We start from the raw sequence: 72089 nt of genomic DNA, 5'->3' as shown, positions 1-72089 counted from the left end.
ATTACCCTGGGGATGGTAAGCGGTAGTGCGACTCTTCTGACAGCCATACAGTTAGCAAAGTTCCTTCACCAGGGCCGACTCAAATGCTGCACCTCGGTCAGTGAGGATTCGTTCTGGACAGCCGAAGACTTGAATCAGGTGCTTATACATGGCTTGGGCAGTCATACTGGCTGACTGGTCTCTTGTGGGTACTGCGAGAGCATATTTGGAAAATAGGTCGGTCATTACTAGAATGTACGGGTACCTGTCCTCTTGTCGCCCCAGTGAAAGGTAGTCCATGCCGACGACCTCAAACGGATAGGTAGTTGTGATCGGTACCAGGGGAGCTCTCACTTCTGGGCCAGTTTTGGTCAGGACACATTGGAGGCAGGCTGCGGTCCATTCCTTCACATCCAGAGTCATCCCTGGCCAGTAGCAGCGCTGTCGTAGGATCGTCAGAGTCCTGTCAGCACTTGGATGGCCCATGCTCTGATGGTCTGATCACGTCTCTTTGGTAGCCTTCTCAGGGATGACTACTTGGAAGCTCTCCATTCCAGCACCAGTCTCCTTATACAGCCTTCCCAAGACCCCATCTCGGACTACCATCTGGTCCCATTCCCTGCGCAGCTGCTTTGCATACGGGGGCAACGGTTCGCTCGACTCATCTGGTGGCACCTGCTGCTCCTTCCATTGCCTCTTCTGGTTCAGCACTGGGTCCTGTTCCCGTCGTTCCGCCCAGGTCCGGTGGTCATCCGCAGCTACCTGGTTGACATGGGCGGGTGTGGCGTTGTCACTGTGTTGCAGCCTAGACAAGGCGTCTGCATTCCGGTTCTGGGTCCCTGGCCGGTATTTCACGATGTACTTGAAGTTGGCCAGCTGAGCCACCCAACGTTGTTCAACTGCGCCCAGGCGAGCAGTATCCAGGTGCACCAAGGGGTTGTTGTCTGTAAACACAGTAAATTCAGCGCCATACAGATAATCTTTAAATTTTTCTGTGACTGCCCATTTCAGGGCAAGTAATTCCAATTTAAACGAACTGTAATTTTGGTCATTACGCTCGGTTGGTTGTAGACTTCTACTGGCATATGGGGTACTAAGCAAGGCTTCTTTAAGCTGTTCAAAAGCTTGCTGGCAGGATGGTGACCATTCGATGGAGGCAGTCTTGCTGTGTGTGGCAGTGCCACGGGTGAGGGCATTCAGAGGGGCAGCTATTTTTGAGAATGCAGGTATGAACCGGCGATAATAGCCTGCAAAGCCAAGGAAAGATCTCACCTGCTTCACATTCCAGGGGGTTGGCCAGTCCTTCACGGCTTCAGTTTTAGCTGGATCCGTGGCCACCCCTTCCTCACTGATGACATGCCCCAGGTAGGTTACCTGGCGCTGGAAAAGGTGGCACTTCGTTGGCTGTAGTTTCAGGCCATACTGATGGAGACACTGGAAGACCTCTTCTAGGTGCTGTAGGTGGCTACTGAAGTCAGGAGAGAAAATCACCACATCGTCCAAATAAATGGGCAAATAGTCATTCACTAGGTTGCCTAGGCAACGCTGCATTAGTCTTTGAAAGGTGGCGGGCGCATTACATAATTTGAATGGCATCCTATTGAACTCATACAAGCCACAAGGGGTTGTGAAGGCAGTCTTTTCTCTGTCTAAGGGGTGCATCTCTACCTGCCAATAGCAACTCGCTAAATCCAGCGTGGAGTACCATTTTGCAGCTTTAAGTCCCGTCAATGACTCCTCGATACGAGGCAATGGGTAAGCGTCTTTGTGGGTGAGTGAGTTTAGCTTCCTATAATCAACACAAAATCGCCAACTTCCATCTTTCTTTTTCACAAGCACAATTGGGGCGGCCCAAGGGCTTGCACTCTCACTCACCACACCGTTGTCCAGCATATTCTGCAGTAGGGCTCTCAGCTCTGTGTAAAGGCTTGGTGGAACTGGACGAAACCTCTACTGGCTTGGGGCTGCAGAGCCGGTCGGTATTTGGTGTTTAACAATGCCAGTACAGCCGAAGTCTTCGTCATGGCGGGCGAACACGTTCACCCACTTCCGCAGTAGGTCAGTCATCTCCCCTTGCTGTGCAGCAGTCCGCCCCTCTCCCTGTAAGGACAACACAGGACCCCAATTTGCCTCACCTCTACCTCCACAACGTCAGTCGCCACACTGTGGAGGATCAACTCCCGCTCTCCTTGGATATCGGATGGTTCTACTTCAGTCACCTCTGCCAAAGGCTGCCGCTGCGGGACCTCCACCGGGTAGGGGTTGGGATTGCATACGCGACAGGCCACTTGTCCGCCCTGTAGCGTAGTCACGATGCGGGCCACACACCAGTCCAAGCCATTGTCAGGGTGGGGTTCTACAATCACTCTACAAGACTGGTTAAGGGGGTAGTCAGGTACCTGCGTCCACATGATCATTTCAGACTGGGGTGGGATGACAACTGGTGATTGTCTGGGCAACTTTGCTATGCCCTGAAAGCGGGGGGCCGGGGGTTTGGTGGTAATCCTGTGGCACTCGGTGAATGCCTTGGCCCATGCTTGGCCATCGACTAGTGGCATGGTGGTCTTGAAGGCAGACAGTCCAGGATGGTTTCCCTGCGCAAGAGCAGACCACACAGGTTTAATAATGTTCATTCCAAGTACCCCCTGCTCTGGGCCCAGGCAATCATCATTCACTATAATTACCCCCTTATTGGGGACATGTATACTTCCCACCACAGTCAACCAACACATATCCCGTAGGGATCTTCAAACCATTGGCTCAAAGCGTCAACCAGGGGTCTCATCAGCGTTTGTCAAGCAGGTGTTTTCGAGATACTTCTTAAACAGGTTGGCTCGAACCAGTGTCAAGCACAAAAGGTATACACTGTCCATTTATCTTTATATTAACATATGGGCACTCACCGATCAAAGCAGACTTGCGTTGCACTATGGGCTCCGTGTCCTGGATGACTACCCCTACTGCTTGACCCTCAGCCGTAGGGGAACTTAAAAATCCCGTCTTCCTGATGGCCTTTGGGGGCAACGGCGTTGCACATGTCCTGCTTCGCCGCACGCTCGGCAGATGGGGCGGCCCTGCGCGTCCCACTGGTAGGAGGGTGCTGCTGCCTGCCGCTCCCGCATCTGCCCTGCTGGTGCTAGAGCCGTGTGATCTCTGGAGGGGCCCGGCGGCTGGGGCAATTCCTAGTGGCCAACTGTGCTTTCATTTCTTCCATGGGGTTGCCGATAGTGTCTTCATCTGCTCCTTCATTTCACCTATTAGCCCTGTCGCAGTTCCTCACGTATCTGGTCCTTCAATGACTCTAGGTCTGCTTTAGTGTCTCTATGTGCCGGGGCTGTGACTATGAGAGAAGGTGCTGTCTTCGTCCTCCTGTAGCTCACGTTCCAGGGCCCGTGCTTTGCTGCAGACGGTGGCGAAGGTCGTGTGTGCATCTCTCGAATCTGCCAGCTCAGTTCTTGTTTAATAGGCCCTGTGTAAGCCCACCATCAGCTGGTCTAGTAAGAAGTCATCCCTCTGTTCCGTGCCGTCTGTGTCTTGTTCCGCCATCTGGGAAGAGTTCTCGTAATCTTAGTATAAATGCATTTACATTTCATTTTCGTTGTTTACAATTAAAAAATTTGCTCTCAGCTTTGCCTTAGTAGTTGGTTTGGAATAAAAGTTTTTAGTGCTTCTAGAACTTTCTGTCCAGTGTTCTTATTTTCAGATTCTACAAGATGTAACTCTGCGGCTTTGCCTCTCCTTCAGGGCACCTAACAGGAAGTCAGCTTGCTGTTCAGGATTTAGTCCTTGGGCCTTAGCATCACCTCCACCTGACCCCACCATTCTTCAAATTTTTGTCTTGTTCCCATCAAATTTTGGAATCCAAGCAGCTCCCATAAACCAGGGCATAATAAACTGTGCTGTAATTGGTTGGTTACTACCACCTTGTGGGGCAGGTTGGCTACTACAGATCTTGTGACCCGTTCATTTTTCCAACAGTGGGGCTGGTATCCTGCCAGTAAAATATGTCACACGAAGTGTGAGTTTTGAACACCAGCCTAAATTAATTAATTAATTACCACTGTTGGAGAAATGGAAGAGCCAAAACAAAATCCATTTTCACAAATTTTATTACTATTACAAAAAAAAAAAAAAGAAGATTAAAATGCCCGGCAAAACATATAATAAAAAAAACACACTAGTTATTTCCTCGTACAGTAATAATAAATACCCCCAACTAGACAGATAACCCACGGAGCCACCAAAAAAGTTCAGTCAGCTTTGTCCATAAAAAGCATGCAAAGCAGCAGCAGCAGTTCAAAGGGCTAAAGATTGCACGAGAGTCAATATAGTCCGGATCTGCAACAACGCTTTCTATCTATTGTCTTTGAACCAGCGGGAGCGCCAGAAACCAGGGAGAGAGAGAGTCCCCAACACCAATCCAGCCAGCTAGCTGAGCGTCAGATGAAGCCGGTCATTAGGCAAGGCAACCGCTCCCACAAGCCGACTTCAATTCCCAGGAGGCGGTCCACTGGTGTCGTTGAGGCGGCTCGCAGCAGCATGCGTCTCTGGTGGGGGAGGCTTCACTATGGCAGAAAACAGCCCTTGATCAGTGGCATACCAACAGCTGACACACGCGCAAGCAATAGTGTTAAGGCAGGCAAGGGTTTGTACTCAACTTGGGTTGGTGCGTTAATTGACTCCGCCAACCACTTCGGTCCAGCCCTTCTCGATCTCAGGCCAACCGCCTCGGTTTCGTTGTCGTTGCTGGAGTCGGTGCCTTCCACCCGCACCTTGCTGCCGTGCTGCCTCATCTGCCGGTGTTCCCGCTTCACGCACCTCCGCACCTATTTGTTAATTCAGTCAATCAGTTGTTTCAGCGCTGTGTCGCTCATTAGAGGGGAGAGTCAGCTGGCGATAATAATCAGCTGATGGTGGTAATCAGCTGGCTGCACGCAACTGTAGACCCACAACTTAAAAGTTCAGTGTCCCATTAATTATGATAGTCACAGCAAACAATGCACAGCAAATCATTGTGAAAACACAGAAAACACACAAAGGAATATCCACTGCAAACAAAAGCACACCATATAAATAAGATGAAAAACACGGCACACAATTGGGGTCGACAGTCACATAAAACACAGCTGAGGGAGCTTGCTTTTGACATTACCCCCCCCTCTTTAACGGAGGTCGTCCGACCATCTACTAGCAGTGGTACCGGCAGGTGGTAGGCCCGAGTTTGTTCTTTGGGAACTGCACACTGGGGGCTCTTAAGTCATTGGGTAGGGGCTTGTACCCTCGGGGATCATGTGGAGGAATCAGTGCTGCACCCCCTGACATTCTCGGCCGGGTTGTAGGTTGGTAACAGTTAGTCTTGGCAGCCACCATGTGGGAGGGGTAGGGTATGAGGCTGATCCAACAGTCCTGGGACCTGGATCATCTGGTACCTGGCGGTTCTGCAACACATTCAAGGGACAAGGTCAAGGTTATTACGGTGTGCGGGGTTGGGACCATCTATACCTTCAGGCCTGAGGACATAGACGGGTGGTGTTCCCGCAGCTGGCTAACCACCACATACAGTTCAGGGGGACTACTTATAGTTCAACTTTCCTCTGGCCCTTCTGGCGCCCTTCTTATGAAGTTACGGACAAGATTGGCACTGGGCAACAAGGTTGCTGGTTTGGCCCGCCTGTTGTATCTTGTCTGGTCTAACTCTTGTCTTATGCTGGGTCCGGGTCTGCACAGTTTGGTAAGCATGACTAAGGGCTTCCCTGATGTTTCTTTTACCCAATGAAACCAAGGTGTGGGACCCTGCCACCCGGCTGTAACCCAGTCGCCCAGTCAACAGGGAGTCTGGCATGCCCATCAAAGACTACATAATGGGGAGTCATCCCTGTGGTGCTGTGAGTGGTGTTATTGTATGCTTGGACTAGGGCAGGTAGCTGATTTGGCCACTGGGATTGTTCGGGTTTCGTCAGAGAGTTACAGTCCCAGCAGAGTCTGGTTGAGTTCTCACATGCACCATTACCCTGGGGATGGTAAGCGGTAGTGCTGACTCTTCTGACAGCCATACAGTTGGCAAAGTTCCTTCACCAGGGCTCTACTCAAATGCTGCACCTCGGTCAGTGAGGATTCGCTCTGGACAGCCAAGACTTGAATCAGGTGCTTATACATAGTTTGGGCAGTCATACTGGCTGACTGGTCTCTTGTGGGTACTGGGTGAGAGCATATTTGGAAAATAGGTCGGGTCATTACTAGAATGTACGTGGGTACCTGTCCTCTTGTCGCCCCAGTGAAAGGTAGTCCATGCCGACGCACCTCAAACGGATAGGTAGTTGTGATCGGTACCAGGGGAGCTCTCACTTCTGGGCCAGTTTGGTCAGGACACATTGGAGGCAGGCTGCGGTCCATTCCTTCACATCCAGAGTCATCCCTGGCCAGTAGCAGCGCTTTGTCGTAGGGATCGCCAGAGTCCTGTCAGCACTTGGATGGCCCATGCTCTGATGGTCTGATCACGCTCTTTGGTAGCCTTCTCAGGGATGACTACTTGGAAGCTCTCCATTCCAGCACCAGTCTCCTTATACAGCCTTCCCAAGACCCCATCTCGACTACCATCTGGTCCCATTCCCCGCCAGCTGCTTTGCATACAGGGGGCAACGGTTTTCGACTCATCTGGTGGCACCTGCTGCTCCTTCCATTGCCTCTTCTGGTTCAGCACTGGGTCCTGTTCCGTCGTTCCTTCCAGGTCCGTGGTCATCCGCAGCTACCTGGGTTGACATGGGCGGGTGTGGCGTTGTCACTGTGTTGCAGCCTAGACAAGGCGTCTGCATTCGGTTCTGGGTCCCTGGCGGTATTTCACGATGTACTTGAAGTTGGCCAGCTGAGCCACCCAACGTTGTTCAACTCGCCCAGGCTTAGCAGTATCCAGGTGCACCAAGGGGTTGTTGTCTGTAAACACAGTAAATTCAGCCATACAGATAATCTTTAAATTTTTCTGTGACTGCCCATTTCAGGGCAAGTAATTCCAATTTAAGCGAACTGTAATTTTGGTCATTACGCTCGGTTGGTTGTAGACTTCTACTGGCATATGGGGTACTAAGCAAGGCTTCTTTAAGCTGTTCAAAAGCTTGCTGGCAGGATGGTGACCATTCGATGGAGGCAGTCTTGCTGTGTGTGGCAGTGCCACGGGTGAGGGCATTCAGAGGGGCAGCTATTTTTGAGAATGCAGGTATGAACCGGCGATAATAGCCTGCAAAGCCAAGGAAAGATCTCACCTGCTTCACATTCCAGGGGGTTGGCCAGTCCTTCACGGCTTCAGTTTTAGCTGGATCCGGGCCACCCCTTCCTCACTGATGACATGCCCCAGGTAGGTTACCTGGCGCTGGAAAAGGTGGCACTTCGTTGGCTGTAGTTTCAGGCCATACTGATGGAGACACTGGAAGACCTCTTCTAGGTGCTGTAGGTGGCTACTGAAGTCAGGAGAGAAAATCACCACATCGTCCAAATAAATGGGCAAATAGTCATTCACTAGGTTGCCTAGGGCAACGCTTGCATTAGTCTTTGAAAAGGTGGCGGGCGATTACATAATTTGAATGGCATCCTATTGAACTCATACAAGCCACAAGGGGTTGTGAAGGCAGTCTTTTCTCTGTCTAAGGGTGCATCTCTACCTGCCAATAGCAACTCGCTAAATCCAGCGTGGAGTACCATTTTGCAGCTTTAAGTCCGTCAATGACTCCTCGATACGAGGCAATGGGTAAGCGTCTTTGTGGGTGAGTGAGTTTAGCTTCCTATAATCAACACAAAATCGCCAACTTCCATCTTTCTTTTTCACAAGCACAATTGGAGCGGCCCAAGGGCTTGCACTCTCACTCACCACACCGTTGTCCAGCATATTCTGCAGTAGGGCTCTCAGCTCTGTGTAAAGGCTTGGTGGAACTGGACTTAAACCTCTACTGGCTTGGGGCTGCAGAGCCGGGTCGGTATTTGGTGTTTAACAATGCCAGTACAGCCGGGTTCGTCATGGCGGGCTTAACACGCTCACCCACTTCCTCGCAGGTAGGTCAGTCATCTCCCCTTGCTGTGCAGCAGTCAGCCCCTCTCCCTGTAAGGACAACACAGGACCCCAATTTGCCTCACCTCTACCTCCACAACGTCAGTCGCCACACTGTGGAGGATCAACTCCCGCTCTCCTTGGATATCGGATGGTTCTACTTCAGTCACCTCTGCCAAAGGCTGCCGCCGTGGACCTCCACCGGTAGGGGTTGGGATTGCATACGCGACAGGCCACTTGTCCGCCTCTGTATTGTGAGTCACGATCACCGGGCCACACACCAGTCCAAGCCATTGTCAGGGAGGGGTTCTACAATCACTCTACAAGACTGGTTAAGGGGGTAGTCAGGTACCTGCGTCCACATGATCATTTCAGACTGGGGTGGGATGACAACTGGTGATTGTCTAGGCAACTTTGCTATGCCCTGAAAGCGGGGGGCCGGGGGTTTGGTGGTAATCCTGTGGCACTCGGTGAATGCCTTGGCCCATGCTTGGCCATCGACTAGTGGCATGGTGGTCTTGAAGGGATGTCCAGGATGGTTTCCCTGCGCAAGAGCAGACCACACAGGTTTAATAATGTTCATTCCAAGTACCCCCTGCTCTGGGCCCAGGCAATCATCATTCACTATAATTACCCCCTTATTGGGGACATGTATACTTCCCACCGCACAGTCAACCAACACATATCCCACGTAGGGGATCTTCAAGCCATTGGCCGCTCAAAGCGTCAACCAGGGGGTCTCATCAACGTTTGTCAAGCAGGTGTTTTCGAGATACTTCTTAAACAGGCGTTGGCTCGAACCAGTGTCAAGCACAAAAGGTATACACTGTCCATTTATCTTTATATTAACATATGGGCACTCACCGATCAAAGCAGACTTGCGTTGCACTATGGGCTCCGTGTCCTGGATGACTACCCCTACTGCTTGACCTCAGCCATTAGGGGAACTTAAAAATCCCCGTCTTCCTGATGGCCTTTGGGGCAACGGCGTTGCACATGTCCTGCTTCACAAGACGCCGGCAGATGGGGCGGCCCCCTGGGCCCCACTGGTAGGAGGGTGTTGCTGCCTGCAGCCCCAAAAGAGATCTGCCCTGCTGGTGCTAGAGCCGTGTGATCTCTGGGAGGGGCCCGAGACGCTGGGGGCAATTCCCTAGTGGCCAACTGTGCTTTCATTTCTTCCATGAGGTTAGCCGATAGTGTCTTCATCTGCTCCTTCATTTCACCTATTAGCCCCTGTCGCAGTTCCTCACGTATCTGGTCCTTCAATGACTCTAGGTCTGCTTTAGTGTCTCTATGTGCGGGGGCTGTTACTATGAGAGAAGGTGCTGTCTTCGTCCTCCTGTAGCTCACGTTCCAGGGCCCGTGCTTCGCTGCAGACGGTGGCGAAGGTCATGTGTGCATCTCTCCGAATCTGCCAGCTCAGTTCTTGTTTAATAGGCCCTGTGCGCAAGCCCACCATCAGCTGGTCTAGTAAGAAGTCATCCCTCTGTTCCGTGCCGTCTGTGTCTTGTTCCCGCCATCTAGGGAAGAGTTCTCGTAATCTTAGTATAAATGCATTTACATTTTCATCATTTCGTTGTTTACAATTAAAAAAATTTGCTCTCAGCTTTGCCTTAGTAGTTGGTTTGGAATAAAGGTTTTTTAGTGCTTCTAGAACTTTCTGTCCAGTGTTCTTATTTTCAGATTCTACAAGATGTAACTCTCGCTTTGCCTCTCCTTCCAGGGCACCTAACAGGAAGTCAGCTTGCTGTTCAGGATTTAGTCCTTGGGCCCTTAGCATCACCTCCACCTGACCCCACCATTCTTCAAATTTTGTCTTGTTCCCATCAAATTTTGGAATCCAAGCAGCTCCCATAAACCAGGGCATAATAAACTGTGCTGTAATTGGTTGGTTACTACCACCTTGTGGGGCAGGTTGGCTACTACCGTCTTGTGACCCGTTCATTTTCCAACAGTGGGGCTGGTATCCTGCCAGTAAAATATGTCACACGAAGTGTGAGTTTTGAACACCAGCCTAAATTAATTAATTAATTACCACTGTTGGAGAAATGGAAGAGCCAAAACAAAATCCATTTTCACAAATTTTATTACTATTACAAAAAAAGAAGATTAAAAATGCCCGGCAAAAACATATAATAAAAAACACCACTAGTTATTTCCCTTGTACAGTAATAATAAATACCCCCAACTAGACAGATAACCCACGGAGCCACACCAAAAGTTCAGTCAGCTTTGTCCATAAAAAGCATGCAAGAGCAGCAGCAGTTCAAAGGGCTAAAGATTGCACGAGAGTCAATATAGTCCGGATCTGCAACAACGCTTTCCTATCTATTGTCTTTGAACCAGCGGGAGCGCGTAAACCAGAGAGAGAGAGTCCACCCAACACCAATCCAGCCAGCTAGCTGAGCGTCAGATGAAGCCGGTCATTAATAGGCAACCGCTCCCACAAGCCGACTTCAATTCCCCAGGAGGCGTCCACTGGTGTAAGCGTTGAGCCGGCTCCCGCAGCAGCATGCGCGCCTCTGCAGGGGAGGCTTCCACTATGGCAGAAAAACAGCCCTTGATCAGTGGCATACCAACAGCTGACACACGCGCAAGCAATAGTGTTAAGGCAGGCAAGGGTTTGTACTCAACTTGGGTTGGTGTGTTAATTGACTTCAGTGGCTCAGTGGGATAATGCCTAGTGCTGGTGTTTATTAGGTTGAGAGTTCAAATCCCCGGTAGTGCTTTAGGCTCTAGCTCAAATACTATTGGTTATTGAAGATTCACACCATTGAACAGCACCAGAATGACATCAGGCAATCAACATACACAGTCATTGGTTGCCAAGAATCAGAATGCCAAGACACTCTGACATTTAGGGGAACTTCTTTGTTCACTATTTTTCCTTTATCATTAAGTCTATCATATTTATATTTCATCCATTAGTGTTCTTCTCTACAAATGTCTAATTGCCCCAGAATTTCAAAAAGATTTCAGGTGTACTCTTTCAGGAAAGCCCTTCATTTTATTGTCAAATTTATGCTTGGAGTTTTTCTTGTGTGTTTACCAACACACATTTTCACCATGTGAATGTGACTGTCTAATATGTATGATTGTTAGTGGCTCAGTGGGATAATGCCTTGTACTGGTGTTTCTTAGGTTGAGTGTTCGAATCCCCATTAGAGCTTTAGGATTTGTTATTTAAGATTCACACCATTGAACAGCACCTGAATGACATCAGTCAATCAACATTCACACTCATCAGTTACCAAGAATCAGAATGCCGGGACTCTCTATTACATTTAGGTGAACTTCTTTGTTTACTATTTTTCCTTCATCATTACGTCTATCATATTTATATTTCATCCATTAGTGTTCTTCTCTACAAATGTCTAATTTCCCCAGAATTTCAAAAAGTTTTCAGGTGTACTCTTTTAGGGAAGCCCTTCATTTTATTGTCAAATGTATGCTTGGAGTTTTTCTTGTTGTGTGTTTACCAATACACATTTTCACTATGTGAATGTGACTAACCAACATGTAGGATTGACAGTGGCTCAGTGGGCTAATGCCTTGTACTGGTGATACCTAGGTTGAGAGTTCAAATCCCACTTGAAGCAATAGTGTTCGAATGCTGTTGGGTTGTGGAGGTTAGCATACTAGAATAGAATGCTTTTGGGTTGTGGAGGTTAGCACACTATAACATTACAGCTACTTGTCAATATGGAGTAGTGCAAGGCAAGTATAACTGTATAATTATAGGCTGTTTATCTTATTGACTCCAACACAGAACCCACCCCCCCTTCACCTACCACCACAAATACAATTCAATTCTCTGGGAAACACTGCCTTCCATTATCAAACCCTTCATCTTATCCACAACAAATAAATAGTCCTGTAGAATCAAGTATTGTTAGAGAGACACAGAGATTAGCACAGAGTTGTAGAGATGAGTACTGTTAGAATACTGTTGGGTTGTGGTGGTTAGCATACTACAATAGAGTATTGTTAGAATACTGTTGGTAAAAAGACTCCCTAAGTTTATATATATATATATATATATATATATTATATATTATTATTATTATTATTATTATTATACTGTTTATCATTTCTCATTTTCGAATGTACACTTAAATCTGCACAAAGTCCTTGAGGTGAAAGTGCTGTGGAGAAATTGCAGGATTGTTTGGCTCTGCCACCTAACCTGGCCCAGTTTACCTGCTGGAAAACCCTGTAGCTCCGGAGCAGGGGCTCAGACCAGGATAAATTGTTTGCTCCGCCTCAGTTCACTCTTTTTTTCATCTCAACCCAGCACTCCAGTGTGTCCTGCTTTGTGTGCGTCTTTGAGTTAACGTAAGTCATCACTTTAATGACCCTCACTAAGACTTTTGTTATGTTTATCAGTTTGTAGAGTAGCTCTGCCATTATGTGTAAAGTTAAGGTCTTTGTTTGTTGGTTTGGTGTGTTGGAGTCCCATGTGAGAGATGATTAGATGATGTTGGTTGACTTGGGATGTCAAGTATTGTTTAGTTGTACCTTATATAGCCATATGATTTCAGTTTATTGTTGTTGTGGAGTTGGGATCTGTACTGATTTACCCCATTTCAATGATTACTCCATTTTCTGTTTGCTTCCTCTTTGATGCAGCACACATACAAGTAAAGAACAAAAGAACAAATGAATTGAAACTCAAATAAAGTTCACTTGTGTTGCACCGAATCCTGCCATCTCCGTGTCATCACTCCATACCATTAAGCCTTCTGACCGAGGCTCTGCCTGCTCGCCACACACTCACTCTACCTCAACCCACATCGCCCCCTACAGTTCCTTCAGTTGGGCTGTGGAGGTTAGCATACTAGAATAGAATACTGTTAGAATACTGTTGGGTTGTGGAGGTTAGCACACTATAACGTTACAGCACAGGGTAATCCTAATTTTATGGATCAAATTTATTCCAACTCAAAAGTTTTGAACAACACAAAGGTTTTATCCTGATCAAAACCAAGAATAGATTATGTGATCTAATCCAAATTTCAGGATCCTTGTTTCCCTTTGAACAACTTTGAACTACAATTTTCAAGATTTGAAATCCGATAGCCGAAATCCGATAACTGAAATCCGATAACCGAAATCCAATCACGTTTTTTTGAACAATTGGGCCCAAACAATCGAAACATATGTAAACTAAAAAGTAGATGATATTCACATGTCTAATTCAAATGCCTAATATAGCGCCACCATCTGGCAAAAAAGTGTATCAGAAATGTTCTTTGCTGAAAATGAATGGTCTGAAATTTCTCAGGTTAATATATTATGATTATGATGACACCTAATGGGCCTGCCTTGCATTACGCCCCCACCTGGCCAAGCGAGTAAATGTGGCAGAAAATAAAATACAAAAGCAAATAGCACACGCATGAAATATGTACATTTCCCAAACGCACCACGTCGGTGCTTTGTTGGATTCCGACATGTTACGGGTTGTGGCCCGCAGGTGCTCGGGCCCGCCATTGCCGCTTGCGGCTATATTTATTATTATTATTATTTAACATCTTTCCTCTGCCATTGAAGTCTGTGGCAGCCCATAGAACCGTCTGGTGAAAATTTGTGAAATTTGGCACACTTATTCTACTCATAGCACTGATCACTTTCACCAATGTACAGACCCCAAAACTCTAGCGCCACCAACAGGTCAAAACTCATCAATTTTTTAACAACATTAATGCAAGTAGCTCTGCAATACTTGGACCTATGAAGCTGAAACTATGAGTTACGAAACTTGACACACATGATCTTCAGACCAAGCCTCACAGAAGTTAGAAGTCAAATTTTTCAATTTCAAAAGTGTCGGCAGGTGAGAGCCAATCAAATATGGCGGCGAAGCCGCCACACAGGAAGTCAGCTCATATCTCTTCAGTGCCTTGACTTATAAATTCCAAACTTGACACATGCCATCCGGGCATGGCCCTGACCATGCACACCAACGTACATGCCACTAAGTCTTACCCTCTAGCGCCACCAACAGTTCAAATTTTTGAAAGCAAGAAAACCTTCAGAGACCAGACACTTTAACCGATCTTGATAAGAATTGGCACATATGACCTTTAGACAAAGTCCAACAAAAGTTACTGGTCAGATTTTTGACCACTAGGGCGGCACTAGAGAAACAGGAAGTGAACTCGCATGTCAGTAACCCTTTCACAAATCCGAACCAAATTTGGTAGGAGGCGTCCGGGCATGGCGATGATCACGCACACCAATTTTCACACCTTTGGGTCTAAGCCTCTAGCGCCACCAACAGTTCAAAATTCATCATTTTCATCAGAGTAACAGGAAATAAGCTCATATTTCAGCAACCCTTTCATGTATCGAAACCAGTCTTAGTACATGGACTTGAGACCACATCCTGAGGACGCACAATAAATTAAGTGACCGATGACCACAAGGGGCGCTATAATTCGCAACACTTTCTTGTATCGACACCAAATTTGGTACATGGACTTGGGACACCATCCTGAGGACACCGAAAAACCTTTCGACTTTCGACCACTAGGGGGGCACTAAAGTTACAGGAAATGAGCTAATATCTTGGCAAGGCTTTCAGATATCGGAAGCAAACTTGGTTCATGGACTCGGGACCACATCCTAAGGACGCACAATAAATTTAGTCACCATTGACCACAAGGGGCGCTAAAAGTAGCCACACTTTCTCGTAGCGACACTGTGTTGTCCTCACTGCAGTGTATTAACTGAAGCTATCCAACAAGTTAAACTCTGATGCAATAACCAGGAGTCTGTTCTGTAGTTAACATTTCACTGTTGTTTACTTGAAGATCCAGCATTACATGGCAGAGTGAAAACTGCAACAAAATAAAGTTTGACTGTTTTTAACATAAAGTTCAGCTTCACATGAAGTCTCATGAAATCTCATTGTAAATACATGTAAATAAAACGGTCTTTTTAACCTATTTATTACCTTCTCTTTCTACTATAAACTTAACTTAAACTATCAATAATTTAACTTAACAATGCATTTACTTACGACTTTGCTTCTAGCATCGTTCACAGAGAGGAATTATTTAAGTAGAAACCGTTTTTCAGCAGATAGGAACTAAATGTGAAGTAACTGATGACAAGGCAGGAAGTGGTAAGGAAGATACAGGAAACGGTATCAAAATAAAAGGTCCTATTCTTTCTGAATGTGTCAATATAAAAGTCTCTATACATATATCGCCCTAATGGCGACACACTCCCCGCCTGACCACTGTGAGGTCACTACACTAGGATAAACATTTAACTCAATCAAGAACTACATCAGAAACATCAGTCCTTACGGAGAAGCAAAACAGTTTCGGTCACTGGTCTAAGGTAAGTCTTTGATTGTCCTTGGTTTGCTGTCCTCAATTCCACCTTACGGACTCTTCCATCTGTTCCTGGAATAGCCTTTGTGACCACTGCCAAAGGCCAGTTGTTGCGGGCAGCTTGGTTGTCTTTGAGAAGGACGATGTCACCATCTTGCAGATTCTGGTAGGACCTTGTCCATTTCTTGCGGCTTTGTAGGGTTGACAGGAACGCTTGTCTCCAACGATTCCAGAACAAGTTGGATAGGGCTTGTACTTGTCTCCACTGCTTAGTGAGGAGGTCCCTGTCTGTGAAGTCACCTGGAGGTGGTGGGACCCCAACTTTCTGCGTTAACAGCATCGATGGTGTGAGGATGTATGGATTCTCTGGATCATTCGATACTGGAACTAGCGGTCTTGCATTCAGAATTGCGGTCACTTCCGCCATTAGTGTGCACAGAACTTCATGAGTTAGGCGAGTGCTGTGATCACGTAGCATTGAATCCAAGATTCTTCGGGCTACCCCAATGAGGCGCTCCCATGAACCCCCCATGTGTGAGGCATGAGGCGGGTTAAACACCCAGGAGCATCCTTGTTGGTGCAGGTACCTCTGCACCGTGCTGTCCGGTTGGTCTGCACTCAGCCCGAGTTCTTTACAGGCCCCAATGAAATTCGTGCCACAGTCTGACCTCAGTTGTTTGGCTGGTCCTCTCATGGCAAAGAAACGCCTCAACGCGTTTATGCAGCTTGAGGTGTCCATCGAGGTAATCACCTCAATGTGAACTGCTCTGGAGCTCATGCAGCAGAATAGTATGGCCCAGCACTTGCTCTCAGGTTGCTCTCATCTAGGCCTACGTATGTGAAGGGAGGGCAGGTTGTAAGGCGCTCTGCGGGCAAATCTGCCATTTGTTGTTCTTGCATCCGTCCTCTAAGTCTGCGACAGGTGATGCACTTGTGAATAGTTGAGTTCACAAGCCGCTTGCCTCCCAGGATCCAGAGTCCAGCAGCTCGTACAGCACCTTCTGTTAGATGACGGCCCTGATGCTTTACTTGGGCATGATGATATCTGGTAAGAAGCAAGGAAACGTGGTGTTCTTTTGGGAGAATGACAGGGTTCTTTTGTTCAATGGCCACATCCGCATTCTTCAGTCTGCCTCCAAGGCAGAGGAGGTCAGCCTGTAAGATCGGGTTGAGGGAGCGTAGGCAGCTGTTTAACGGAACTTGCTTTCCTCTCTCCAGAGCTTCAAATTCCTTCACAAACGTATTCCTCTGAACAGCTCTGATGATGACTTCTCTTGCTTGTGAAAGCTCATCAACTGAGCGAGGTAAGCCACAGCGATGCCATCCCTTACACTTGCCTGTCGGAGTCTTGAAGGATCTTGCTATATGAATCAGGAATGCGATGGCTCGTTGGAGAGTGTCGAATGTGGAGAACCTTTCAAAGCGCTCTGTGCTGAGAACTTTCCCTTGCAGATCGGTGATGTAGCTCTTCACAACTGGACGGACCTCTGCATCGGACTCCGGTGAGACTAAGCTGAATGACTGAGCTAGGTCTGGCTGAACGGACAGCTTGCGCAGGAAGGTTGGTCCGTTGAACCACATCGTCTGTGTGAGGCGTGCTGCTGGAACCGACCGTGATGCCAGGTCAGCCGGATTGTCTTCGGTGTTCACGTAGTGCCATTGTTCAGGGATGGTAGATTGGCGTATACGCAGGACACGATTGTGGACGTACACATAGAACCGTCTGGACTGGTTGTAAATGTATCCAAGGACAACCTTGCTATCAGTGTAGAACTTGGTGGCGTCCAGCTTTAGATCCAATTCATCCTGAATCCGCTCAGCTATTTCCACTGCTAAGACTGCTGCACACAGTTCAAGTCTGGGAATGGTTGGATCTGATTGAGGAGCAAGTTTACTCTACTGTCTACTGTGTCTCCTTGGATGGCTCTCAAGTAGGCCACGGCGCCAATGGCCTTCACAGATGCATCGCTAAAGACGTGGAGTTCTACTCGCTCAGCCTTGGTTGGACAGATGCCTGTGTACATCCTAGATATGTGAAAGTGCCTTAAGTCTTGAAGCGAGTTTCTCCAAGCCTCCCACTTGCGTAACTTATCTTCAGGCAATGGGGTGTCCCACTCCGATGTCTCAGAATTCAACTCTCTGAGAAGGTCCCTGCCTTGGATCGTAACTGGAGCCAGAAACCTTAAAGGGTCAAAGACACTGTTCACCATGGAAAGAACTCCTCGACGGGTGAATGGTTTGGTGTCAGTTGACACAGAGAAGGTGAATGTGTCGCTTGCTATTTCCCACAGGAGCCCCAAGCTGCATTGGGTGGGTGACTCATCTCCGCTGAGGTCTACATCCTTTTTGGCTTGTATGCAGTCCTCGCTTGGGAAGGGTTCCAAGACAGCCTGACTGTTTGAGGCAAATTTGTGGAGCCTCAGGTTAGACTCAGCAAGTGAGGCTTGAGTCCTATGGAGCAGCCCAATAGCCTCTGCATCAGTTGGGACAGAACAGAGGCCATCATCAACATAAAAGTGCCGTTCGACAAAGTTGACTGTGTCTGCTCCATATTTCTCTGCACCATCTCTGATGGCTCTTCTGAGCCCATAGATTGCCACTGCAGGAGATGGGCTGTTTCCAAAAACATGAACTTTCATTCTGTAGTCAATTACCTCGTTGGCTACGTTGTTGTCTTTGAACCATAGGAATCGCAGGTAGTTTCTGTGCTTTTCGGCCACAAGGAAGCAATAGAACATTTGTTGAATGTCCGCCATCACAGCGACCTTGTCTTTTCGGAACCGCATGAGCACTCCTAGAAGGGTGTTGTTCAGATCCGGTCCTGTCAAGAGCACATTATTCAAGGAGATTCCAGACTGTTGGGCACTTGAATCAAACACAACCCTGATTTGATCGGGTTTCTGTGGGTGATACACTGCAAAGCTTGGTAAATACCAGCACTCTTCTTCTCTTAGCCCTGGTGCCACCTCAGCATGGTTGTTTTTCAGCAGTTTGTCCATGAATTCCAAGTATTGCTTTTGCATTTCTGGCTTTCTTCTGAATTGGCGTTGGAGTGATTCAAACCACTTGAGTGCTTGCTCGCGGTTGTTGGGAAGCTGTTGCCTTGGTTGTCTGAACGGCAATGGAGCAACCCAGCTGTGTAAATGGTTTCTGTAGACTTCTTTGTCCATGATTTTTAGGAAAGTTTCATCTTCGATTGAAGGTGCTAGCTTATTATCCTGTTCGGTGCAGTCAAACACGTTTTGACCCAGACTGTCTTCCTTAGCTCTGGGTGGTAAGGTGCTGTCGTGAAGTTCCTCTTTAATGTGCAAATTGCTTGTGCATGGCTGAAAGAGTGAGGGCCGATGACAGTCAACCATGGTCGTCTGGAAAGAACTGACATTCGGCTTGTGTGTGTTCCCTAAGCAGACTTCTCCTACCAGCACCCAGCCCAAGTCAAGGCGCTGAGCGAAGGGTGCATTGGCAGGGCCATTTATTTGTTCCCGTGCTCTGATTGTGTCTCTCCCTAGTAGCAGGAGGATCTCAGCTGTGGGGTCCAGCTCTGGGATGTGTTCTGCTACCTTTGACAGGTGAGGCTGATGAAGAGCGGCATTTGGTGTGGGAATTTCGGACCTATTGTCAGGTAAGTCATTACACTCAGTGAGTGGTGGTAAGGGGATTGTAACTTTTCCATTTAGGGACTCCACGAAAAAATCCGATGCCCTTCTGCCAGACGTTTCCACTACACAAGAACATGTTTTCAGTTGGTAAGGATATGGCTTAGTGTGAATGTCAAACTTGTCAAAGAAACTGGACTTGGCCAGCGAGGCTGTTACTGTGGTCGCCTAACACGATGTAGGCCTTGATGAAGCCGCCTGGGTGGTCTTTCTGGTACACTCTTGCCAGGCATATCTTGGAGCACGACCGTCCAACTTGTCCTGTGCCGCATACTGCCGTGCAGCTTGAGCTAATCTCACTGGTGTCGTTTACCGCTTCTCCCTCCCCGCCATGCTGTGGCGAGGTCAGAGGAGTTGTAGGTAGCGGTGCTGGTCCCGGGTGCATAGCTGAGACATGTTGGGTGCTGTCACACTCAAAACACTTCACAATTGTAGTGCAGTTCTTTGCCATATGGTTGGTGGAGCTACAGCACTTGAAGCAGATTCCATTTTCTTTCAGAAATACCTTTCTGTCATCAAGGGTTTCGGCTCTGAAGGCTTTGCACTTCTTCAGTGGGTGGGGTTTTGCATGTAATGGGCAGATCTTACTCGGATCACTAGAGACATTTTCCTCTGCGGGAGTGACATTGATCTTGTGAACTGCAATGGGTTTCTGGGTTTTAGGAAAGGCACTTTCAGCTCTGACAGATGATGTTGTAGTGGTATTTAAAAGGGCAAAGCTGGGGTCATTTCTTTTCTTGGCCTCATAACATATGAATTTCGGTGGAAGTAATCGAGCGGTGGGAACCGTCCTCTATTTTCTTCTTTATACTTAGAACCGACTGAGACCCATCTTTCCTGGAGTCCATAAGGCAGCTTTGTCACTATAGGCTCAATTCCACGCGTCGTGTCCAGGTAGGACAGGCCTGGTAAGTAGCCATCTTCCTTGGCACGCTGCACTTCCATAAGCAGATCAGCCAGCTCTCGTAGCTTCAGATTTTCTTTGGCTGAGACTCTGGGAAATGCGTCCAGTCGGGTGAAGAGGGCCTTTTCAATCACCTCTGGGGCTGCATAACACTGTTGAAGACGTTCCCAGGCTTTCACCAGTGCTGTCTGTGGGCTTGCAATGTGCACTGCACGGAGGCGTTTCACCTGGTTGCTGGATTCTTTTCCAAGCCATCGTGTCATCAAATCCAATTCCTCAGTGGCTGTGAGACCAAGTCCTTGAGTGGCATTTTTGTATGACGACAGCCAAGCACGATAATTTTCAGGTTTATCGTCAAACTCTATTCACTAGGTCACGCCGAGCTAAATATTGTGCCAGGTGTTCAGTTGCAGGCATACTTTGAGTATTTTATTCGGCTGGGGGTTGAAGGATGGAGCCCCGATATTCAAGTCACTGATCTGTGAGGTGAGACTCTTGGGAATAACCCGGGGCCCTTCTCTGCTAAATGGATTCTGGCTGACTGACTGTTTGGCCGCTGGCGGTGAATAGTCCAAGTCAAAGTCTGTAAAATCCACATTGTTAGTGCTGTCATATAAAAACACAGGTGGCTGATGGTGTGAATCAAAGGGGTTGTTCGGGCTATAACTGAGAGTGGCATAGGTGGTTGTTTGTTGGACAGGATTAGTGGAATGGAAGTGAGTTTGGATGTATTCACTTGTTCGTTCAAGTTTGCTTTGCTCTGTTGAGTTTGTTTCATCCAGCACAATAATTTTTTTTCTCCCTGTAACTGCTGACTCCCAGACAGCTGCTACGGCTTCAGCTTCTGCTGCTTCACGGCAGATGGCTAGTGTTTCAATTTCAGTCTCTTTTTTAACTTTTTCTATCCTAGCTTTGGCTTCTTGCTCAAAATATTCGGCGCGCACTTTTGCAGCTGCTGCTTTTGCTCGTGCGTGAAATAAAGCATTGGTTGATGAGGTAGATGAATGAAAGGTGCTTCCACTTCTACTTGATTTATTAGATCTAGTTTCCATCTTGACTTGATGTTCAATGCTAACTTCTCAGTCTTTTCACTGTGTTGTCCTCACTGCAGTGTATTAACTGAAGCTATCCAACAAGTTAAACTCTGATGCAATAACCAGGAGTCTGTTCTGTAGTTAACATTTCACTGTTGTTTACTTGAAGATCCAGCATTACATGGCAGAGTGAAAACTGCAACAAAATAAAGTTTGACTGTTTTTAACATAAAGTTCAGCTTCACATGAAGTCTCATGAAATCTCATTGTAAATACATGTAAATAAAACGGTCTTTTTAACCTATTTATTACCTTCTCTTTCTACTATAAACTTAACTTAAACTATCAATAATTTAACTTAACAATGCATTTACTTACGACTTTGCTTCTAGCATCGTTCACAGAGAGGAATTATTTAAGTAGAAACCGTTTTTCAGCAGATAGGAACTAAAATGTGAAGTAACTGATGACAAGGCAGGAAGTGGTAAGGAAAATACAGGAAACGGTATCAAAATAAAAGGTCCTATTCTTTCTGAATGTGTCAATATAAAAGTCTCTATACATATATCGCCCTAATGGCGACACAGACACCAAACTTGGTATGTAGACTCGGGACCACATCCTGAGGACGCACAATAAATTTAGTCACCGTTGACCACAAGGGGCGCTATAATTGGCAACACTTTCTCATATCGACACCAAACTTAGTACGTAGACTCGGGACCACATCCTGAGGATGCACAAAAAATGTAGTCGCCGTTGACCACAAGGGCCGCTATAAGTAGCCACACTTTGTCGTATCGACACCAAACTTGGTACGTAGACTCGGGACCACATCCTGAAGATGCACAATACATTTAGTCACCGTTGACCACAAGGGGCGCTATAATTAACAACACTTTCTCATATCAACACCAAACTTGGCAATGGGCAAGTGGTGCGGTAGAGACCTTTAGACAATTTGCAGGCGAAGCAGTTGAGACCTCGGCAATGTCAAATTTATCTCCCATCTCGGCGGCTCAAGTATCTGCAACAACCTTGGCCCCCTCATTGCACAATAAATTTAGTGACCGTTGACCACAAGGTGCACTATAATTAGCCACACTTTATCGTATCGACGCCAAACTTGGTACTTAGACTCGGGACCAAATCCTGAGGATGCACAATAAATGTAGTCACCGTTGACCACAAGGGGTGCTATAATTAACAACACTTTCTCGTATCGACACCAAACTTGGTAATGTAGACTCGACCACATCCTCGACACCAAACTTGGTATGCGTGGACTTGGGACACCTCCTGGGACCACATCCTGAGGAGTTACAGGAAATGAGCTAATATCTTAACAATAAATTTAGTCACCTAAGGACGCACAATAAATTTGACCACAAGGGGCTTAGAATTGGCAACACTTTCTTATAATTAACAACACTTTCATATCAACACCAAACTTGGCAATGGGCAAGTAGAGACCTTTAGACAATTTTGCAGGCTAAGCAGTTGAGACTCGGGACCACATCCTGAGGCAACAACCTTGGCCCCCCATTGCACAAAAAATTTAGTCACCGTTGACCACAAGGTGCACTATAATTAGCCACACTTTATTATAATTAGACTCGGGGACCAAATCCTGAGGATGCACAATAAATGTAAGGGGTGCTATAATTAACAACACTTTCTTTCTTGTATCGACTGACCACATCCACCAAATTTGGTACATGGACTTGGGACACCATCCTGAGGACACCCGAAAAACCCAAATTTGGTACATGGACTTGGGACACCATCCTGAGGACACCGAAAAACCTTTCGACTTTCGACCACTAGGGGGGCAATAAAGTTACAGGAAATGAGCTAATATCTTGGCAAAGCTTTCAGATATCGGAGGCAAACTTGGTTCATGGACTCGGGACCACATCCTAAGGACGCACAATAAATTTAGTCACCATTGACCACAAGGGGCGCTATAAGTAGCCACACTTTCTCGTATCGACACCAAACTTGGTACGTAGACTCGGGACAACATCCTGAGGACGCAAAATAAATTTAGTCACCGTTGACCACAAGGTGCACTATAATTAGCCACACTTTCTCGTATCGACACCAAACTTAGTACATAGACTCGGGACCACATCCTGAGGAGGCACAGTACATATAGTAATGTTTGACCACTAGGGCGGCGCTAGAGGAACAGGAAGTGCTGATGCATGTCAGTTGCAGTGCAGTGCAGTTCAGAGACCCTGGGCAATGGGCAAGTGGTGCAGTAGAGACCTTTAGGCAATTGGCAGGCAAAGCAGTTGAGACCTTGGCAATGTCAAATTTATCTGCCATCTCGACGGCTCAAGTATCTGGAAAGAGCTTGGCCCCCTCATTGCTGCTTGGCAGCTATATTTTTATTTATTTTTGTTATCTGTAGCCTGGGCCCAGGTAGCACCCGATGCGCAATGGACGCACTGTTATTCACAGGGAAGCGCTCGTGTCAAGGCAGCTTAGTTAGTCCCGACCTACAGGAGATTTTGAACGTTGTTGTGAGAGTGGTGAATTTCATCAAAACCCGGCCCTTAAAAGCGCGTCTATTCTCTGCACTTTGCAGCTGACCAAAAGGCTGTACTGTTTCACAGCGAGGCAAGGTGGCTTTCCCGAGGTAAAGTGCTGTCGCGCGTGTTTGAGCTCCGAGTCGCCTCTTCTTGGAGGAAGAGCGCATGTTTGAATCTGCAAGCACGTTCACTAATGAACATTTCTTGACGAAGCTGGCCTATCTTAGTGATATATTTGATGTATCTTAGCTGTCTTAATGCTTAAATGCTTAGCTTAAATGTCCAGTTACAAGGCAAAGACAAGCACCTACCTCACCTAGCAAATAAGATTACTGCATTCACCAAAAAAACTTGAGTATGGGACAGGTGCCTCGATCGCAACAGTATTATGCCTTTGAGATTTCTGAGTGAAATCGCTGAAACGTCTGATTGGGAGGTACTCTTGTGATCATGTATTAAACAGTAGGCCTACATCACATCCCTGCAAAGTTTATTTCAAAAACATTTCCCAACCAGCAATGCTCAGTATGACTGGATTATGGATCCATTTAAAGGGGTGGTTCAGGATTTTGGACATAGGACCTCATTTCCAAGTAAGCAAGTGTGATATTTATCAGTGGAGACCGTTTTCAACACGTTTCATCCAGTCCTAATTGCAGAGTTCGCAGGTGCTAGGCTAGCGCAAGTCAACGGTATGTGCTAGCCTGCCACTAAAGACAGTCTTACCCACTCCAAAGTACACCCGAGGCAAATAAATTATAACGCCAGACTATCGATGTAAATGTCTGTATTGACAGTGTTATTTCTAACGTTATTCTACCCTCGCATTACATTTTGAGGGACTAGTTTCTTAGCAGTGGCGGAATTATACTTGCTCCGGTTAGTAGTACTGCGCCGAAAAGTAAACAGTAAAGCGCACTCCAATGGGGATACCTAGTAGTAGCCTTGGTAATATCAGTCCGCCGCTGAGTTGCAAAATGACTACTAACAACTTTAGGGACCAAAGTATAACTATTGCAACGCGATGCAAGGGTAGTTGTATTTCTTACACTGTTCTATCAACACAGACATTTACATCGATTGTCTGGAATTTGCCTCAGGTGTACTTTGGAGTGGGTAAGACTGTCTTTAGTGGCAGGCTAGCACATACCGTTTACTTGCTTACTTGGAAATAAGGTCTTATGTCCAAAATCCTGAACCACCCCTTTAATGCAGCATGTTGGTATTTCATTGAATATATTGTACAATGCTGCAAAATGGCCTATGCTTCCTAATATGTTGCTGGAAAACAGAAATATGTGTGTTATGTATTTATTTATAATTATATCTGCAGCACCAGCTGATTTTAACTCTGTTGAAGAGGATATATTTATAACTTGTCATTATTATGACCGCCGTGCAGCGAAGCGGTGGTCATATAGGTTTAGTCAGTTTTTTTTTTTTCTTTTTCGCATGTCCAAATTTCCGTCAAGGATCTGTAGCCCCCTGCTGGACTGGACCCCCGAAAGGAGGGTAGGGCAGACACAGTTTTCTGTGAATATCTCGAGAACCGTAGGGTTTAGGAGGACCTTTTTTTTTGTATGTTGATCTCAAAGGGCCATGTCAACCCATTCCATAACCACTAATTTCATGTATAGCGCCACCTAGTTAAACACAAAAATGAGGTGTTGTAATCGCAGGTATCTGTGACCTAACTAGTCAAAACTGCACGAAATTGGAAGTGTAAGATCATTATGACACCCTCTGAATGCACGCCAAGTTTCGTGGAATTCCGTTCATGGGGGGCCACACAATAAATTAATTTATGTTACTATACACCAACTGGCCTGTAGGTGGCTGGAGACAGTTTTCTGTGAATCTCGAGAACCGTAGGGCCTAGGAGGTCCACCTTTTTTTGTATGTTGGTCTTAAGGGGGCATGTCTCAACTTATCCCATTACCACTTATTTCATGTATAGCGCCACCTAGTTAAAAATTAAAAAGCAAAACATTAGGTGTTTTCATCACAATATCTCTGGCTGACATGGTCAAAACTGCACGAAATTGAAAGTGTAGGATCATTATGACACCCTCGAATGCATGCCAAGTTTCGTGGACTTTCGTTCGTGGGGGCCTTACAATAAAATAATTTATGTGTACATTTAGTGACCGCATACACCAACAAGGATTCCCGGGACACTGAAAGACCGGGTAATTTAAACTTGGTGGGCATGTAACCCCACATGGATAGCATGGAACCATCTTTTTTCATTTTGATCTAGCCCCCCCGCTGGACTGGACCCCCCGAAAGGAGGGTAGGGCAGACACAGTTTTCTGTGAATATCTTGAGAACCGTAGGGCCTAGGATGACCAATTTTTTGCGTATGTTTGCCTCCAGGGGTCATGTAAACCCATTTCATATGCACACATGTGCATAAACAGATACACACGCACACACATACATTCACAGTAATCCTACGTATGACACATACTCACACAGTAGACATATATACGCATGCATGCACATGCACACACACAGGCACATAAACAGGAAAACACACAAGCACATGCATATGCACCCACACACACACACACATAAACATAAACATGTACACGCACACATGCACACAATTCAAGAATTTCTCAGAATTATGAACAGGCAAGATGGGGGTGGGGTTGTATAAAATTTATTTTACATGTTAGCCTGGCTAGTGCCACCACTTCTCAATGAGACGTGGTCTGGGTACCAAACGTTCATTTTCTCGTATTTGAAAAAAATGCCCAGATCCGTTTATTGGGTGCCACGGATGTCTATCAAATGCGTCTGTGCATAGCTCATCATCGTCTTGCTTTCCCCCCTGTTCTGTGATTGGTTCCCTATCTCAGGCGAAAATTTGCTCCATGGTCTCCAGGCTGCCTTAGCAGCGTGAATCAAATCGCGCGCAAGGCAGCATGGGAACACCCAGGCTATTTACATGTGAAATCTATGAACTAATCATGTTTTGGTACTTGTTGTCTAGCAGATACCAGTGAGAATTGAGTGTGCATGATGCAATTCAATGAGACAGTTAGAATCATATATGCCTTTCAGCGTGACTTATTTTTGTGGAAAACATGTGCTGGACTGGGCGGCGGTCATATTTTGTACCGCTCTGCGGTACATCTAGTCTTACATTGAGAACAGGTTTGAGAACCTGTGGCCTAAAACAATATGGATGGTTGCATGCAGGTTGCATGTTAGATCTGAAGTGAAATGTGTCGTGATGGTCTGTCATTTTCAAGTGGGTCCCCAGAAATTAGGCCACAGGTTCTCACATTTTTCTTAGGGGAATTCTTGCATGCTAGTAGGCCGTATACCAAGGCTGTGTATTGATGTTGTGACAAGCTATGTTGTAAGACTGTGAAATGAGTAAATATCAGAACAAGAGGCTTTTGCGCAATAGTCAAAAGATAATGCGCCTTACACAACCACTGGACGCATGCACTATTGCAATTGTTACACTGAAAATAGCCTAGGCCTCAAAGAACTAATATATGACTTATCTGGTTAAAAAGGGTCATAGGGCAGTTCCAGCGTTATGGATGTGACAATTGGACTCATATTGGTAAACAAAATGCCTTAGTAGGAGCAAAATTAGTATCAGTGAATTAATTTGCATAACTTTTAATGTAACCTCTGTCCTCTAAATACTGAGAAATCCTCAAATTTCATATAATCATTTTCATCCTAAGAATACAAGGCATTTTATCAGCGTTATGGATGTGACATGAAATAGACACACTTTTGTGAGAGATTACAGGTTTTCTACAAACTCTGTGAATTTTGAAGGAAACTGCCGAAACTATGATATATGTAGCATGAAGGAGACTTGAATGAACACAAAAGTGTGTTTTTGAAACTATGTGTCATTTTCGTAATGCATTATTGTAGGAAAAACTGGCGTTATGGATGTGACAGTTTCACGTTATGGGTGTGACGTGTCTGAACCAGTCCTCGACAAACTACATAAAACACATAATTAAGTAGTGAATTTTGATATGAAACAATTGAAATAGTAATCATGAAAAACTAGTGATGAAATTATTCCTTCCTCAGTGCCCACTAAGATCCACAGGAAGAATCAGAACAAGTCAATTAAAATATGAAAAATATATATTTTTTTTCTTTTCAATAATCAATTTTGTGACAATTTTGTCAGTGATTCCCGGGTTACTGAAACACTAGGGAACATGACACTTGGTGGCCACTCCCCCACCGCGCTAGGTTAAATGACTAGCCCTACCTGCACCCAAGATGACAAAATATTTATGGCATGTTAGTCTCAAGAGCCAGCATCAACCTAGCCCATACCCACTCATTTGTGATTTGCACACATAAAGTACATGCACGCGCGTGTGCACACACACACACACACACACACACACACACACACACACACACACACACACACACACACACACACACACACAGTCGCACACATACAGACAGGCAAGCACACACACACACATAAACACATACAGACAGGCAACCACACACACGAATGCACACACATAAACACACACACACAGGCACGCATACGCACATGCACACACACAGTCAGACACACACACACACTCTTATAAGCAGGACCTGACACTTCAACTTCACTCGTAGATCTACGAGTGCTCCAGAGTTCTTGTTACCGGCTAAGAGTGTCTTAACAGTACTTCTCACTGAGGTCACCAACAGGACATACAGAGGAATTACAACTTAGAATACATAATCCAACTTATGTTCCCATTCTTTATTGTGTTTACCTGATGAATCAGATTTTAGCATGCAAAATAGTATAGCCTACATTTAATGGTCATAATAATGTGATGAAAAGCGGACAAAAATGCAATCCAGTTATGAAACGAGACGTTGCCAGTGTTATCTTTGCTAAGTGAGGGGTATATTTTATTAGGCCTATGATGTAAAAGCAGAGAAAGGAACATGTGGTTTAGTCTGTAGGCCTAGTACTGCATCAAAATCTAAGCCTACACATTTCCTCACTTTCTGACTCAACTTCTTTCTTATCTTCAAACATGTTCTTAAGTGACACAGCGAACAATTATTGCATGGTGCGACAATCTAATCTTAAATAATTACTATTATTTATGTCTGTGTGTGGTATATAACCTACTTGGGATGCTTACATGCAGATGTCAAAGTGTTTCTATTTTCGTATTGATGTGAATTAATGTGTAGATCCGAAGTTTCAACGGTAGGCCTATAGCTGTGACGTGCAGTCACCTGACATCACCATCAAATCAGAGGATATTTCAGAACTATTAACGTGGACAGCTCCCCTTAAGAGCATCTTAAGAGCAGTGCACGCTACGAGCATGTTCGGGAAACAGTCGGAAAAACCAAACGACCGATCGTAAGATGAATCGTAGAAAACCCTCTTAAGAGCGTGTCTCCGTCGTTATCGGGAAACTGGGCCCTGCACTGCACTAGCTTGTATTGAAGACACCTCGTGTCATGTGATGTCCCTTTAAAGCGCAATTAACGATGTCTGATAAATAGATGTCTTCAAACAGACAGGAGTTGTCAGCAAAGATTGTTGTCAGCAAAGGTTATAGCCTAGTTGTCAGACATTCAAACAAGTTGTTCTAGACGGATTTGATTTCCCTTATTGCTTTACTTTCTTGATTTCTATGTCACGAGTTGAGAGAAACAAATAAAACCTGCAGAGTCAACAGGAATTGAAACTGGAGGCGTTGGTATTAGGCCTGTATAGTATGTAGTAGTTTTCATATCTTGTATTATTAGAAAGGGAAGTTTCCTGAACCCTGATGGGACAGCAATGGAGAGCTGCATTCCTGGTAAGTTTTCAGGGACCTGTTTCTTAAATGTTTTTTTTTTTTTTTTTAACCCTGTAAAGACGCAGTGTAGTTTATACTATTCTTTTATTTCAGCACAGGGTCAGTGATGACATTGAGGTAGGTGGATGTGTAGACCTTGAAGTGAAAGTCATGGAGAAATCACTGACCATAACTTCAGACCTACATCAGGGGGCAGAGCAGTCAGCAATGAGATGTGGTTAGGTGGAGGTAAACTTCCAGAAAATGGAAACAGGCACTGTTGATGAGTAGGTCATCACACGTGGTCATGTGTAAGAGGATATCAGCCTCCAACTTGAGGAGAAAAGGTCATCATCCATAATGACATTGAGATGATGTCTGAGGAATCTATTAAACATGTGGAAGTGGTGAAGACCATTAGGGTTCAGAATGCCCAACAAATCACCTAGCTGGAGGGTGACCTGGCAATGTCAAAGAGACCACCGAACTCAAGGACATGGCAGAGGTCATTAGACCTGTACATTTCCAAGAGATAACCCAGCTCAAGGATGTGATTGAGATCTCTGAACCTGAGAAGCAGATGACCAGCGAAGTTGAGGAGGTGGTAGATGTAATCAACACTGTGAAAGAGATCTCCAAAGATAAGGAAGTGGTGGAGGTTGTCAGACCTACAGAGTTTAAGAGAATTTGACTCAGGGAGAAGGTTGAGTGTACTGGTATAGAGTGTTCTGGTACTCTGTACTAAGAATAATTATGCCTACTAGATCATCTTCATCTTACATGATTTCAGTGCAAAGGGTTCCAGTTGTCAGCAGCTTTTGTTCGTCTTCCTTTCCCATCCCAATCCCATATTCTACCAGTGTCTGGACAACCAGGAGCTTTATTTTCTGGTGCTATTGGACTAGGTGTGCTGATTTTCTGGAATTAAGTACACTGTGATAACTCCAAAATTTCAATGAATTCCTTCAAGAGGATGCACTGGACATGTCACACTCAATAAAGTGTAATAGTTTTACAATACTGTGTAGGCTTCAGTCTCTGTGTCTGCTTTTAGTCCTATTTGTTTTTGCTGCTACTACTGCTCTCGGGGCTGCCTTGGTTCCATCTCTATGCAACCATGCTGCCATCTAGTGGCCAAGATCATGTAGTTCTCCTGTAAACCACATAGTGAAATAGAGCACCAGAATGAGAACAGAGGTACATAACCTACTTATTTTGCATTTCCTTTGGTGTGCTGTCTATACTATGTCTTTCATAATACACATAGACATTCACATACAGTAATTAATATTTATATATCCATGCAGTTAATAGTGCAGGGAGTTCTTGGGTCTGACATTGCATTGATGTCTTTGTTGGTTTCAGGATAACGTCGTTGCACGGGGCGAAGCGTTGAATGTGAGTTCACCTCCTGCCCGCAGGCCTCCCAGTGGCCCTGGTCTATGGAGCCCACTCTTAGATGGACAGTAAGACAGGCAATGAGGTGGCAAAACAGAGACCCACGAGCTATACACAAACAGTGATAAGGCACACAGACTGCTCTTTAAAGTTCTTATGAATAATTTATTGTGAGAGAGTCGAGACAGTTGGAAAATTAAATGAAAACATAATATGCTGTCTATATCATATAAATGTATAATGTAGAGGGGTTATGTTAAAGCAGGGGGTTTCAACTGCTCTCTCTCTCTCTCTCTCTCTCTCTCTCTCTCTCTCTCTCTGTGTGTGTGTGTGTAAAGTGAATGTATCAGTGTACTGTCTCCCCCTAAATGTATCTGAATAGTAGGCCTACTCATGTTATTGTCAATAAGTCTTAACATTGTGTAGCATTGCTTAAGGATGACATTTATCTCCCTAATAAGGACACCTCTTTTGTAATTTCAGTTTGTAATAGGCCTAGTCTTCAGTACAATATAAGACACTAAATGTTGTGTGAACTTTAAACATTGAGATGACATCATTAATAATGTGAGTAATGGTCAAAGCTATACTAATTAGGATATAATTGTGTTTAAAGTGGTACACAAAACAGATAAATCAAGAAGCTCTATTTTGGTTTTCAGCAATCTCATGTTTACATCATAGAGGCCTTTAGGTTCCATTGACATAATAAGGACTAGACACTGGTTCAATAGAACACAAAAGGTTTTGTGATGTAATCATGCCATAAGATGACAAGATTCTAAAATCACGGTTATCTAATTTTCAACTCAATACAAGTTAACTATCCAAGTACTGTTCTTCATTCTTTCTTTGATACATCACCTTCTTGATGAACTAAGGACTTCTGTTAAGCAAATTTATTATTTTATTCATAATGATTTGCTTATTATAATTATATGAAGAAAATATCTTAAATAGATTTCAGCATCCAAACACAATTCTGATTTACTTATATTTAACATAATTTGTCCAGTTTTACTTGAGCATAATTCATTTTTTCTAGTTTCCAACATCTCTCTTAAAAATGAGTGAGGAAATGCAAAACCGTGGCAGGAGCAGGAAGAGGAAACGGTCCTCTCAACAGTCTCGCAGAGCTGTTCAACCAAACAGCAGCTACTACATTCTTTCTAGCCGGGAAGGAGACCCCTCACTGCCAGGCACATCCACAGCAACATCTATCAGTTACCACACTGATCTAGAGCAGCAGCTGAGAGCTGACCCCCTCTTTCTTCTGAGGAGTGATGTTCTTATTCTGGATGATGAGGACTCAAGACGGTCCAAGAGGTCTAGACCAGTTGGGTCCTCCATGCCAACCAATGGCAGAAGGTCCCCACAACCAGGGACCTCACGAGACCTCTATGCCCCCTCAGAATTGCAACAGAGAGCATGGTCACCATCTTCACCAGACATACCCATTGCCACTATTAGTGATAGTGAAGATACTGCATTGCCATCTATGACAAGGGCAGACACACCGATCTTCATTACTGATATCTCTGATGATCAAGATGAACTTCCGGACATCTTTTTTGTTGGCATGCTTGGCACTCCATATATTGAGATGGAATTCAACCTGGTGGACGAAGTCGTGACCCTTTGGGAGATCCACAACCACCTCCCCTTGAATGTCCCTTATGACCTTCCCACCATGATCTTCAACCCCGAGAACGCAAATGAACAAAGTGATTGTAGGATCTGTCTGAACAACTATGTGGAAGGAGAGGAGCTCACGATTCTGCCCTGCAACCACAATTTCCACAGCAACTGTGTGAATCAATGGCTTCTGCAGAGCACCACCTGCCCTATGTGCAGAACACAAATGAATTAGAGCACCGTAAACTGAGGGACTTAGTTTCAGCCATGACTACTTCTATTTTAATAAAATATCTCACATAGATCACTGCTGTTCTTTTTTTATTCATGTAAGTAATGTCTAATTCCATGTAAACTAGTAAGCTACCTAGTTATTCTGATAGCTTGGCTGGTATCATATAATGATAGTATTGTGCTAACCCTACACGATGAGTAACATATAATGATAGTATTGTGCTAACCCTACACGATGAGTATCATATAATGATAGTATTGTGCTAACCCTACACGATGAGTATCATATAATGATAGTATTGTGCTAACCCTACACGATGAGTATCACATTAATCAACGTTCCTCTTGTTCTTATTTTGTGTGACATGCAACCCCATATCAGTGACTGTGGAAACTTTATTGTTTTCCTCCAGCAGTCATATATACATTTACATTCGGTTACAGTGGGCTAAAGAGAAGCAATTGTGGATTGTGGCTGATTGGATGAGTGAGAGATGGATCACAAATCTGCAAAGGGCATGAGATGATGCTGGAATTTTTGTTTAGTGCTGTTCCAATGAAAAATATAAAGATGACTGCCTGAAGAAAACAAGAATGTTTCCACAGTCATTGATGATATGGGGTTGCATGTCTGGTAAAGGACCAGGGGAGATGGCAGTCATTATTTCTAGAGCAAATGCACAATTTGGACACATTTGTCATTCCATTAATCAAAAGAAGTTTTGGCGATGAGGAAGTCATTTTCCAGGATGATGCTGAATCTTGCCATAGAGCAAAGAATGTTAAAACCTTTCTTCAGGAAAGACGTGAAGTCAATGGCATTGCCCCAAACAGTCTGGATCTCAATTCCATTAAAAATGTATGCTGCAAACTGAAGAAAAGGCTATAGGCCCCCAAAACTGAAGAGTTTCTCTGAGAGCTCACCTTCAATACCACCACAATCCTGCAATCTATTATGGCTCTCATGACCGATATCTGAACACAACTGCATTTAATTTGAACAAAGAGATGAAGCATCCAATATATTTTGTGGTGAATGTCTTTACACTCTCACAGAATAAGAAACCTCAACTGCAACCAAGATACTTAACTGTCACTTGGGATGCAGTGTGTTCATAAGTGCCCTAGACTGCGGCCCCCTGAGTTAGCCTGTGCTGATTCCAGCTTCTTAACTTTCTCCTTTTTCACAGTAAACTGCATATCTTCCTTTTTCACAGTAAACTGCATATCTTTGGTGTGTGGACAAAACAAGGCCTTTGAGGACATAATCTTGGGCTTTGTGACACTGATTGACATTTTCAGTCATTAAATCAATCAAACAACTTTATTCATTGAGAAAATAATTCACAGACGGATCGGATGGATGGATGAAAGAAGCCCATACTGTAGTTCTATCTCGCAAAATACCAGATAATAATAATAATAGTAAAAGTAAGCTTTATTTGTATAGCACCTTTCATACACAAAATGTTGCAGCAAGTTTCTGGTTTATAGAATGCTGCAGCTCATCTCATCACAAATCTTTGGTGTGAATAGGCCTTTAGGCTGCTCTATCTGGGTTATGGAAAAATTAGATTAGGCCTAATATCAAAATAATTGTGAGTGTAACATGTGTTGTGTTGAACCTTTTTCATTCACTTCTGTTTCAGCTACAGATGTTCTCCAGTCCTTACTTCCGGAGGTGCCACAAATATCCGCTGGCCCACTTTGATGGAGAGAAGGTAAATCTAGCTGCTGAAGTGGATGAGAGAGCAGAAAGAGCAGCCCCCCAGCCCTCCTGTTTAATCTCCTCCACCCTGCAGGCCCTCCACCTCATCTCCCCACCTAAGGTCCTTCCCTGCTGTCCCAGAGAGAGTGACCGGGCAGAGTCCAGGGCAGTTCACTGGGGAGGACAACTCCTGTTCCTCTGACTAGTCCAGGTTAAAGGGACACCAGGCAAGCCTGATGCTTTTTCTCTAGGAAGCTCCCCCTAGCGTCTGTACGTGTCGATACATGTGCAAGCCCTCGCTCGGTCTGAAGCTCTTTTCCTTTTCTTTGCATCTTCCGTCAGGGGTTTTCACTGCTTCTTCGCCGGCTCTGCCATTATACACATGTTCGCAACAATCGCTAGCGTTTCGTTAGCCTGCCTCTGTGCTGGGGATGCAGGATGTAAACTGATCCTGCTTCTCACGATGTCTGAGACTTTGTGAGACTAAAGGTCGACAGGTACGATACACCGAACTTGCAAGCGGGATATTCTTCCTACAGGCAGTAGGGGTGGGCGAGAGAGTCTTCATTCGCCCTTTAATGAGTCATTTAACCATATACGACTTACGAAGATGATTAATTAACATAAAAACGTTGCCTGGTGTCCCTTTAATGCAAGTGCTGCAGTCCTACGTTCACATAGAGAATATACACAAGCTCAGCTGGGATTGAAGCCCTGATGTTTTCATGTAGCAGAGCTGTGTGCATTCCAGTGACAGCTATTTTTGTCCTTTTAATAGTTTAATGGTTAATGGCATTACACTATATTTGGTGTCGCCACTATGCCCTCTATCAAAGGCCAGCCAGAGGCTATGTTATATGCAAACACAACTATACAGAAACAGTGAACACACACACACACACACACACACACACACACACACGTTGTTTATGACATTTTATAAATAATGATAAATACATGACACATTATTACTTTTGTTTTTGTTTTCATCCATGGTTGGTTGACATTACAATAGAATGGACCCAGCACACACTGCACTTCCCTCAAGAGAAAATACAAAACCTTGTTGCTCTCATAGTGTGGGACTATTCCTCTTTGACACATCAAATCTCCAAACTCTTGTGTAAAACATTTCTTGTGAGTATTCCTAACAGAAAATCTATCCATGCCCTGATTATCGACTATCAATGTCAAAATAAAATGGGCCTATACATGATGATCTTGGTATTTTCTAAAACAATATTGAGATGTACATTTGCTGGCTATATGAACACACGTTGATTATGAAAAATAGGCTACTATAATATTTTGATTATTGCAGTGAAGCAAGCAAACAAAGAAACAAACAAACAAAATGTGTTATTAGCAGCAACCTTTACACTTTGTATTCTGTGACTGTGCTTTAGTAATGGTGAATAGGTTATATGGCCTAGACTATTTACACCAGACACAAATGTAATCAGTGGAAATTATGCTAGAAACTGTAAGTCTAGTATTACCAATGTGTAATTAAGAACATAATAACAGAACATATCGGGTGCCCGGTTTGGCTTCAGACATCCCGTCACATTCAGAATCATGCTACTGGGTGGGACTGAGCAGCGTTTTATGGACCCACAGAAGGCAATGGACTACAAATCAACAACGTCTTTGGAGATCCCGGACCCAGATTAAAAATGTAAAGATTAAATTTAACATTGCAAGAGGGATGCGGGTGACTATTTCCCATGGTGTTTTGCAATAGACATTTCTATAATGCACATACAGGCAGGAAGAGAATTGATTCAGAGGATATTAATAGAAATGCTCAAATATGGTCCTCACAAATATATTGAAATCTAGTTGAGCACAGCATGTCATTCCAAGCTTTTGAAAACTCTGTAGCATCTGAGGAGATTTCTGCACAGTCTTCACCATCCTCTTCATCCGCGTCATCTACATCATTAGGTTCACCAGGTGCCCAGTAGCTAGATTAAATAGGCTGTGTGAGTGAGCACTCCAACACATGCTTCCACCAGAAAAACAACACTAGTTTAACAATATCTTAATATTGGGTTTTACTTACGGGTTTGTCAGCACGGTGCCATCCACCCATTTCCATACACCCTCCTCTTCAGTATCCGAAAGACCAATCCAGTGATTCTTGTAAGATGCTAGGAATTGCTGTGAAGTGACATGTATGCAATACAATGCTGATATGTTGATATGTCAACTAAATCATACTCTTGAATGAAAATGTAAAAAAAAAATCAAGGTATGTGTAGATCATGTCCTTAATGAACATTAGTGTAATATCATTTGATCTCACCTGCTCATCTTCATCGTTCACAATCACTAGATCTGCCCCCATTTTTAAACAAATTTGTCTGCTTTCACTCCAGGATTTCTTTGCAACACTGATTTTATAGAGGCTTGTTTTTCTGCGAATCCATTTATCCATGATGCGCCGTGACACTAAGGAATGTTTACATTGGCACACTTTGAGACTTTCTGACCAGAGGATTAATAATAAATAAAGTCACATCACATTGGCTGCATGTCTCACAAATGGCAGAGATCCATTTATTATGCATACGAGACATCCAACATTAATGAAAATGAAACAACTTATTGCATAATACCTTATGTTAGAAGGCATAAAGAAGACTTTAGAACACCTTCTATTTCAGCGCAACCTCTAAGGACACTTGCATGAGCTTTTTGTGCAAGAGTCTGACAATCATTACATTTTTACTCACCTAATTTGTCACGTAGGCTCTGCAGCTCATCTCTTTCTCTAGTCAAGTTGTTGTAACTGCTCTGTAACTGAGATTTCTCAGTGTTCAAGTGGCCGTAAATGTTCTGTAAGATTTCTTTTTCTTTGGTCATGTTGTTAAATGTGTCCTCTAACTGTGACTTTTGAAGGGTCAGGTTGTTGTAAAGTGTCTGTATGAGGTCTCTGTCTCTGGTCAGATTATTGTAACGGGACTGTAACTGGACTATCTCATGGGTCAAGTTGTCGAGAGTCTGTTGTTGAAATGTCCCATCGCTCGTGTTGTTGCTGCTGTGTGATTTGAATAATATGATGGCAACAAGTAGAATCACACACATCACCGCCAAACACACTGTAGCCAGCTTGTAGGATCCTGAGGGAGACATACAGGGTATATTGTAAACACACTGAGGCAAAGATACACTTACATCATGTAATGAGATATTGAGCACTGACAAGATTTGTCTCCAGAGACTCTCCATGCAACATGTACCTTGCCTTTGCTTGATTAGTGAAAATTAAAACCAAACTAGAAATGCAATTCCGAGGAATTACACAAGGGGATGCAATCTGCTGGTTAGGGTGTTGGTGGGGCTGTTGAGCTTGATGCTAGCTGGTTGGTAGGGTAATTGTGATACCTGCAAAGGTGCTTTTGGAGTAACCAAATTTGAATCTTGTGTGACATGGCATTCTTGAGATATCACATTCAAGGTGTTTTTGACCTTGACATTTGACCTTCAACCTCCAACATCAACTCACTTCACCTTTGAGTCCATAAAAACACTCGTACCAAATTTGAAGCATGTATGTCAAGCCGTTCTGGAGATATAATGCTGAATGCATGAGATATGGCTGGGACTTTTATTTTGACACACAGGAAACACTTTAACAGGGTGTGTAGTTCAGGTAGAGCTAGATTGTATGCTTAGAACCTGAGACAGTTGGATTTCTCACAGGTGACACCTGTGCCAGTGTTCTGATTAGCCTGGGAACAGCCCCCATTCAAGTCTATGGGGGAAAAAATACACTTTTAATTAAGTATAAACTTACACTTTTTATTAAGTATAAACTTCTCAAAAATGAAAAACAGATAGGACGGTAAAGCCTTGGAAGATCTACGGAACGGTGTTTGAACCAAATTTGTACGTTAAGCGGTTTGGGCTGAATAGCGCGCACAAAAAGGTAAAAAGAATAATAATAATAATAACTAGAAATACAATTCCAAGGAATTACCAGTGCATGAAAATGAATTAATTAAATTTAACTTTAATAGTTAAAACAGATAATACAGAGACGGTTACTACGGTGATGCTAGGATAGACATGGCGGTTGCATAGCTTAATAAAAGTTGATAGTTTAAAAGTAGACTGTTTAAAAGCTGAATGTAGATAGTTTAAAAGTTGTTGATAGACAGTAGATAGTTTAAAAGTTGTTGATAGACAGCTAGTTTAATAGATAGTTTAATGATAATTTAAAAGTAGACCGTTTAAAAGTTGAAGGTAAATAGTTTAAAAGTTGTTGACAGACTGGAAGTTTAACCCATTAAACTACTGAACTTTTTACATTCAACTTTTAAACGGTCTACTTTTAAACTATCATTAAACTATCTATCTATTAAACTAGCTGTCTATCAACAACGTTTAAACTATCTACATTCAACTTTTAAACATTTAAACTATATACATTCAACTTTTAAACAGTCTACTTTTAAACTATTATTAACCCTTAGAACCCTAAGCTGTTTTTAGGGCATTTTCACTACCTTTATTCATAAGGATTTATTCTGGTCATTGTAAGTGCCACACACACATATTATATATTGTTTTTTTCAGCAGAGTCTAGGCTATCCAGATCTGCCATCATGTATTAGTACTAGCATTGATTTTATTTTGATTTTTAAAGAATTAAAATATAAAAATCATATTATAAAAAATCTTATATTTTGACCTGTATCTCATCACAGCAAGCTCATAGCTCTACATGCATTTCATGTGTGTGTAGGGCTGACTGTCCTGAAACGGGCAATATAATTGCCATGTTGGAGGGATACTCTGGGGCTGAGCAATTTACAAAAATATGTGGTGTGTGATTTACGGAAATAAATGCCATTTTTTATTTAGCGATGAAAAATGACCATTCTGCGCTCCATATATTGTGACACAAACTGATCTGACCTGACTTGACCCAAGTTTGCCTGTTAGCATGTGTGACTATGGTGTATGCACTCATGATGATTCTCAACTTTTTACTGCATTGCCATGAACAAAGTAAAGGCAAAAAAGGTGTTTCTTTGTTGAACAAATTGGGATGCAATGGTAGCCTTGAATTGGATGCCATGCAGGAATTTGCTAGGATCTCAAAACCGGATTATGAACATGTTTTGCCATAGAGAAACACACGATGATAGCGTTGGATTATAAACATGCTTTGCCACAAAAACAGACAAAAACGTGGGGTAAGTCCAGCTATATGAAGTTATTATTTTGCTGTCACTTCGTCTGTTTTATAACCCAGAAGGATGTATTTGGTATCAAATGATAGCTCTGTGTCTCCTCTTTAATCTAACATGTGTGGCATATATATCCGATCACGGGTCCGCGAGTAATTACTCAGAGAGTAATGGGTGTGCAGCATTGGTTTGTGTACATGACGTTAATATTTTGCAGTCACTTCGTCTGTTTTTATAAGCCAGAAAGATCGATATCCATGATACCAATGGATAGCCCTGTTTCTCCTCTTTCATCTGATATGCTTGCCATATCTATGCGATCACGGGTTCGCGAGTAATTCAAACGAGAGTAATGGGTGCGCAGGTGAACGCAGAGAAGTATAAACTGTAAATATGATGCAATTTAATTTCATGATTTTTTTAAATTTTCGTACTTGATCGCACAGACAAGTGTGTAGTCTCTTTGGAAAGCCCCACTTCTTCTCTGTCATGCAATAAAGGTTTTATCTCGTTGCGATGAACAGTCGCGGAGCAATGTAACAGAGAAGAAAGGGTGTGTTTTTTGATGCACTTTGCGTCAATTGGGTTCTAAGGGTTAAACTATCTATTAAACTAGCTGTCTATCAACAACTTTTAACTTGTCATCAACTATGTCAACACTTGTCATCAACTATGACTCCTACCCACTGTAGCTAGTTAGCATGGTTAGCATGTTAGCATTGTTAGCATTTTAAGCAAAACTGATAAAAATGATTAGCTAGGTTAGCTAAGTCATATGGTTAGCATACTTAGCATGTTAGCATGCTAGTTAGCATAACTACTAAAAATGATTAGCTAGGTTAGTTAAGTCACATGGTTAACATAATTAGCATGTTAGCATTGCTAGCATAGTTAGCATGTTTAGCAAAACTGCTAGAAAACGTTAGTTAAGTTAGCTAAGTAACATGGTTAGCATAGTTAACATTGCTAGCATGTTTAGCAAAACTGCTAGAAAACGTTAGCTAAGTTAGCATGTTAGCATTGCTAGCACTGCTATAAAACATTAGCTAAGTAGCATGGTTAGCATAGTTAAAAATCTTAGCATAACTGCTAGCAAACATTAGAGCCATTCCAACTTTCAGTTATCGTCAAATATCTACCTATACACAGCCATTAAACTATTTAAATATCAACATTCATTAACGGCCGTATTATGATGTCACAATCGGCAATGTTAAGTCTATGGGGATTTTTAAAAAGTTTTTCTTTAATAGTTTAAAAAGTATAAAAGTTTCAAAGTTGAAAAGACATAGCAGCTTCGTCCGTTTGAATACCTACGTTACAAAGTTTAAATGAAGTTTCTAAGTTAAACTGTTCAAGAGAAATAGCGTACGGAAAAAGTGGTAAGCGGAATAATAATAAGAAGTTGTTGCCTAGGAAGAACAGTACAGTGCATTTAATTTTCATGCACTGTAATAATAAGAAGAAGCCTAGGAAGAACAGTACAGTGCATTTTCATGCACTGTAATAAGAAGTCTCTGGATTTCAATACAGGGGATGCATCCCCTCTAATAAGAAGTCTCCGGATTTCAATACAGGGGATGCATCCCCTCTAAAAAGAAACAGAACAGTGATGTCGTGATTAATATGTCTCTCTGCCTGGGCTAGGGGATAAACCATAAATATACTGTACCATATATACAATGTTGACACTATCGTCTCATATCTATACATGTCCTGATGCAGACAATACTCCCACTTGCCCTGGACTCCTTTGCTTGCTGCTGTCCCTTTCTACATTAAATTGAGATTTTATTTCTATTTTGCGCAGTCGAATCGTTTTTCTTTCACTGATAATACAGGCTCTACCTTTACTAGCTGCAACTACTAGACAGGCACGTGTAACTACACAGTGTGGTCTAGGGTCATAGCTGTTGTTGCACAGCAGTTGCGGTAATAAGATAAACTTCTGTATGTCTGCTGCCGATCAAATAAAATCATGCCTTTTATGTCTGTGTACATGATTTGAAAACCAAGAAGAATTGCAGCAGAAGAAAACTAAGGTTTTTGAAAAATGTTGTATACATATTTTATACAACATTTATATATATATATTAATTAAACAAGAGTGATTCAATCATGTTACAGTTACATATTACAGTTTAAACGTATTCTCTAGAGAACTACAATGTTGGTCCAATATACAATGAACAAGAAAGCAATTAGCCACATCATGTAATACATCATGTAAGCTGAGTTATTTATTATTTACAACAAGATTACCTTCTTTACTAATACTGGATATGCTCATCTTGTTGAAAGTCTTACTGGTGTGTATTTCAAAATCTTTGTTGTTTTCTTCATCATCAATTTTCTCAACAATTGCCTCAGTCATCTCCATTTTGTATCCCTTTGATTGACTGACTGCAGAGAGAGGGAACAGATCTGTTTTACCCTGAAATGAATAGTCTGATATACAGCACACAGAGCTGGCACTTCCTGTACTTTCAGGAACATGATGGTTAAAGAGGAAGTAAGACTACTAGTTTCTACTTATTTCAGGATTTTTCCTTATCATTATCATCAACAATAAAGACACTGTGTATAATAGTATATTTCTTTACACACACACACACACACACACACACACGACACCCACACACACATCTCTACTGACCATCAAGGTACTGGATGCCAGTTAGTGTTATTATTATTAATTTGCGTAATGCAGATGTCACATTTATCATAATACCTCTGTTAGTCTGTTTCTGTTAGTTTTTTAAAGTTTGTGCTGTCAATATCTTGTACATCGCTATGCTCATTGTGCTTGGGAGCGCGGTAGCGACATAAACATCTAGCTTTTCTAACGACAGCCTTTTTGTTGTAAACAAAATCAACCGAAGCGTCCTCAGGTGACATGAATGACTAGGCACCGTTGCTCACATGTGCCTATGGTTGCTCATCTATCCATCATCATATAACGCCTGCCCAGACGATTTGATTGGTCCGTACAAGTTCTCATAGAGGCTTCTCAATGGAACAAGTCCAGACCGAATTTCCCAACCACAAATTTTGTGGGCGGGGTTTAATTCAGGCTTGCTTCCAGGCTAAAGAAAAGCATTTACTGTACTTTCCTTTTACATAATTGGATAAACCAAGTGTCAGGAATCAACAACTCACAAAAATAACATGTATATATGAGCACAACCAAAAGATTTGATGCCATTTTCTCTCACATGCTAGAACCAAAATGAGCACAGGATGCTGTAGTCTTTATAGTTTCTGTGTAAGGATATGCCTTTGATCTCCAAAAAAGAGACAATAGGAAGGTTTCTAACCAGATCCAGTCACTGAACAACACAATGTTTGGTAATCGAAAGGAAAGTATTTCCCAGAAACTCAGTACATCCCCTATGAGGGCGACTACTGAAATGCTGACGCCCTCAATTTTAAATGAGGAAGTGTCCAGACTTTGCTGAAGATGATACTAAGTACGCCCTCATATATTGTTACATCTTACAGTATTGCTTTCCAGTTCTCTCCAAAATCATTTGTTGTTGACTAAATAACCAAAATCAAACAGAAAAGACTAAAATAGCTTAAGTACATGAACATATATAAAATGGTATGAGATGCATGGCATTACTTTTCTTGACACATAGTCATGGCCCAATTTGTTGACACCTTAACAGCTCATTAAAGGAATGCTTCATTCCTCCTGAAAAGTGATGGCATTAGAAGTGAGTGTGAGTGTGTTTTTTTTTTTTTTACAAAGATAATAGCCCGGACTGATTTGTTGTTGCCCCTAAAAAAAGATGATAACATTTTGGATTATACTGGTGTTTCAAACTAGGTGTTTCACTTTAATTCATATCACAGATTTAAAGATTTTTGATATTGAATTCAGTCATTTAACTTATAATGAAGTTTTTAAACAGTCTTGGTTCTGTAAATGGAAAATAAATGTAATTTACATGTATCCATGCTCTATATTGAAGGAAGGATTATATTGGATTGGTTGTTGTGTTTCGATGTCAATAATCTGTCAGACTGTGCTCTTGAATTAGTGCTCCATCTAGTGGTGTAAAGTGATGAATATTCCTGACTAAATATCCAGTCCCATCAGTTGAGTTTCCATGGTGTCCATGGTATTCAAGTCAGAATGAATACATTTGCTGGGTGAAAGAGAACACAGTTGACACAAAACATGACATTTCAATCATTTAGTTGATCCTAAACATCTTGTGATCAGCACCCTTTTGTTATGCAATTGTAAGCTTTGGTAGCTCAAGGTGCATTTTACTGTATGATACCATACGCAAACAACCAGGGTTTCCCACTTCTACCTGTCTTTATCTATGATGTTCAGGACAATATGAATATATACAGAGAAAACCTTTGGTTAGGACATCAGACAAATAAAATTAGTAACACAAACATGTTTGTTATCATCTTGTGTATGCGATAAGAAGAATTAATTTAAAGGTGCAGTCAGCAATTGTGCTTACATCACAAGTTTATTTCTTAGCAGACATGTCCAAAGCAACGTACATTATATAAAAATCAAGGAACAAACACCAGAGAGGTAGCTCACCCCCTATTCCCAGAGAAACTCCACACAGTGCACATTTTTGTTTGGGGGACATGCTACCCCCACTTTGTTTGATTACAGTTTTCGGAGCCTGGGCTGCCTAGACCGGGTTTTTTTTGTACAGTACTACTCATGGGATGGGAAGCTAGCGGATCATAAGGAGATGTTCGCTGAATGTGACAAAATATGGTACGCGAACGGTTGCTGACTGGACCTTTAAGCTAAGTTGCACAGTTCTACACAGACACATAGCAGAACTATAACTACACAGCTTTCAGTGGGTACAGAGGATGGAACACAAACATTGCCTTTTGCATTGCATTTCCTGATTGCAAATAGTTAATTTATGCTTTTTATTATGGTAATTGATATTGCTGTAATGCTCATACACATATATTGACTTAATCAGTGGAGACTGATAGAAGTTCTTAGAAATGGTCCTCACAAATGTATTGAAATGAACTATAACATGGGACATCATTCCAAGCTTTCATAGGGTTGGCAGCATTTGAGGAGATTTCTGCACAGTCTTCATTCCCTGCATTGTTAGGTTCACCAGGTGCCCAGTACCTATGAAAAATTCACTCTGTCAGTTGGCTGATTCAGTGATGTTTTCAAAGAGATGCTTTGACCAAGAAAATCTACGCAGCTTTATGACATTTTTAGATAGCTGCAAACTATGGTAGAGGTAACAATGCTAATACTTTATGGTCAGTGGTGTGCCGTCTACCCATTTCCAGACACCCTCGTTGTCAGTATCTGAAAGTCCAATCCAGACATTCTTATATGGTAATAGGAATTTCTGTGAAGTTACAACAACATAAAAGACAATCTGTTATTCATGCTGTTTAGTCCAAAATCAGAAACCTTGGCCTGTTTGTGTCGTCCTATTTGCAATCAATTGCTGTCTATTTAGACAGTTATATAATATTGTAACATCAGTGAGTTGGTTACCGTTGTACAGTTGAATGAGTGTTCCCATAATGATCTGCAAGTGTGAATGGAATAATGTATACTGGTCTTGCAATTAAATGAGTGAGGTGTTCTCATGTTATTGTGTAATGTTTAGTCATATCTATAAATCATGTTGTGTCAATGTAACTACTGAGCCTCTTGTTGACAGATGTGTTTACCCTTAATAATGTGTTTTCATTTCTATCCTAGTGTTTACCTATTTTTGTCCTCCATTCAAATAAATGGCTTGGTAAAGCTGATAGTAAGTTTTGTTTCCCAACGCCTGTTACAATGTAGCAGGAGTATATACAATAGAATATAAAAACTAAACTACAACATGACCATATTTTACTGTACCTGCTCCTCTATGTCATTCACAACGATCAGGTCTGCCCCCATGTTTAAACAGCTGTCTCTGCTCTCCTGCCAGGATCTCTTCTCACTGCTGACTTTGTAGAGACTTGGTTTTCTGGCAATCCATCCATCTGCAAGTCTTGAATCTGTTGAGCAAGTTTGAAAGAATTTGAGACTTTATGACCAGAACACGGGTGTCATACTGATATACTCCTTCACTACACCTATGGGCAAAAAGTACAAATCGTGTGCTGTTCTTCCTTTCTTGAAATACCCTACCTTCCATGTCAGTTTTTCTCTGCATCTTCCTTCCTGATGATGGTATGTAATGGTAGGATTCATCAATTTATTATAGAGATATTGCTTATAACACATTGTCACAAACAACTGGAGGTGAATATATTTTTTCATTATTTAATTTTCCTTTTGTATCCAAAAAATCTGGATATGAAACCTGCGGGCCAGTATCATTGACACCCCTGGACCAGAGGCTTAATAAGGAATAAGCTAGGGTGGTAAGTAGGTAAGGTATATTTTCTGCATTACTTCCATACTACCATCATCTTAACAATGTCTCCACAGACGCTCAAACATGCAACGGAACACAGAAGCAGACTATAAACACAGCTCCCTAATTGTACATAATGAAATGTAAAACATATTCCACAGATTGTAAGTCATTACATTTTCCCTCACCTAATTTGGTAAGCAGCGTCTGAAGATTATCTCTCTCTCTGGTCAAGTTGTTGTAACTGGCCTGTAGCTGGGCTTTCTCATCAGACAGCATGGCGTTGCTAGTTTGCAAATCAGACTTCTCTCTGCTCAGATTGGTATAGTTGCTATTTAATTGTGACTTCTGTAAGATTAGATCGTTGTAACTTATCTGTAAGAGGTTTCTGTCATCAGTCAAGTTGTTGTAACGGGTCAGTATTAGGGACTTCTCTTGAATCAAAATGTTGTGACTGGTCAGCAAGAGGTTCATCTGTTTATTCAGGTTGCTGTAAATCGTCTCTGACTGGACTGTGTTGTGGGTCACATTGTTGTCAGCTGTTAGTCGTTGAAATGTCCCATCACTGTTGTCGTTATTGCAGTTATTGTGTGATTTGTGTGATATGATGACAATAAGTAGAATCACACACAGCACCCCCAAACACGCTGTAGCCAGCTTGAATCCTGGGGGAAGCATGCAGTGGCATCATTTGTACTGTAAACATACTGTGCTGTATGTGAATGAAAGTTCACCTGAAAGGTTCTCATTTCAATAAGCCTTAGAGCCAATGTGAACGGAGACCAGCTGGGGCAGTCTAGGGTGGAGTAATCACTCTCCGTTTTGGGCCCGTTAAACCGACCAAATGTGAAGGCAACTTTAGACTCATGTCCCCCACAGAGGACAGAATTAATTGCAGGTCTCAAGAGAGATACAATTCTGACTGACTGACTGATCAGTGCAGGCATTGACTGCGTATAAGAGTGCCTCAATGGTGCTTATCTGTCTGTCATTGTATAAAGGCCACCCTCGGATAGGTGGTTGTGATTGGCCAGGCTAATTTTTGGCTGGGAGGAAATCAGTTTCAGTGTTACAGTAGATATTCCAGATCAACCAACCAAATGAGCTCTCTGATTTTAAAGGCTTTTCAGTCTCATGTCTTGAGGTAGTGTACTACGTATAAATTTGGGCTGTCAAAATAACTGATTCATTTCAATTAATTAATTTGAGGAAAAATAACTGATTAAAAAAAAATAGCACAGATTCCGTATGACCTTTTATTTGACCCTGAGCCGTTCTAGTCAGTAACCATTAGACTGTAAAATGAAGGAGAGAGAAGAAAATGTGCTGCCTAGATCATTGATTGAAACATTTACTTTTAAAAAACGGCCTGATGGTGTTGATAACCGGAGTTCGTCACTGGAGCAAAAATTATATATGTGATTAATTTAGATTAATTAATCACAGAGTATGTAATTAATTCAATTAAATATTTTAATCGATTGACAGCCCTAAAATAAATACAATTAAAAGAATAGATAGAAATGGCAATAGGTGTATGTTAATGAGTGCTTTGATAACACTCATTAACATTCAGAATCAGTACATTAATGGAATACATAAACACTATATCTAGTGTTATGAATGCAATATAGGTTACAATTGACAGTGAAGGTTGTTAATGAGCCACATGAATTAGTTGATGTATTTATAGATACCAAATTACCTTTCTTGCTATGTCTGCCTATGCCCATTTTGTTGAATATCTTACTGGTAGATATTTTGTCACCTTGGTCCCAGTAAGACCTGCCTTCTTCACTATTGTCCACATCCACAAGAATGTCCTCTGCCATGTCCACTTTCTATTAACCTCTCAATAACAAGTGATAGACCCAAATCTGTTTTGTCCTTTTATCAGTGGCCTGCGCAGGCAAAATGCGGACGTGGCATGTAAGAAGGAAGTCTGAGGGGTTACATGAGAGTATGTGCAACTGTGACCTTTCCAGTACTCAAGTGAGGCAGTTTGCTATCAATACAACTTCAGTGGGTCATGTAAAAATCACAATATTGTACCTTAAATTCATCTTAATTTAGGTATTTAACTATTGATTGTAGCCTATAATGGTATGCAGTACGGTCATCTCTGATATGAGTGTTTGTGTGTGTATGTGTGTGTGTGTGTTTGTGTGTGTATTTATGTGTGTGTATGTATGTGTGTGTGTATGTGTGTGTGTGTGTGTGTGTGTGTGTGTGTGTGTGTGTGTGTATCTTTTTCCTTGTTTGTGACGTTTCATCAGACAAGTCTGATGTCAAAACGTGTTGAATGAGTAAAAAGATAATTGGGAGCAAATACTGGTGTGCTGGACTTCTTTTATGTATCTTGTTATGCATGTGCATTACCATCCCATCATAACAAAGATATCGAAGAGAGAGGTTAATATTGCATAACTGCTTCCTCTCAGTTGAAAAAGCAATTGTACACATTTTGCTGAGCAAGCAGCTTCATGCTGAAAACACGGAAATGCGTTAACCCCTTGTAGCCTGAGAAGTGCAGCCTGCCTCAAAAGTCCTTCCTCTAATGACTCAGTAAAAAATAGATTTTTCTTGGTAATAAAAAATAACAATAACAAATAAAAACTCAATCCAAAGCACAATTTGTCTCAAATGATGCTTGTTGTCAATTTCTGTTGTAGAGTAATTTGTTTTTGATGGTGGATAATATTAGCTTTTTATAGCTTTTTGTTTTAATTAACCATAAATGTATCATTTAATAATACATTTAATAGTTTTTCGTATAAAGAACAGTATAATGTGTTTTGACAGCCATGACTCTCCCATAGCATCTATGATTATATCCTAATGACCAATGTCTACAATTCAATTCAATTCAAATCACTTTATTCATCCCCAGGGGGCAATTAAATGGCACAAAGAGCAGCATATTCCACCACACTCTGTTCATGAGGTCAGAATCCACAAAACACATTCCAAATCCAATATTTGCATTTCATTTATTAATTTAGCAGATGCTTTTGAGTACAAAGAGACTTACATGTCAATTAAATTACAAGGCTATATTCTCCCCAGAGCAACTCGGAATAAGTGCCTTGCTCAAGGGGACAACGGTGGAATTTAATTGAATGAACCATGCAATTAACCCCCCCACCATTACCATGTTTTGTCAAGCTTTGGGCTGGGCTGGGCTGGCATACTCCAGGCAATTGAATCCACAACTTTTCAGGCAACTGCATGCTAACCAGCTCCTTAACCACTACGCTATCATTGCCCAATATGATTCATTAACATACTTCATTCAAAGAAGAAGGCTGCCATTTATGACAGATTTCCAAAATGCTGCTCTGCACACTCTCGAATATATAGGCTAGTGTTCTTCAGTGAATAGAGAGAATGCATTATGGGAATAGTGAGGCTATGTAAATGAAATGTTAAAACAAACTATTTCCAGTCCCTGTTGGACAATTTTGCAGGTGTGGGGGACATGTAGTATTATAGTCAATGAACACTCTTTGGTAACACATATTTGCTAACATGAGAGAAAAAATATATATTTCCCAAATTATTGGACAGTTTGTATTGGTGGCCATGCACAGGCTGTAGAGTTCAATGATTCTACTGTTTTCTGTCTGTTCTGAGTGATTTCAAATGCTGACGCCTGCTATGTTAAAATGCTGAGAGACAAGACTCTTGGCTTTGCTGACAATGAAAGATTGTGTGCACTGTTATGCTCAGTATGAGTATGAGAATAGGCCTTATCTTTATTCAATCTTGTGAGAAGTCATCAGGATTGTATAGTGTTTTGACATAGTGTTAGAATACTTTATACCATTAATAGGCCTACCATTTTCTCAACAATAACAACATGGGATCCTTGCCTGGCCTGACACAGAAGGCTTTGGACTTGGCAGACTGGGGGCAGGAGTTTGCACTGGCTATAAATGGAGCTAAGACCCAAGACATGGTTATTAGGGCAGGAAGAGCTGCTAACATCCCCTGTCCTCCCTTACCTTTGATTGCTGGACAAAGAGACCATACCTTGAAACTTCTTGGAGTTCAGTTTTAATCAGATTTGTCCTGGGACGCTCATGTCAAATATATGATTTCTCGAGTCAGACCCAAGATTCATTACCTCAGTGCAGTGGCGGTTCTAGGATTTTTCTTAGACAGGGGCCATAAGGGGGCCACATCATACACTGAGGGGCCAAGAACCGGTCAACATCCATACACAGAAAATACCTTGTTCCGTAAGGCAGAGGCACATTGTCTACGTGATATGCAGGACTATACGCGGTATACCCAAAGTCCTTTTAGGCAAGTCCCTCCACTCGACGGCCATATTGCAACGCTTTTTGGTCACTCATCGGGCTTCCTATTCGGCAGACATGTGCATGCGCAAGGCTTCACGACACCAATCTTGCTCCAGCGGCGAGTTCACAACACATGATTGGCACGATGTGTCAAGTCAAGTCGGCTTTTATTGTCAATTTCTTTACATGCACTGGTCATACAAAGAATTGAAATTTTGTTTCTTACTTTCCCATGCAGACATAGACATTTAAATACAGACATAGACATACTATAGACATAGCCATAGACAATAAACATTAAAATTAAAGTGCAAGACTGAAATATAGAACATGTATGTATCAAAATAGAAATATAGGACATATATATAAAAAAAAAAGGTAGTTGTGTTGTATATTTATATAGTCTTAACAGTTACATGAAGTTTAAACTTGTGCTTGTGTGACCTGTATATTTACATTGATATGCAGTATGCAGTAATTTCAAGTATATCAGGCTGATGTGAAGCAGCAACACGTTAGGGCTGCGCAGTCACAGTGCAGTTCCACAGGGCGGTGTTGGGGGTTGGGGGTTAGGGTAGACAGGATCCTAGTTTCCTAGGTTCCTGGCTGGCTGGTGGGGGGGGCTGTCAGTGATGGGAGAGTGGGTAGAGTGTTCAGCATCCTGATTGCTTGGTGGATGAAGCTACTTGCCAGTCTGGTGGTGCGGGAGCGGAGGCTCCTGTACCGCTTTCCAGAGGGCAGGAGGCTGAACAGTTTGTGTGCAGGGTGGGTTGTATCCTTGACAATCATTAGTGCTTTGCGGGTGAGGTGGGTGGTGTAAATGTCCTGCAGGGAGGGGAGTGGTGCTCCAATGATCCTCTTAGCTGTGTTAACAGTGCGCTGGAGGGTCTTCCTGTTCTGATCTGTGCAGCTTCCGCCCCACACTGTGATGCTGCTGGAGACGATGCTCTCGATGGTCCCTCTGTAGAATGTAGTCATGACGGGAGGCGTGGCACTTGCCTTCTTCAATTTGCGTAAGAAGTAGAGGCGCTGCTGGGCTTTCTGTCGTGATGTCTTCACAACACACCATATGATTGGCTCAATGTATTCACATCACACCACATGATTGGCTCAATGTATTCACATGTTGACGTTTTGCCGAGGAAGGGGTGGGATATGTGTAGACAACGGCCTTATTGGCGTTACAAACTAGCCCCATGCATTTCTATGGAGGATTTTTTGAGTGCTGTGTCTCCTCATTAGAAAGTCTCTGGTATACCCACTTAAAAAGCATCACCATCTCAGTATACCCACTTAAAACAGACAAGGATAGGTATTAATATTTGGGGTTCATCACAGTATACCCACTACAGCTAACTAGACTACACCACAGCAGTAAGGTGCATACATTTCACCAGTCTTACCTTGTTCAAATACTTGAATGCTAAATGCTAAAAACAAAAAAGCCAGTACAATTCTTAACAATTTTCCCATTTATTTATAATGTGCATTGAAAACACAAAGTTCAAAGTTTTACTATAACTGTTTCCCCTTTTGTTGATAAGAGAAACCACTTTCACTGCCAGTTTGCGTACATTAAAACAAACACACACAACACACACACACACACACACACACACACACAGCATGTGAGCAACAACTACATCATATTTACACAATTTTTTCAACAACTATTTTTACAATGGTCTTATTTGGAATGCTCTTTGAAGCCAACGTCTTGCTTCCAGTTAGAAAAGCCTGATTCTGATTTGAAGACTGACGATGGGTCATTTGAAAATTACGGAAGGGGTAGCAAAACACTAAAGATGGAATATTCCTACCATTTGAAGTCTTTGTATCAGAAGTCATTGAGTGGCCTCTTCCTATTTCCGTGCTGCATCTTCGGAATACCAGTTTAGGAGAGGTTGCACAGAACCATCTGCTCTAGAATGGGAAATGTCTGGAGATAAGAAAATGAAACAAGTTTGAGTAACTTAATTGTTATTAACCTTCATAACCCACTGTCAACCTGGCGTTTCTAAAATGAATGACAAAATATGCTCAGTGTAGTGGCAATAGGAAATAGCACCATACCATTAGGAGCAGCCAAAGATTGTTAAGGCGGAGCAAGATGTTTCATCAGGAGCCACTTCCGGGAACCCGGATCGCACGAGGGGGGGGTCAAAATCCCCCTTTATGCAGAGCAGAGGCAGCGACTGCTCCATTGAAGTCTATGGGCATAGCTCAGAATTTCACCACATATGCTAAGGTCTTGGTTCTATAGAGTTAGGAATGTGAATTTTGGGCACGTTTTCATGATCCTCAAACCCTTCTGAACATTTCAGGTACATTTTTAGCATTTTTGAGCATTCCAGTCTGGAGAAAATCAGATATCAGGTGTGCGCCGGTTATTTATGCAGCTGCTGTTGGGTTGCAATGTACGCTCGTCAATACGTCATCGACACGCCTCTTTATGCAGACAGGATTCGATCCCCAGCCCATAGACATGAACTAAGACGAAGTATCTTGCTCCGCCTTAACAATCTTTGGAGCAGCTATGCTTGGTGACTGGTGGTTCTGAAGTCTGTGGGTTGAAGTCACCAGCTCCTGCGCCATCCCAGTCTGTAGGTGAAACACAAATGCGTGTTTTACAAAATCCATGCTTGTATTCAGCATGTCGTCTGGCAACTGTAAAACCAGTTATTATTATTTTAAATCATATAAAGCTTAAGTGAGTAGAACATTTAACCAATTTATCTCAATGAAACTCTCCTTGTCCTAACACTTTGAGACAGAATTCATGCGAAGCCCATGAATCAAATAAACTCAGAATAGTGGTTAATAACTTTGCAATGATAGCTCACATTAACTACAAAAACGTAGCGTTAGCTATTAGGCATGTATTCTCGTGTTCATGTTAGCAGCTGCCAAACTTTTTCCTCAAGGGAAAAAAATATCGAACGTTATTTACATTTGGTAAGGCGCGCTAGGCGCATGTAATAATATTCACTTCGGACCCCAAACAAACAGGATGTCCATTTCTCTGCATTTCATATAACACCATTTCAAACACTTCATACATTACCTTTCCATACATGAAATCTATCAGCATGCTAACAAACAATCAAACCTCAACTCAAGTAACCTAACGTTAATTTAATGTTAACAGTTCACTGACAAAGTCAGTTAACAGTTCACTGCAAGCTTGCTGCTGCTTCGTAATTTAATTGACAAACTTAACATATTGTGACAGCAACAAATAAACGTCCCTTTCACATAATGATGATAACCAACATAGAGATTTGTGACTCACCAAGAAACTTCTGTGGAGGATGAAACGCTGCCATCGGTTCTTCACGTTAGAATTCTAGCTGATACCAGATCCCGTCTACGGAGAGCCTGGCCACTCCGTATTAAGTCCCATTGTACCGAATTTTGGTTGCAGTTCCACCAGATTTCCACTGGGGGCGATCGCCATGAGTGCAGAATGAATGGGAGTCAATGGAGCTAGACGGCTAAATTTGTCTCTTTCACCTGATTGTCGTTGACAAATCTCAGATTTGATTGTAGTTTATATAACTTCAACATGGGTTATAGGTCAAAAGTTGAATGAACGAGTACTTATGTCCTTTTGATTTCTTACAGTTTGGGTCGTTGTTGCCCATAACACGCTAGCATTGTGCTAATGAGTGACGTCATTGACACGTTTGAAAGGCTTTTTAGAACAATTAAGTGACTTTAAAAAATATAATACTCCACCAAGTGTATTTTCTTTGCCTCCCCTTTCGAATACAATATTCAAATTACTTGAAAAAAAATTATATCCCGAGAAAAGTGGATTTTGAGGGGTACAGCTCCATAGACCTCCATGCATTCTGCACTCGTGGACGAGCGCCCTCATGTGGAACCACAGCAGGAACTGCAACCAGTTCAGAAACCGGAAGTTTTCCGAGAGTGGCAGTTCTCCCCTTATTAGACATTCTCTGCTGATACTTTCGTTAGCCAAATGTATCGGTTCTTCACATTAGCGGATACTTCCGTGAGCCAAATGTATCGTTTCTTCACATTAGCAGAGACATTTCTGGTTAGCCAAATGTATTGTTTCTTTTACAGTTCACTGTTTGCTTTAGCTTTCAAGCTTCATAGGTGCATTACTGCCACCAGTTGTTTGGGAATGGAATTGCATCTCTGATCGTCGTTCTCAACAAGTTTGACACTTATTGATGATTGACGGTACAGGGGCCAGTCAGGGGCCAATGAGATTTCAGATAGGGCCCGGGCCCCTGTGGCCCCGCCCCTAGAACCGCCCCTGCCTCAGTGTGGTCTCCCATCTGATGTTTTAAAACAGATCTGAGTTTCATCCGCCCTGTCCTGGAGTATGCCAGCCCAGCCCAGCCCAAAGCTTGACAAAACATGGTGAAAAGAAAAATATTTTTTATTTGTTGTCGTAAAAAGAATGTTTTTTCTTTTCAGATTTTTCATTCTTTATAAACTCTTCTCTCATATGGCCATGTGGTGGCGTTGCAGGATCTTCTATTTATATTCTATTTGGCTACTTCTATCACACTTCACAAGCTGTTTTGTAAAGCAAATAAAACAAATAAACAAAAACGTTCTGCCATGTTATTTGTATGTGGGCCTACATTTGTATAGATGAAGTGACTACAGCTATAGAATTCCGTGGCTTTGGACTTGGCCACTACCAAAAGGTTCTAAAGCGCTATGCTCTAAAATCTTTGGCCACTGCTGCTACGGAACACATGCGTACTGGTCTTGGAATCTACAGAGGGAAGGATGTTGGGTGCAAAGACGAGGTTGAGTGCCTTGAAGCAGGTGGAGCTGGATCAAGAGAACCTGTAAATTGGTTTCCAGAGTCTCCATCATCGGCTGTAAAACACTAAAGTGCTGCACTTTACGGCTTCTACCTTATTTCTACTGTACCTCTGGTCCCTCTAAGGGCTGATTAAGACTGCCTGCATTGCCTGAGCATGTCAGTTGCATGGCGTGTCCATTTTTATTTTGGCTCCCATGTTAACAGGTTAGAGCTTGCACACTGCCTGTGTGACACATCTCAGGCGCCGCTTTAGAAACAGGACCAATGCCTATTTTTCATGCGGCACGCAAACGTGTTGGGAGCATTTCCATTCAAAAGAAAAAGTGAAGAGATGTTTTAATACTGTAGGCAGAGGGGTCACCACAGCGTCAGACACATTTCTGGTGTGCAAAGACATTGAAAACGCCACGCAGCCACCACACAACTGACATGCAACAGAAGCGCCACGTTCAGGCCACACAGGCAGTCTGAATCAGCCGTAAGGGCTCCTCCACACTGCCTGTGTGGCGTAAGCAAAGGCGCAGGAGGCACGGGGGACGTGGGGGATATGTCCCCCACAGTGCTGAAGAGACGGCCATCGTCCCCCTCACTTTTGATAAGGAAAAAAAGCCTTATAGGTAGGCCCTACGCTAAATAAATAATAACCTAGGCCTATAGGGTTTGCGCTAACTATGTAAAACTCCCCATTAACAGCATTACATCACTAACCACAGCCATCTACAGTGTAAGACTGCACAATCTCATATTCACTCTTGGATATCTGAAGCCAGTTTGTCTACTAACAACCATCATAAAATAATCCAGGCTACTTGCTTAGCGTAAATCCTCAAATTATAGCTGGGGTCTTTTGCAAAGCACAGCATCTTTATTTGAGGCAAGCTGGTAGGCTATTCGAGGCAGGCTTTTTAAATTTCTAACCTGCATTTTGACATGTGTTTCGTTTGGAGCGGCATACCGGTAGGCTATCAAAAGCATAACATTTTCGGTTTGGTTTGGGATTTAATTTACTTTTTGACTGTTTGATTATATTGCGGAATATTGAGACTGATGGGCACTGAAATCTGGGAGATATTTGATGGTTCACTGTTATGTTTCATGCAGTTGAAAAAGTGTCAGGATTGTAACATTGAAGTGAAACAAGTGCCGCTGTTTATTGCGAGACAAGGCAGACATTCATTGAATAGGGGTTGTGCTGTAGCCTAATAGAAACCTTTTTGCGTAGCCAAGTAGCCTAAATTGAGTTATTGTTTAATTATGCATGATTTAGTACTTACTTTTTATTAAATTCGTAGGCGCGCAACAATTGTGTTTAAATGTAGTAGCCTAGGCTTCAGCTTGGCAATTACCTCGAAAGGGACGGCAAGAGAGAGCTTGAGAACGTGTGTAGGAAAACGACTTTTCTTTGCCAACTGTAGGCTATTAATCCAACCAACAATATAATAAAATATTAAGAAGAGGTGTTATTTCATTGACTTAAATTGAAACAATGTCTTCTAGTGCTGGTGGACTGATGGCAATTGTTGGTATAGGCAATTGTTACCCCATCTTGTATGGGAACCTGCCATTATTTGTCCGGCTATAAATAGAATCAATCCCGGGCATAATTTAAGGATTTATGGTAGGCCTAGCCTAGTCTCCTGCTCAACGTGACGTTAGCTGTTATGTTTATTGATAACAAACTCAACTAGCCTACTGATCAACTCGTTTTCACTAGCCTAACTATAAAATACAAGTCTATACCCAACGTTTTAGTTATAGTAGTTGATTATAAAGTCAACTTTCTGTTGCAATTTTCTGTGTCTGGACTGGTAACTTGTTAAGCCAACATGTTCTAACGTTGCATAAATATTAACTGCAAACACATAGTGGAGAGTTGATCTTTAAGTATAGGCCTAACTAGGCTATTTGATAATGTAGTCTATGTTTGGATCATAGGCATGATGATTCATTCATGGCCTCATGAAATATCAACATCCCATGTTGCTTTTAGAGTATTCTACCACTTGCCCAAATAGTGTGAAATAAATCTAAAATAAATAAATAAAAGTAGAATTGCACATAGCAAGAAGCTGGTCTGAGGGCAGATCTGGCGTTGTGCTCATCTCACAGTTTTGACCATTTTTATCAAAAAATATTTTGAAAACAATCATTGGTATTATCTTAATATTCTGGCAAGTTTATGGTCGAAAGTGGGCCAGAGGTGGCGATCCGATATCTGGAAATCTGATCTCACTATGGGTTTGTGTTCACAATTTGGTCCCCCTCACTTTCAAAATATCTCCTGCGCCCCTGCTCCACACACAGCATGGTGGTGAATCCATGTGCTTCAGCCCAGTAGAGCAAGGGGAAGGTAGAATGCCTGATTATACCTGGACTGGCGTGCGTGCAGAGGGGTGTTCCATGAACTCTGGATCTCCTGAGTGAACATCCACTGTAGTGGTTTTACAGTGTGTGCGTGTGTTTATGTGTCTGTGTGTGTGTGCATGCGTGTGAGTGTGTGCGTGCCTGTGTGTGTGCATGTGCGTACATGCCTGTGAGTGCATGTGTATTCTGTGTGTCTATGTTTGTGTGTATGCTTGTGTGTGTGTGTGCGTGTGTGTGCTTGTGCGTGCATGCCTGTGCGTACATGTGTACTCTGTGTGTGTGTGTGTGTGTGTCTGTCTGTGTGTGTGTCTGTGTGTGTGCATGTGTGCTTCCGTGCGTGTTTGTGCATTTGTGTGTGTGTGTGTGAGTGCGTGTGTGTGAGCTCATATGGCTCCCCATGAACTGAATTCCACGAAACGTGGCATGCATTCAGAGGGTGTCAAAATGATCTTACACTTCAAATGGCAGCCTTTCGAAGCACGTCATGATGATGGGGGTGAGTGCAACTGGACGGAAGTCACTAAGGCTTGTTGCAGTGTGGTGTTTTGGCACCGGCACAATGGAGGTGGTTTTAATGCACACGGGGACAGCTGCCTGGGCTAGTGACAGATTTAATATGTCAGTCTAAACCTCAGTTAGCTGCACTGCACAGGCCCTGAGTACGCGTCCGGGGATACCATATGGGTCATGGGACTGATTCTCATCACAAAGATACTGTAGCATGTGCATATCACGTGAAACTGCAGGGCCTGCACTATCCAATGGTGCTGGTTGATAAATGGTTTGCATGATAAATAACATCACATTTGTCATATGTCATCATATGTCATATGTCACATTTGTCATACGTCATCTTTGCCTTTGTGTGTGTGTGAGGAATGGACCACTGAAGTAAAAGCTCTGAGTTAGTTACTCTACTATGTTTGCGTACTGCCCCGTTTTTCAAATGTGTTATGTCTCTATTTAGAGAGGTTGCTCTGTTTGTGTTCTAGATTCACACCATGCATGCCAGACATGGTGGTCTGTGGGGTTGAGGCTCTGATATGACAGCACAGGTCGGCTTTAGAAGAGTCATACAGCATGCATTAACCAGGACATGACACCACAACTGAAAATAGTGACACGCAACGCAGACGGATAAAATGTCTTTTATAGGTCACAAAATAGTGATTGATACAGCCACACAACATAGAAAGGTAGCTCATATATAAAACTTTTTTTTAGTTTTAGAAGGAGGTTAACACGCTGTTATCATATGTGCTATACAAGTGGACATACAGTATAAACATATGCAGTGAATATAGATTCTACAGACTTTTTTCCAAATGGGCACACAACAACGTGCAATTCTATTTAAGGCTTATAGAATTACAATTGGTAACTAGCACTGAATTTAATTTACCTTTACATTTATCAGATGCTTTTATCCAAAGCGACTTACCTATGTCAGTTATATTACAAGAACTTGCTAGTGAAGCCTTGTTGAGCCCGCATCAACGGGGCATAAACACTTTAGTGAAGCCTATTTGTTGAGCACAGAGGCTGCTTCGTTGGTGATTTTGTGTTGTCTGGTTTGGTTCGTTGTCAGTCCATTTGTTGGCAGAGGACCCATCATGAGTGTGGAGAGGGAGAGGATGGGGCGCTAGATACCACTGTTGAGCCTTCTAGAGGTATCATAGGCCTAATTCAATGAATCGCCTATGAAGGAAGGTGCCTGCTTGATAACCCCAGAGAAATGCTCTAGAAGGCTTTTCTATTGGTGTTTTTTGTTTTGTGATTTGTAAGTGATTTTGGTTTTGACGGTAAATAGGCTTGGTTGTAGATGGGCCGCTGTGTGAAATCCCCTACCCTATAGGACCCAAAGTCCTTTTAGGCAAGTCCCTCCACTCGGCGGCCATATAGCAACGCTTTTTGGGCACTCATCGGGCATCCTATTCAGCAGAAATGCGCGTGCGCAAGGCTTCACCACACCAATCTTGCTCCAGCGACGAGTTCACAACACATGATTGGGAAGATGTCTTCACAACACAACATATGATTGGCTCAATGTATTCACATCACACCACATGATTGGCTCAATGTATTCACATGTCGACGTTTTGCCGAGGAAGGGGTGGGATATGTGTAGACAACGTGGCAAACTAACCCCATGCATTTCTATTGAGGATTTTTTGAGCGCTGTGTCTCCTCATTAGAAAGTCTCTGCCTATAGCACAATGAATTTAACATCTAGCCTGTGTACATTTGAAATTACAAGGGCCATTGTTCCCAGAACATCTCAGTGCCTTGCTCAAGGGCACAACGGTGGAAGCCAGGTACTGAACACAACTTTTCAGGCTACTGCTTGCTAGCCAAGCTCATTAGCCACTGCACTACCACCGCCCCAATTTGGCAAAATATATCCAAACGCAGATGAAATTATCTATATTGAACTACATTATCTATATTTTTTATTATTCTAAATATAACAGAGACTATATAACAGCAACTATATTTTGTATAGTAATATGAAAGCTAATAAGTAGCCCTATACCGACTTTGTATGAGCATTAGTTCATTGGTCCATTTTGTGTAAGACCAAAAGTGGACAAAACAAACATTCTTTTTTTTTCTTAAAGAAAACAACACACAGTTTAAAGCAAAAGTTGAATACGTCGCTTTTCAACTGTGGGTCATATGGGGGTGGTTTAGGTTGATTCCTGCTCATAAATTCCATAAACGTAAGTCCCATAAATGTCGACCCACGGAAAGGATTTGGAAAGTCAGCGAGCATGTCAAAATTTGCAGTGGGGCAGCCTTCATGGACAAACATGTAATCACTGGATAACTGGGCATAGACAGATGGGACCACACAACCTGTAAACACTGTTCACACTAAACTAAAGTGTTTTACTTATTCTGTAACCAACAACTCTTAGATAACTTATGCAAATAAATTGGTCTTGTGACAACAAAGATTTCAGCTATTCAGCCTTACACTTTGGTGTTAGGGTTCCTACAGATAAACCAACGTATTGCAAACGTTGAAAGTGTACAGAGAGTCTATAACAAGAAGAGTTTCTGAAGGTAACACACATCACCCTACTTCTGTTCCGGTAGCATCAAGTGGGCTGAAATGTATCATTTTATTTGAAAATACACAAGAATGGTGATAATGTGATGTCCTAAGCTAAAGAACAACTAAAGTAAACAAAGAGAAATAATAGAGTATATGATTTATGATAGTTTTTTATATAACCTAACCTATTTTACAGAAAAATAACACACTTGGACAGAGAGAGAGAGAGAGAGAGAGAATCATTCATCATTTGATATTCTATATAAATCTATCCCTGTAGCACTAGTAGAGTAAGGTGCATACCCAGATAGCAATTTCCTTTGGGCCGGATCCGCATAAAAGCCTTTAGATCCGCCTGTAGCGGACATACGGTATCTGGCTGTGGGCCAGATCTGCTCCTGATAGAGGTTTCAGCTCTGCTAGTAATGCTGTTTTATCACCGGTTTACAGATTTGTCCCAGGTCCGATTTCGGCAACTCAACTGGAAGTCAGGAAATTTACGTTTAAAATACAAAACACTGATTTGGCCCAAACCTGTGATACGGATATGAGCCGAAGGACCATTTCACAGCAGACCCAGGTGGTAATGATATTAATTAAGGTGCTGATTCTGCTAAATTGACTGTCCTTTCCCTACTTCATTGTCAACTGCCTGCTAAAGAAAAAAAAAAAAAGGTAGGCTATTTTGGAATGGCACAAACTTAGAAACCATGGGGGTGCACTATGTTCCCATGGCCACTTCATTTCTACAGTAAGGCTGGAAAAGAAGATATAGTTGGCTCAATATTGATCATATGCTCGTTTCATTATTTTTATTATTACCTAACAGTGGTAAAAGTAGTCAATTGTTGTTTGTGTCAGATCAAACAGTGCTATGAGACAACCCCATATTCTTGCCACGCATGCAGAAGTCCAAGCAACTACGTTAATCAAGGATCTTTGGTTTGCGCACTATCAATCTTTTGACATGATTTGCCAGCCTGCCCAGATAGCAAACATACACTGGGACGGAACTGGGCCACAACTACCACAACGTCCAGCACGGATCTGCATAATGGACCTGATCCGGCGTCCAAACGGTCCAAAACTGGTCTGGATCCGTTTGACGGATCTGGTTCCAATAAGGGCTAAGACTGGCCCAGTTCCGTATGATAGTCTGTGTTACTGACGTGTTCCAGATCTGCTTATCATATGCACAGGGATTAAAGTGAAAAAAAATCGTTTGACTGAACTTTTTTCAGGCCATAAGTCATACGTTGTTCATATCTACCTATAGAGATAGCACCCCTTTTGCGGTCGCGACCTATTGGTTTTTAATGTACAAAAAGATGCAAACAGCAAAGTAAAGGGAGTAAGCCGTTTATTCATTAACGGGTGACCATTGTTTAAACCAAAACGAGGCTACAGGGTACACTTACTATAAAATTAATGCCACCTACAGGTGAATGCATAGAACATAACAATCCTATGGTTTGTGTACCCTGTAGCCTCGCTTTTAGCCGCCAATGGCCACCATGTGAATAAGGTTTAATTGAGAGTGTTCTTGATTGAGATTGAGTTTTCCTGATGAACAAAAATATATTTTTAGTACCATCCCTGACCATTGCTGATTAGCCATTGCTGTTCTTTTTTCTACTGCAGCAATATTGTAGAAAGGCTTTAACACACTCTTATTTAATTACTTCAGGCCAAAAGTGTTTAAAGGGGAGATTTTTTCTTGTTAATATGCAATTCTACACCAAGTAAAATCCTATAAAATCAAGTTTGCAAGACTTCCCATTTCCTCATCAAAGTAACGAATCAGAACATTCTATCGAGATCTATCCTCATCCGTGATTTAATGAAAACATGGTAATTTTGAGTTTTACAGACAACTCAGTTTTCCAATGAGCAACAATACTGTGTGCTCATGCAGGAGGTCTCGATTTGGATAACGACAATCTGGAGACGGTGCTTTTGTCTTCAGCAACAGATTGTATAAGGTTGACAAAGGGGTTGCGATATGGTGAGGACAGGTCGTGTTGCGCTATGAAAGAACATCATTAGCCTACTTTCTAAACGTAAAACGGTCAAGCCATAGGCGTAGCCTACCTCTGTCGTGGTGGCTAGTTGCACCAGGTAGGAAGATGTCCTGAAAGTAACGAACGTTAACCTTATGGCAGTCTTCTGATTGGTGGCGTGCTAAAACGTTTTTCCCTATTGCATCCATAAACAATTTTCTTGCAGCTTAAATCAAGCAAAAAGCAAACCCCGGCTTTAATTTCTTTACACCATTGCTTGTTAGTTCTCCCCGTTTCCAACAGCTGCCCATCTCCATTTTTTTTTTAACTTTTTGACACCTGCCTTTAGCAGCAACAACGCATCCATGACAGCTAGTGGCCTTGCCAAATAGACGCACACAAATCATGACGCTAATATGCGAGGTTCTGGTAGGCCTACTGGTTATGGTTTTGTGCTATAAATGAATAATATTTTATAGCAAAGTTTTAAGTTGATTATTTTAATTGTATGGTTATTTTTTTGTCAACATACACTGTGATGTCACGCAGAGGCTGGCAGTTTGAGGGCTGCCATGCTCTGAGATGGCTGTAGTCACGACAGCTTGGCTCCATCTGGGGAGTTGGAAACTCCACCCTCAAACACACGATATCCCAACACACCTGAGACTGATCAGGGCCTGATGAGCTGAAGGGCTTTAAGGCCCAGAGACACAGTTGGTGTGTGAGAGTGGGATTTGAGAGACAAGCTCGCTGTGCTCTCAGGAGCTCACAGATCTGCCTGGGCGGCACTTTCAATCTGGAAGACTGGAATACCTCTAATCTGAAGACTGGAATATTTACCTGAAGACTGAATATTTTACCACTGGATTGGCTACAGCCGCGGTAGTTGTCTAAAGTGCAAGGTTGAAGACTATTTTCACAAAGAGATTTACCTGAGGGAATCGACTATGACTTTTCGTTTGAAGAGACCTTGTTTATGCCTTTTGACGGTTGAACAATCAACCTAATCCTAATTACCTTTTGTTGGTCCCCAGAACTTGATTAAAAAAGCCTTAAATTTATACCTAAATTTGTGTCCTTACACTGCTGAACGCTGTCGCCGAGGCGTGTAACCTCATGATATCACATATGGTGGAGAATCGGGCAGTTCATCTGTGAATAGTGCATGTCAGAGAAGGACACTGAACTGCTGGTATCTAATTTTCTAAATTGGCCGTGAACCCTCCGCCAAACAAAATGGGCCATTTGAAAGCCACAGTGACAGCCAGCAAGCCCAGGCACTTAATGACGTGGCTCTCTTGGAGGAGCAAAGAAGAGTCAACACCCTGAAGTCAGAGGAACTGCAATTGCAGAGACGTTAACCCAGATGGAATTAGATGTCAGGACAGTGTTGGGCCTGGGAGGTCAGACTTCGGGATTCGTCCCACTTCAGGGTGTCCGGGCTCAGGGGCTGAGCCAGCCGGCTGGGAGATGGACATCTCCTGGCAGTGTCAGGAAACCAGCGGATGAGCCTATGCCCACTGCTGATGCTCAGCTAGCCACCGCCCACCTTTTGCTTAGCTCGTGGGGAATTAAGTAGATGAGGCAAAACGACCCCCACCTGCCGAGCCCGGTGAATCACCATGATGTGGGCTCTGCTGGATTCGGTAACGGCGGGTCACCCTGGTGCATAAGGATCTGGTGGATTCATCGTATCTGACCCAGGAAAGTCCTCGATCTCCTGTGTCCATGGAGCACCAGAGACTACCCCACCACTGAACTCGCGATGACCACCACCAGAACCATCCTCACGACAGCGGTGTGGTTGATTCCCTACCCGTTCCTGTCTAATTAGGCGAACTGCCAGCCTTTTACCAACTGTGGAGGAGACTCCGGGCTGACCCGAGTACCTCGGGCGGAGGTAAGGCGTGTCCGACCATAAACCTAACCCCTCAGAACCATTAACTCCAGCCTGTGCTCTTGCAGGATGGCAGGTGCCCAGAGCTGACTCAGAACTGGTCAGACACGGAGGAAGAGAACATGGTCCCGAGTGCTCAATCTCCAGCGGGGAAGGCGTCCATAACGCAAGAGCTTCCCTCTCACAGGCCAGTATGGTACAGCAGTTACAGGATCCCACTCTTACAAATGCTTTGAAAATGTGCAGGTGATCGAGGGAGTGGTGCTAGGGAATGGATGAAGCCCTCCTACCCCCATTTGCAGTAAACCAGGGTTAGTGTATGAGTGGTACAGAAAAATGGTGAGGTGCATGAACAGCTCCTTGTACCCACAGCCCCACACCGAACCACCGTACTCAACCTAGCACACCACCGCTAGGGAGCCACTAGGGTGGAGAAAAGCGAAAAGGATCTGCGGCCTTTCTTTTGGCCAGGGGTGCACTAAAGCGATGAGAGAACTATTGTGCGTGGTTGCCCTGGTGTCAGCGGGTGGCGCCAAAGCCCACACATATGAAACCAGCTCATTCCCTTCACCCATTATCGAGACCCGTTTGAGAGAATTGGACTGGACATCGTTGGGCCCTTACCGAAGAGTTCCAGGGACATCAGTACATTCTGGTCATCCTGGACTATACAACCCGATATCCGGAGAGCCATCCGCTGAGGAAACACGTCAAACAGATCGTAAGGGTTGTTCCTTCTGTCCAATAGTCTGGGGCTCCGAAGGAGATATTGACAGACCAAAGGGGTCCATTCATGTCCAAAGTTATGAAAGAACTCTGTGCTCTGCTGAAAATCAAACGGCGAGAAGCGATGGTCTACCCCAGACAGGCCAGGCTGATCGAGCGTTTTAACAAAACTCTAAAATCCATGCCATGGAAGGCGATCTGGGAAGATGGGGTTAACTGGGATTGGCTGCCACTGCACTTACCGTTTATGTGAGAGGCATCAATCGCTCACTGCTTTTTTCACCCTTTGAGCTCTTGCTGTCTTACAGACCCCGGTGGACTGCTGGACATCGCCAAGAGGCCTGGGAGGAGCAACTGCATGACAGCGGACCCTGGATCGAGAGCATGTCGGGCCAAGTTAGAGAGAGAATGAAGGCTACCCATCCCGATGTGAACACATGGAGACTGCAATAACGTGGCACCAAGCCTCCTACAATAGTCTGTTTCAACCCAGAGAGTTAAGTTCCGGGGACCGAAAGTTGGTCCCAGCCAACTGGTGAGTGCAAATTCCTGCAAACTGGCAGGGGCCAGAGGTCATTGAACGGGTGGGAGAGGTAAACTACAAGGTGAGGCAACCCGGATAAAAGAGAGCTGAGCGGATTTACCATGTTAACCTGTTAAAGTGGCACGCCAGGGGAGGCGTTGTTCAGTTGTCTACCCCCACGAGACAAGGAACCAGGAAAGAGGTTCAGGTGGGTTAAGCCTGTCCCCATCAACGGCAGATGGCCTGGGTTGTGGTGTAACGAGATGTCTTCTCCTCCCTACCTGGGCACGGAGGTGGTCCAACCACGAGATCCGCTGGGCCTGGCAAGCGGTAAACCAGCGCCTGCAGCGTGCGGAGGCTCGTAAGTGGTGATTCAGGAGGAGGTAAGGGAGATGCTGGGCTGGGGTCGAAGAGTCCCAAAGTGCCTGGGCAAGTCCCATTGTACTGGTTCCCAAACCAGGCGAATTAGAATGCAATTTTGCAATGACTATCGAATTAAATGAAGTGTCGAGTTTGATCGTGCCCATGCCTGGGTGGATGACGATAGACTCCTTGAGACATGCTAAACTATAACCACCCTTGACCTCACCAAAGGCTACTGGCGGTGCCCCTGACCCGGCGTCGAAGGGTGAAGGCGGCCCTTTGCCACACCAGGGGGCTCTACCAGTGTACCGGCTCCTTTGGTCTCCACGGAGCGCCTGCCACGTTCCAGCGTTTGATGGACGTCCTCGCACCCCACAAAGTGCGCTGCAGCATATTTAGACGTGTAGTCATCAAGAAGTCCCGATTGGGCCAGCCACTTGCCCGGGTACAGGCTGTGATTGATTCACTCGGGAAGCAGGGCTCACGGCAAACCCAAAAGTGTAGGCTGGCCTTCAGCAGACGAACTACTTAGGGGTACACCATTGGTGAGGGTTGGTCAAGCCTCAGGAAGCCAAATTACTTGGGCCATACAGGACTGACCCACGGCCCATCACCAAAACAGGTGAGGTCATTTTGGAACTGCTTGGCTACTACAGACAGTTTTATTACAGTTTTGCTACCATTGCACCTCTGTAGAGCGTAACCAAACGCCACTCTAAATGAGTGAGGTGGACTCCCGAGGCGGGCGTGACGCCACGTCGACCTGAAGCAAGTCATGTTCAGTCCGATCCTGGTGGCGCGGACTTCAGAAGGACTTCATTGTCCAGGCGGGGCGGAGGTGGGTCTGGGTGCTGTACAAAGCCAGGCACATGGCCAAAGGCATCCCGTTCTCTACCTCAGGCTTCTTCAAGGAGAACTTCAATCACTGTGGAAAAGAATGCCTCGCTGTGACCTGGGCCTAGGTCCCTGCGGTTCTACCTCCTGGAGTCGGCCGGTTCCACTGTGATGTCAATTAGAGGCTGCGTTCTGGAGGGCGCTTACGTTCCCCCTGAGATGGCTGCAGTCAATGACAGCTTTGGCTCCATCTGCTGGGGAGTTGGAAACTCCACCCCTCAAACACACCGATATCCCAACACACCTGAGACTGATCAGGGCCTGATGAGCTGAAGGGCTTTTAAGGCCCAGAGACACAGTTGGTGTGAGAGTGGGATTTGAGAGACAAGCTCAAGTTGTGCTCTCAGAGGAGCTACAGACGGCCCAAGTGGCACTTTCTACCTGAAGACTGGAATACTTACCTGAAGACTGGAATACTTACCTGAAGACTGGAATACTTACCACTGGATTGGCCACAGGCTGCGGTGCTGTCTAAAGTAAGGCTGAAGACTAGTTTTCACAAAGAGATTTACCTGAGGGAATCGGGACTATGACTTTTCGTTTGAAGAGACCTTGTTTAAGTTTTGACGGTTGAACAATCAACCTTATCCTTAGTTACCTTTTTGTTAATTCCCCAGAACTTGATTAAAAACCTTCGTTATACCCTAAATTTGTGTCCTTGCACTGCTGAACTGTCCGCCGAGAGCCGTGTAGCCTCATGATATCACATATGGTGGAGAATGCGGGCATAGTTCATACGCGAATAGTGCATGTCAGAGAAGGACACTGAACTGCTGATATCCCAATTTTCTAAATTGGCCGTAGACCTCCCGCCAAACAAAATGGAGGCCATTTTGAAAGCCCTGGTGGCTGGCCAGCAAGCCCAGACGCAAGTTTAACGTGGCTCTCTTGGAGGAGCAAAGAGAGTCAACCTCCTGAAGTCAGAGGAACTGCAATTGCAGAGACAGTTGGTCAAGTTAAGAATGACCCCGCCCAATAAGGGCGAGTGATTTTATAACCAAAATGGGGGGCCACAGATGACGTTGAGGCGTACCTGCACGCCTTTGAAGCTACAGCCACGCAGGGAAGCGTGGCCCAAGGTACAGTGGGTTGGACTGTTAGCCCCTTTCTGTCGGGGAATCGCTGAATGCTGTCCGGGACCTGGCCTCTGACAGGGCTGACTGACTACGAGGCACTGAAGGCGAGATCCTCAGCAGAGGTGGGCTCACCAAGTTTGGCATGCCCAGCGGTTCCACAGCTGGACCTTCCAACCAGACCAGCCCCCTCGTGCACAGATGCATGAACTTGTCCGGATCACGCAGGAAATGGCTGGACCGAGAAGAGTCACGACAGCTGCAGTAGTGGAGGCCGTGGTGGTGGACAAACATTTACGGGCCCTGCCTTTGAGGCTTAAACGGCTCATTAGTCAACAGGCCTTGGACGACAGCGACCCTAACCGTGGAAGCCTTGGAAAGGTACCAAGCCACAGCAGAGATGCCGGGGCTTCCAGGAAGGAGCCCCCAGAGGCGTCCGCCACAGACGGGAGGAGCCTGTCCAAAGAACCCCAAGGGATCCAATCCAGCCACTTCAGGGAGCTGTCCAGGCTCCAGGGGGGAGCCCGAAACCAGCCGGGCACCAGGGAGATGGGACACATCTCCTGGCAGTGTGGGAAACCAGCGGATGAGCCTATGCCCACTGCTGAGTCCTCCAGCTCGCCACCCGCCCACCTTTTTGCTTGGCTCGTGGGAGTCGATGGCTTAAGAATCGACCCCCCACCTGCCCGGTGACGGTGAATCACCATGATGTGGGAGGCTCTGCTAGATTCCGTAGCCGGGTCACCCTGGTGCATAAGGATCTGGTGGATTCATCAGATCTGACCCCAGGGAAAGTCCTCCCGGTCTCCTGTGTCCATGGAGACACCAGAGACTACCCCACCACTGAACTCGCGATGACCACCACCAGGGGAACCATCCTCCACGACAGCGGGTGTGGTTGATTCCCCTACCCGCTCCTGTCCTAATTGGGCGAGACTGCCCAGCCTTTTACCAACTGTGGAGGGAGACTCAGGAGAGGCTGACCCGAGTACCCGGAAGCGAGAGGTAAGACGTATCCGGAGGAGAACCCCAAATACAACCCTCAGAACCATTAACTCCAGCCTGTGCTCTTGCAGGGATGGCAGGTGCCCAGGCTGACTCAGAGACTGGTCCAGACACGGAGGAAGAGAACATGGTCCCAGGAAGTGCTCCAATCTCCAGCGAGGAAGACGCCCATGGCACCAAAAGAGCTTCCCCCTCTCACAGGCCAGTATGGTACAGCCCAGTTACAGGATCCCACTCTTACAAATGCTTTGAAGAATGTGCAGGTGATCGAGGGAGTGGTGCTAGGGGATAGGACAAGCCCTACCTACCCCCATTTTGCAGTAAACCGGGGTTAGTGTATCAGGTGGTACAGAAAAATGGTGAGGTGCATGAACAGCTCCTTGTACCACAGCCCCACCGGCCACCGTGCTCAACCTAGCACACACCCACCCGGCTAGGGGCCCACCTAGGGGTGGAGAAAACGAAGAAAGGATCTTGGCGGCCTTCTTTGGCCAGGGGTGCACAAAACGATAGAGAACTATTGTCGTGGTTGCCCTGAGTGTCAGCGGGGTGGCGCCAAAGCCCACATATAGAAACCCGGCCATTCCCTTGCCCATTATCGAGACCCGTTTGAGAGAATTGGACTGGACATCGTTGGGCCCTTACCGAAGAGTTCCAGGGACATCAGTACATTCTGGTCATCCTGGACTATGCAACCCGATATCCGAGGCCATCCCGCTGAGGAAGGCTCGGCCCAAACAGATCGCCAAGGAGTTGTTCCTTCTGTCAACTAGTCTGGGGCTCCGAAGGAGATATTGACAGACCAAGGAGTCCATTCATGTCCAAAGTTATGAAAGAACTCTGTACTCTGCTGAAAATCAAACAGCTGAGAACGCCGGGTCTACCACCCCCAGACAGACGGGCTCGTCGAACGCTTTTAACAAAACTCTAAAATCCATGCTGCGGAAGGCTTATCGGGAAGATGGGCTTAACTGGGATCAGCTGCTACCGCACCTACTGTTTGCGGTGAGAGAGGTACCTCAATCGCCTACTGGTTTTTCACCCTTTGAGCTCTTGCTGTCTTACAGACCCCGAGGACTGCTGGACATCGCCAAGGAGGCCTGGGAGGAGCAACCGTGCCGACAGCGGACCCTGATCGAGCATGTCGGGGCCATGAGAGAGAGAATGAAGGCTGTCTATCCCATGATGCGTGAACACATGGAGACTGCACAACGGCAACAACAAGCCTCCTACAATAGGTCTGCTCAACCCAGAGAGTTTAAGCCCGGGACCGAAAGTGCTGGTCCTGGTGCCAACCGTGGAGTGCAAATTCCCGGCAACCTGGCAGGGGCCATATGAGGTCATTGAACGGGTGGGAGAGGTAAACTACAAGGTGAGGCAACCGGATAAAAGAGAGCCTGAGCAGATTTACCATGTTAACCTGTTAAAGAAGTGGCACGCCAGGGAGGCGTTGTTCAGTTGTCTACCCCCCACAGAGACCAAGGAACCAGGGAGAGAAGAGGTTCAGGTGGGTCCAAGCCTGTCCCCACATCAACGCAGATGGCCCTGGAGTTGGTGGATCGCGAACCCGAGATGTCTTCTCCTCCCTACCTGGGCACACGGAGGTGGTCCAACACGAGATCCGCACCAGGCCTGGCAAAACGGTAAACCAGCCTCTTTACCGCTGCGGCCGGAGGCTCAGAAAGTGGTGATTCAGGAGGAGGTAAGGAAGATGCTGGAGCTGGGGTGATCAAGAGTCCCAAAGTGCCTGGGCAAGTCCCATTGTACTGGTTCCCAAACCAGACGGGTCGGTAACGATTTTGCAATGACTATCGGAAATTAAATGAAGTGTCCGAAGTTTGATGCGCACCCCATGCCTCGGGTGGATGACTTGATAGACTCTTTGGGGCATGCTCGCTTCATAACCACCTTTGACCTCACAAAGGCTACTGGCAGGTGCCCCTGACCCCGGGCCGAAGGTGAAGACGGCCTTTGCCACACCAGGGGGCTCTACCAGTATACCCGGCTCCCGCTTGGTCTCCACGGGAGCCTGCCACGCTCCAGCGTTTGATGGACAAGGCCCCGCACCCCACAAGAGGTACGCTGCAGCATATTTGGACGATGTAGTCATCCAAAGTCCCGATTGGGCCAGCCACTTGCCCCGGTACAGGCTGTGATTGATTCACTCGGGGAAGCAGGGCTCACGGCAAACCCAAAAAAGTGTAGGCTGGCCTTCAGCGAGACGAACTACTTGGGGTACACCATTGGGCGGGGGTTGGTCAAGCCTCAGGAAGCCAAGTTGCGGGCCATACAGGACTGGCCACGGCCCATCACCAAAAAACAGGTGAGGTCATTTTTGGGCCTAGCCGGCTACTACAGACGGTTTATTACGGATTTTGCTACCATTGCTGCACCTCTAACAGAGCTGACAACCAAACGCCACTCACAAATGGTGAGGTGGACTCCCGAGGCGGAGGCGGCCTTCGTCGACCTGAAGCAAGTCCTGTGTTCCAGTCCGATCCTGGTGGGCCGGACTTCAAGAAGGACTTCATTGTCCAGGGCGGACGCTTCGGAGGTGGGTCTGGGTGCTGTACTCGCCCAGGCACATGACGGTGAGGAACATCCCGTTCTCTACCTCAGCAGGAAGCTACTTCCAAGGGAGAGGAACTATTCCACTGTGGAAAAGGAATGCCTCGCTGTGACCTGGGCCCTGGAATCCCTGCGGTTCTACCTCCTGGGTCGACGGTTCACGGTGGTGTCGGATCATGCCCCTCTACAGTGGATGGCCAGGAACCGGGAGACTAACAGTAGGATTACCAGATGGTTTTTAAGCTTGCAAGCATTTAACTTTTCTGTTGTTCACAGGGCTGGCAAGCGCCACGGCAATGCGGATGCCCTGTCCCGGCGCGACGCCTTCTTCGCCTCCTTCACCCCGACGAGGACGTCGGTCTCGAGGGGGGGGATGTGTGATGTCACGAGAGGCTGCGTTCTGGAGGGCCGCTACGTTCCCCTGAGATGGCTGCAGTCACGGACAGCTTTGGCTCCATCTGCTGGGGAGTTGGAAACTCCACCCCTCAAACACACGATATCCCAACACACCTGAGACTGATCAGGGCCTGATGAGCTGAAGGGCTTTTTAAGGCCCAGAGACACAGTTGGTGTGAGTGGGATTTGAGAGACAAGCTCAAGTTGTGCTCTCAGAGGAGCTACAGACGGTCGAAGTGGCACTTTCT

At 44.1% G+C, this 72089-nt stretch overlaps 2 protein-coding genes across 3 annotated transcripts; one reads left to right on the top strand and one right to left on the bottom strand.

Annotated features, from left to right (window-relative positions):
- Nucleotides 1-31511: 31511 nt before the first annotated feature.
- On the top strand, nucleotides 31512-32614 carry LOC125289751 (RING-H2 finger protein ATL81-like). Of its 2 annotated transcripts, none has more exons than XM_048236727.1 (2): nucleotides 31512-31524; nucleotides 31739-32614. In XM_048236727.1, the coding sequence occupies exon 2, from the start codon at nucleotides 31760-31762 to the stop codon at nucleotides 32561-32563; it is 804 nt and encodes a 267-aa protein (XP_048092684.1). In that variant the 5' UTR covers nucleotides 31512-31524; nucleotides 31739-31759; the 3' UTR covers nucleotides 32564-32614. The 2 variants fall into 2 exon arrangements, with proteins under 2 accessions (XP_048092684.1, XP_048092686.1); XM_048236729.1 differs by lacking the exon at nucleotides 31512-31524 and adding an exon at nucleotides 31550-31581.
- A 2621-nt stretch (nucleotides 32615-35235) lies between these two features.
- LOC125289051 (macrophage mannose receptor 1-like) lies at nucleotides 35236-47694 on the bottom strand. Its single transcript, XM_048235720.1, has 10 exons — nucleotides 47563-47694; nucleotides 46046-46522; nucleotides 45353-45495; nucleotides 44746-44843; nucleotides 44472-44611; nucleotides 41734-41874; nucleotides 37009-37395; nucleotides 36579-36724; nucleotides 36336-36433; nucleotides 35236-36237 (listed from the first exon to the last, which is right to left on the bottom strand). Exons 1-10 carry the CDS (start codon nucleotides 47687-47689, stop codon nucleotides 36078-36080), a joined length of 1917 nt encoding a protein of 638 aa, XP_048091677.1. The 5' UTR covers nucleotides 47690-47694; the 3' UTR covers nucleotides 35236-36077.
- Between the last annotated feature and the right edge of the window lie 24395 nt (nucleotides 47695-72089).

Source organism: Alosa alosa, chromosome 24 (genome assembly GCF_017589495.1).
Source record: "Alosa alosa isolate M-15738 ecotype Scorff River chromosome 24, AALO_Geno_1.1, whole genome shotgun sequence".
NCBI classification, from domain to species: Eukaryota; Metazoa; Chordata; class Actinopteri; order Clupeiformes; family Clupeidae; genus Alosa; species Alosa alosa.
The sequence above is the reverse complement of the archived record's forward strand: the minus strand, read 5'-3'. Positions and strand labels throughout refer to the sequence as shown.

Excerpts from the sequence above, each read along its gene's own strand:
- LOC125289751 (XM_048236727.1), top strand. The coding sequence starts at position 31,760 with ATGAGTGAGGAAATGCAAAACCGTGGCAGGAGCAGGAAGAGGAAACGG.
- LOC125289051 (XM_048235720.1), bottom strand. The coding sequence starts at position 47,689 with ATGGCAGAGGACATTCTTGTGGATGTGGACAATAGTGAAGAAGGCAGG. Across the intron at positions 37,396-41,733 it reads ATCCAGTATTAGTAAAGAAG|GATCCTACAAGCTGGCTACA; the intron begins GTAATCTTGTTG and ends TGTCTCCCTCAG. Across the intron at positions 36,434-36,578 it reads TGAACGATGAAGATGAGCAG|CAATTCCTAGCATCTTACAA; the intron begins GTGAGATCAAAT and ends GTCACTTCACAG.